Below are 72,089 nucleotides of genomic sequence, written 5' to 3'. Positions count from 1 at the left end.
TAGCAAGATACCGTTATTCACCTACACGAAGATATTGGAACGAAGTCAGACAAATACTTTGTTACCGTAAAGTTGTAAGTTACTTATCAGATCTTTATAATGGTAGATCACAAATAAGTCACTTGTTTACTTATGGAGGTACAACTATTTCATGAAGATTTATGAAACAACTCATAGCAACAAATTCATCAAATCATGCACTACATGAAATTACTTCCAAGAAGAACTTTTAAGCAACGACTACAAAGAATATCATCTCACATATAACTATATGCATGAGGGGTAGAAATACATATGTTTTGCAATCTTTTACCCTTCACCATGGTTTTGTCCCACTGGATTTTCCTAGTAAGGTTTTTAACGAGGCAATTCACATTTCAAGGATATTGTATTATTTTTTCTTCAGCAGAATTTTTCCACTAGGTTTTTTCTAGTAAGGTTTTAACGAGGCATATCCTTAATGAATATCCTAGGGGGAGTGTTATGAATAATATAGTAAATAGATGTGGATGCCCATTTATTCATCTTTCTATATTCTTTAACTCATATGAGTTAATTTCCTAACATTTATGTATTTCTTAAGTTAATGGTTGTTTATTGGTCATGTACTATAAATATGGTCCATGTTGTAATACTAAGTGGACTTGAAGATGATAATACAAAATTATTTTCTCTCTTCTCTTTCTCAATTCATCTCTCATTCATCTCTATATTGTTTTGGTTAATTTTATAACAATAATAACATTAAACATGGGAGAAGTAGCCGACATTATCTTGATTTGTGGGACATTTTTTAAGACTAACATGCATAATTATCATTTTTTTTGTTTTTTACTTAGGATATTGGATATTAGGAAATTAGTAATTGGTTCATATTGTTTTGATATTTTATTTCATGCATTTAAGAATTGAATATTTGCTTATTTTTAGATGATTTGGTTCATAATGTAAAATGTGTATATAACCACGCCTTTGTGCTTTAATAGAAGGATGTAATTGTGCCTCATACTATTTCTTCAAGTTTGAACGAGTGGAGAATTTAAAGAAACATTACCCCTTAGTGTGTTTTGCATGGCTGTAAATAATTCTGCATGATATTAGAGCATAAATTGAAGAGCTAAATAGTATTTCCATTTGCAAATGAAAATCAATCTAACAACATATTATTATTAACAACGTATTATTATGTTACATCCATTTAAAAGAACATAAAACTTCACACTTCATATAAAAAAGCATAGAAAGGCAAACAATTTTCAGATAACAATCGATAAAAATGAAAAAAAATCATTTTGAAATAAATATTCTATGAGTCGAAACTACTAAACACAACAAGTTGCAATTTTGATATTCTAAATAAAGGTTTTCTTTTTTTGGTTGATATTTTGAAGAATTTTCACTGATAAGTATTGATGAAAAGAGTAAATATTATAAAGTAGTATTATTAAAAAGTGAATATATTTTTTATTTAAAATTTGTAAACAATTTTATATAATTATTTTTCACATTTTACAAGTGACACGTTATTTAGAATGAATACACTATCAATTTTAGAAAAAAGATAAAAAGAAATCAAAAATATTTAAAATTAAAATAAAAAAATTAATTTTGTAAATGATGTAAAATTAAAAAAACCAAAACCATAATATAACCAAAATATAATGATTGGTTTTTGGTTTAAATTTAAAAGAATCACAAAAGTGTTTTGTTTGGATCTCCACCATTTAATAATATTTCTTTCGTACTCGTTATACTATATTAGTTGATAGTTGTACAGTAACATTAGATTAGAGAGGTGCTAATTCGAACTCGTTTAAAGGAAATTTTAACCACTAAACAATTTGACAGAGAAAATAATACTCCTCTCATTCTTTGTTAACAATTACTCCACATATTTTTAACTCTTCTTTTAAAAAAAAAATTGTCTACAAACCATGTGAATTTTTTTAAAACATATTTTTAATTAATTTTTTTAAAAAATTGTTAATTTATAAATATTAATAATTTATTATATTAATGCATAAATATTATCGTCAGATATTAAATCTTAAATCAACAACTTACATTCATTTAATTTAGTTAACCGTTATTAGTTGAACTACTCTCACACACCTCTTTAATTAGTATTAATAAAAGTATGTTTGATAAGACCAAAAAAAAAGCTTTTAGCTTTTAGTTTTTCAGCTCACATTAATGAAAAACTATGTTTGGTAATGCTATTTTAGCTTTTAACTTATAGTTTTTTTTTTAAAAGCTATTTGAAGTAGCTTTTGAGCTTAAGCTTTTAGCTTGTGATTTTTTTCCATTTATACCCTTATTATTTTAACAAAATATTATTACCCTTATTAATTAAAATGATCTTTTATGTCATTTTATATCTATCAGCTAATAAAACAGCTAATTTACAAAACACTCGTGTTAGCTTATCAGCTATCAGTCACCAGCTATAAGCTACCAACTATCAGCTACCAGCTACCAACTATAAACTACCAGCTATCAGCTACCAGCTAGTTTTATCAAACAGAACCTAATTCTATTCTAAAAAATAAAAATTAAAGTTACACCATTAATATTAAAATAATATTTTAAAAAGATTTACACACCTTTAATATTCAACTTTGTTGACCATATTTCCAAAGATTCATTTTTATTTATAAGCTATTCTTTTGATAAAAATTGTCCACATATTAGGTGTAGTATTTTTCTAAAAAAATATAACTTTATATTATTAATTTATTCTAAAAAATAAAAATTAAAGTTACTCACATCAGTATAAAAATAATATTTATAAGAAGATTTACACACATTTATTATTCTAAGATTCATTTTCTATTAAAAAAACCTTAAGTTGCAGGGTAATTATCACCTCAAACCAACAAAATACACCCTGTAACTAAACTATTGTGAGATAGAACAAATATCCCGCAAAAACGTTAGACGCAACTTTTTTCAGAGTTAAAATCACCCTGCAATATTGCTAGATAAATATCACTTTGTAACATCTTTTTTAGGCTTTACAGCAGCGTGCCAGTCTGTGTCAGTGTAATTTGATGGAAAGCTGACTTATGTTTACTAGGTGAAATTCATTGCGTGGTGTATGTTTGCATGGTAAAATTCACCTCAAAATGTGTATAAAATAAAATCTTTTTATATTATTTATTTCTATTTAAAAAATTAAATAAAAATATATATTATGTTTATTTATTTAAAAAAGTTAAATGAAAACATATATTCTATTTATTCTATTTTAAGAAAATGAAAAATAACATATTCTAACAAATTTATCCTACACTTAAAAAATATATTCTAACAAATGAACTTGCCTAGCCTTATAATTATTGAGGAGGTGTGATTTGTAGGAACCTGCCAACTCCTATCATGTTTAGCACATCATACTTGACACTGAGATAGCTCACTGATAGTTTCTTTTTTCTTGGTCATTGAGTCACTTGTCCTGCAATAATCTCTTTGCAAATGACATTGTCATTTACCTCTAGTTCACCTTGCTAATCTTCACATCTTCCTAGACACTTGTTAATTATTTTGAGAGAAAACTCCACACATTTGCCTCTGACAAACACCTTCATGTAGTCCTTGCTTTTTCTAATATCACAATCATCAGAAATGTTCACTATAAATTCCTTCACAAGAGTTTCATAACATTCACCAATTCCAAAAATTGTCTTCATTAATCTTGCTTCCTTAATGATATTGATGACTTCCTTGTATTCAAGAGCATCTTTTTTCCAATTCTCTTTCTAGGGCTAGCCTTCTATGGCTTACAAACTTCCATTTCATCACGTTTTCACCAGAGTGAAAAGAGACGTTGTCAGTTGCTACCTCTGGAATATTATCAGGAATCTTCTTTCCATAACTATCTTTCTGAATGATGGAACGGTGTCTTGAACATTTGGTTCGACATCCTCCTCATGTTCTGAGTCACTAGAAGATGCATTTTTTCTTTTCAGGGACTTCTTCCGAACAGTAGAAGTTTCTACCTTGCTCCAACTCTTTAGTCACATATGTTTTTCGTTTATAATTTAAAGACTTATAGTTAAAATCTATACTGAGGAATTTTCTATCTCTTTATCCATTTTGAAAAGTTTCATCTAGCGTGCCAGATTTACTAGTTATGCTTTCAAATTTGGAAGATAATAGATTTACCTTATCTTGAAGCTTAAGATATGTGGCTATGAGTTTTTCTCTTTCTTCCTGAAGTTGAGTCAAGATATTCTCATGTGTTTCACTTACTTTGCACACTTCTTCAGTTTTCTCACAGAGTTCTTTGCAGGAGACAACTAATTCTGTATTATCAGAGTCTCCTTCAGATTCATAACTTCCTGTCAGGGCTATGACCTTCTTTGCAGCTTCTTTTTATTTTAAAGGATTATTTGTTGTAACTACTCTTCTTTGATCAACACTGTTCCTACAAATCTCTGAGGCGATGTCCTGGACATTAGATCTTATAATTTATTTTGTTCAGTAACTGATTGAGTTCCTTTCCCAAAAATACAACATCTCTTGACAACCCTTCATCAGTGCTTATGTCAAATTAACCTTTTTCATTTTCAGTGTCATAGGTTCTGGAGCTGTTCTTTTTCTCCTTTTTAGATCTCTCACTTATTAACATTTCAAATGTCTGAAGTGACCCAATGAGTTCATCAACTCTCATGTTGTTAATGTCTAGAGCTTCTTCAATGGCAGTTACTTTCATGTCAAACCTTTTAGGTAAGGACCTAGGAATTTTTCTGACAAGTTTTGCGTCACACATCTTTTCTCCCAAGGCACTAGATGTATTTTAAATTTTAAGAATATTCATATGAAAGTCCTGAATACATTCGTCATCATTCATCTTTAGTTTTACAAATTTTAAAGTGAGAAGTTGAAGTCTAGACATCTTTACTTTGGATGTGCCTTCATAAGTTGTTATGAGGATTTCCCAAGCATCTTTGGCTATAGTTCAGGTGTTGATCAGAGCATTAAAAGCCTTGGAGTTTCTAAGAGCTTATTTATCAAATCAATCTTCTCCGCATTTTAAGGACACATTCCATACTTTGTCTTTATCAACAACCTTCTAAGTTTTGTTGTGCATTGATTTTAAAAATGCCACCATTCTGACTTTCCACCAGACATAATTAGAACCATCCAACAGAGGTGGTCTGTTGTTATATCCTCCTTCTTTATCCATAGTACCAGAAAATATTTTTTTTGGAGCTCACCCAATAAACAGAACAAGGTGCATGCTCAGATGGCAATTGAAATTGTGGCACTTACAAAACAGATTTCAAGACAGATGTCCTAACAACACACAATATCAAGAAAAATGTTATAACATTTACTGACTGACAGCATAAATATCCAAATAGAAATAAACTTCCCAATGTTAAATAACACAAGTAATTGTTAACCCTGTTCACTGCAACAACACCTAATCTGGGGGCTACCAAGCCAAGAAGGAAATTCACTATTAGTAGTACTAGTTTAAATCTTAGACAGTCTAAGTTTACAACTTCTCACCTAATCCCTACCCAATGCAACTTCTACCTAGAAATCAACATCTAGATATGAGAAATCTACATCTCACCTCCAATCACCATAGTGATAAAACACAGGCACATAACCCATGACCAGAGTAATCAAAGAGAAAAATACACTTTCAAATAAACAATACTTAGTCTTGCTTTACAGCTTCAACTAAGAATAATACTTGATCTTTCTTGAAAGCTTTGATCAATAACAATACTCAACTCTATTGCTTAAAAGATTAAAGAGTGAGAACACGTGTCCACCTCAATGTATCAGAAGATACATGAGTGACACAAAGAACTGGACACACGAAGAACTTGAATGACTCCCAAAACTACAACCCTTTTTGCACCCACGGTTTCCTTTGTGTGAATGCTTGCAAAACTAGGTTTCCCAAATTCTTATTTATAGACTCTTGTAGTATGAGCTTGGACTCTAAAATAAATCCAATCTTCCTCCTTTTTGAAACAGTTGCAAGATCTTCACATAAAATAGGAACAAATCAAATCAAATCTTAGTTATTTAAAAGAAATCTCAAAGAATCTTTTTCTAAAAACCGAGACCAATCTGTATTTGTTCTAAACTTTCCTTGATTGCATGTGCTTGTAATAAGTATCTAGATATTCCAGACTCTCATATTTTTTGATCAAATATTTCAAGGATAAAAAAACCAGTCTGAACTGTCAAGATGTTCTGGTGTAGGATGTCACAACATCTGACAGAACATCTGTCAAAATGCATAACAACTGAACCTGTTATGACAAGAGGACAAGATGTTTCAACATCTTGCTCAACATCAGTTAAGAACCATGTTTTAGCAAAATTATGCCAATTACAAAAACCATGAAACTTACAAATTTTATATGTGTACCTTAACAAATGGGTTTGACAAAATCCTTGAAGAGAAATTTGAATCCACTAATTGATTTGAAAATAAATCTTGACAAATTTTGGTGGTGAGAATGTAAATATTGATTTTTTTTGGAGATGAGGGATTTGAGCGAGTTTGGATTTGTAGAAGTTGAAGAGAAAGAAAGCTAGATTCGGTTTGGAGAAAGAAACAAATTTGGAAAACTGATATGGGTGTTTATGGAATATGACGGAAGCAGCTAGAGTGTTGGGAATATATAATAGGGTTGCAACATGAGTTGCACTAGGGATGATAATGGGCAAGATATATATACATATGGTACTATAGTACTCATCCCCATACTCGTAGATGGAAAAAAATCCCTGTACCCGAGCCCATACCCGCTTGGATAACAACTTTAACACCTGTACTCATACCCTTTGAGTATGTAAGTAACCATACCCGTACCCGTTACCCTCATTTCTAATAAAATATAAATATATCAACTATAAAATATCATATCATTTTAAGTTTTTAAGAACATTTAAATGTTTTCAAAAAACTTATTGTTGAATTATGAAATAAACGAACACTTATGTTACATATGTAATGGTTTAACATCGATGTATTTTTAGAAATTGATTGACATTTATTTTAATATATATATATATATATATAATAAATTATATATATATAATATATAAATTATATATATATATATATATATATATATATATATATATAGATGATTTTAAGTTTTAAAATTCATTGTGCGGGTATAGGACGGTGTGGGTACTAAGGTGTCCACCCCCCACACATACCCGCTTATTTAAGTGGGTAATTATTCGACTTTGTACCCGTATCCATCTATGCGAGTTTTTACTCTATCTGTTGTGGGTTTTTTTGGGGTACTCATTAACAATGAGCCAAATTGTCATCCCTAAGTTGCACCCACAACTCTTAGAGTCGTTGGGTTATGTCAAGTTAATTCCACCCCGCAACTCCTGAATCTAAAGCCTGCACTGCGAAGTGAGATACACCCCGCAACGTTTGCGAAATTCAGAATGTCCACCTGCAACAATGACGCCTCAATAATTGCACCATTTAAAAAAAAAAGCGTTGCGAGGTGTTATACACTTTGCAATTCACTTTTCAAGAATTTTAAATATCAAAATGTTCACATGTCTCTAACGCGTCAATAATTACATCATTTAAATTTTCACCAAATTTTATAAAAAACATTGCGGGGTGATTAACACTCCATAACCCACTCTTCAAAAAATTTTAATGTTTGGTGACTCATCTCCAAAAGAAGCATTTCATTTTTAAATTATAACTTTTCTTCTAAATTTTTTTCCACACATATCATGTGAATTTTTTAAAACATAACTTTAATTAATACTATTAATTTATTCTAAAAGATAAAAATCAAAGTTAGGTACATTACTATAAAACTAATATTTTTAAAAAGATTTACGCACATTTATTATTTTAAGTTTCAACTTTGGTGACTCATCTCCGCACCGTGTTCTTTAGAAACTTCCAACTAAAATATCACTATGTTATTCACTTCATATATTAATGCATCTACCAAAAGAACCATCTCATTTCAATAGTAAATTTTCTCTTATAAAAGAACCATGTTCTATTCTCACTTTCTCAAAAATTATTTCCTTCACAAAATCTAAGCTGGAAGAAAAAAATAGAAGAAGAGACACTTCATACACTTGTACTGAAAATCATGTTAGATAATAAAATTAAAATATAATTTCATTATTTTAATTATTCTCATTTCAATATTGATTGATATTCTTTTTCTATATATCTTTCTTCTGTATTTTAATTATAAAATCAAAGAGTAAAATTAGATTTAAAAAAGCAAAAAAGTGTACATCAAGCCATAAGTTTAATTAAGTGTTGAGAAAATGGGTGATGCACTGACAGTGTAAAAAAGTTTTACACTGTCAACCAATCACGACCATGAATCAGGACAAGTCAGACTGTAATTTAAAAAAAACTTAAATGATATGGCAAAACGATTTGTTTTTATTGGATGACAGTGTAAAACTTTTTTACACTGTCAGTGCACTACCTTTAACCTCTTAAGTGTTTTAATAGTTGTGAATTTAATAATGTTTTATTAAAAAATGTTATTTTTTAACAACGTATTTGTTTTTTTTCCTACATACTTAACGCTTTATAAGTGTTATTGTTTTGCAGAAAAATTTAAAGCATTAACTTTAAAAATATTTTAAAAGGTTCTAGAAGACAAATAAAAGTGCTTTTGGAATAGTATCATATATTTAAAATTATAAAATTAGAGCTTATTAAGGAAAGAAAGTCAATTTTATCTTAAGTGTTGGAGTATCCTTGTCTTCTTTTTAATTCTGTTTACTTATAAAAAATTATTAAAAACCCTAATTTGAGTATTTGCTGAAAATAATTTAGAACATATGGATGAACAATATAGAAAAATAATATTTTAAAAAGGTTTACGCACATTTATTATTTTAAGTTTAAACTTTGGTGACTCATCTCCAATAACGTGTTCTCTAGAAACTTCATACTAAAATATCATTCACAATATAGTAGTAACTATAGCACTGTGTTATATTTAAAAAAAAAAAAAAACTATAAGACTGTGTTATGGCCACTTCGATTAATGCATCAAACAAATAATTCAATTTTGTTTTCACATCTTTGTTACCGACTAGGCAAACATTTCATAATTTCCCACCATTTCAATAGTAAATTTTTTCTTATAAATTTCCCATTTTCTATTCTCACTTCACTCACAAATTATTTCCATCATAAAATTCTTAGCCGGAAGAATAAATACAAGAAGACACACTTATATTGAAAATCAGGTTAAATAATCAAATTCAAAATTTTAATTATTGTCATATATATATATATATATATATATATATATATATATATATATATATATATATATATATATATATATATATATATATATATATATATATATATATATATATATATATATATATATATATATATATATATATATATATATATATATATATATATATAGGGATGTATCAAGTAGGAAGAATTTTTAAATAAGAGATAAGAGGAATCAATGCTAATCATTGGATTAATCAAGAGAGAGAATTAAATTATTTATTAAAATATTAATATAATTATTATTTCTCTCTCTTGATTAATCCAATGGTTAGCATTTAATCCTCTTATCTCTTATTTAAAAACCCTCCTACTTGATACATTCCCTATATATATATATATATATATATATATATATATATATATATATATATATATATATATATATATATATATATATATATACCATTTCATATGAGAATGCTTTTTTATATGAGAATGTGAGAATGAATCTGAACCATTAAATTTTAAAATAAAGGGTGAAGATTATGTGAGAATCTTTTTTTTCTCTCTCCTCGATTATTAAAATTAATGATGTAGGAGAGAGAAAAAAAGATTCTCACATAATCTCCACAATTTATTTTAAAATCTAATGGTTCAGATTCATTATCATATTCTCATATAAAAAAGGCATTTCCATATGATATGCCATATATATATATATATATATATATATATATATATATATATATATATATATATATATATATATATATATATATATATATATATATATATATATATATATATATATATATATATATATATATATATATATATATATATATATATATATATACTTTGGCTATAATGAGAACTGAGAACTTTTAATAATAACCATTAGATTTGAATTAATAGCTCATATTTTTCTCATATTTTAAAATATTTAATTAATGTTTAAATGAACAGGGTACTTATGTAATATGTATTTAACATATTTGGATAGCTTTGATTTGGTGCATTTGGAATATGAGAAATAATATGATTTTTGATGAAGGTAATTTTAGCTTTGATGAGGTGATATCAAACATCATGTTTTTCTCATGGAGATGGACAAGCAACAAGAATCTTCCAAGTAGGATACTTTTTTATGATTGGTATAAATTGCCATTACTTTGTAATTAATCTTTCAAGTACATTTTCGATGTAAGGGTTGCACCCCTAGTGCACTTTCTTATATCCAATTGCTTATTAAAAAAAAAACATATGAAGTAAATATGAGTCATTAATTCAAATCTGATGGTTATAATTAAAAGTTCCCAATTCTCATTATAACCAAAGTTCTCATTTGATACGTCCCTATATATATATATATATATATATATATATATATATATATATATATATATATATATATATATATATAGGATGAATATATTTACTCTGACGAAGACTTACTCTAAATTTTAACTATTAATTATTATTAATTTAATGGTACTAATTATTAATTTATGCATAAAAATATTTTCAAAAAGAATTAGATTAAATGATCAATTAAAATCGTTAAATTAATAAAAATTAATGGTTAAGATTTAGGGTCTATACTTACTCTTGAAGTATATAAAAATATGTGTGTGTCAAATTTATTACATGACACCTTAGAAAAAATTTTCTTAAATATTCATATAACAAAATCAATTGTTAGATTGAAAATTATTTCATCAAAATCATGTTTATAAAATTACACATCAATCAATAATCATTTGATATTTCAATGAGATGCATAAAAACTAATGTGTTACAAAATTTCATCGAAATAATTAATTTTGATCCATCTCATTTATATGTCAAATAATTATTGATTGATGTGAAATTTTATACATAATCTTATTGATAACAGCTTTCAATCTAACGATTGATCTTGTTATATAATGTCTGAAAAGAATCATCAAATGTGTCGTAATAATAAATTTGGCACTTTATTTTATATATATATATATATATATATATATATATATATATATATATATATATATATATATATATATATATATATATATATATATATATATATATATATATATATATATATATATATATATATATATATATATATATATATATATATATATATATATTCTTGTTCTGAATTTTAATTATAAACTCAAAAAATAAAATTAGATTTAAAAAAGCTAAAAAGTGTAGAACAAGCCATGCATTTTTTAAGAAAGTGTTTTTGATATTTGTAAGTTTAGCAAGAATTTATAAAAATAAAATATATGTTGTCTTTAGCAACGTTTTTATATTTTTTTTTCTACACACTAGTATTATCGTTTTGCCAAAACTTCCAAAAATATTAACTTTAAAATGTTTTAGAAGACAAATAAAAGTGCTTTGGAAGACTAAATCTCACATTGGAACATATATTTTTAAAGTATTAAAAATTAAGACTTTAGGAAAGAAAGTCTATTGCAAGGGTTGGAGTACCTTCTTGTTTCCTTTTTAATTATATATTTGTTTATACAAAAATTTAAAAACACTAATTTGGGTATTTGTTGAAAATAATTTTGAAATTATTCATCACTTAATATAAAATATCAACATGTTGATCACTATCCCTATTATATGTGATATAGATAGCGGCTAGGATGAGAAGTGTAGTGGATAAATTGGTCTCTATCAATCAAACCGCTTTTGTTCCGGGAAGAAGTATGATGGACGGTGTGCTAATGGTTAATGAAATTCTCGATTGGGCAAAGAGAAAGAAGAAGGGGTGTTTACTCCTTAAAGTGGACTTCGAAAAAGCTTATGACTCAATTTCTTGGAATTATTTAAGGTGGATTTTGGTGAAAATGGGATTTGGTAAAAGATGGATGAAATGGATGGAAGCTACTATATTTACCAATTTCATGTCCGTGTTGGTAAATGGAAGTGCAACTAGAGAATTCAAGGTCCAAAGAGGTTTGCGACAAGGAGATCTCATGTCTCCCTTCTTGTTTGTTCTTGCTACGGAAGGATTGACCGCTTTAACTAAAAACTCCGTGGAGGTTGGTGACTTTAAACCTTTCATGTATGAGGTAAACGACTTCGTGGATATTCTTCAATTTGCGGATGATACCATCATTCTAGGAGAACCTACCTATGATAACCTTTGGAGTTTAAAAGTGTTGTTGAGAGGTTTTGAATTAGTTTCCGGTTTGAAAATCAACTTTCATAAAAGTAACTTGTATGGAACGCACATAGGTGATTGATTTTTCAACTCGGCGACCACTTTTCTTGCGTGTAGAAAAGGTTGCTTTCCTTTTAAATTCCTTGGTATTTGGGTGGGCGAAGGTGCGCATAAGAAGAAGGTGTGGCAAGAGGTGATAGACAACATAAAAACAAGACTTACTAAATGGAGAGGTAGAAACATATCAATCGGTGGGAGGGGGACTCTTATTGGCTCCGTGCTTAATGCTATACCTATCTTTACTCTTTCTTTCTACAAAGCTCCGAGCAAAATTATTCAAGTCATAAGAAGTCTCCTTAGCAACTTTTTGTGGAGCGGGAATACTAAATCTAGATGTATACATTGGGTGAAGTGGGAGAATGTGTGCAAGCCTAAAGAGAAAGGAGGATTAGGTATTAGAGATGTGGGAGAAATGAACAAATCCCTTCTTCTTAAATGGAAGTGGAGAATTTTAAAGGAAGATAAGGCTATTTGGAGTAGATTCTTACTCTTGAGATATCACAATCCTAAGACTAAAGTGTTGGCTTCAAGCAAGGATCTTTTAAATGGGGATGATTCCCGTTGGTGGAGAGACATCGTTCTTAATGACTTCAAAGAGGACGAATTGGGCCAAGGATTTAACGAATGGGTTAAATGTGAGTTTAATTAAGGAAACAATATTCTTTTTTGGTATAGTTGTTGGGTGGATGAACATCCGCTTAACGTCACTTTTCCGTTCTTGTTTGCTAGAACAACCAACAATCTTTGCTCGGTGAGTGATCTCTTCTCTTCTAACCAAGGTGAGATTACTTGGAAATTAGAAGACATTTTTGGCGCGGATGTGTTGAACTCTTCGGTTCCGATGGCTTCTCCCTCCATCACTTCCGCATCGGACTTGATTATCGGCGAGGAGCTTAGGGAGTTGAGAATGATCCTTCAAGGGATGGCGCCGGATTTTATGGCTTTTTATGGCTTCGGATGATTTCCATTGGAAGTTATCTCCAAACGGAACCTTCTCGGTGTCTAGTGTGTCGCACTTGGTCTCAAATGCAAAGGAGTTAGCTTGGCCAATTCCAATTACCAAGTTGTTGGAAGTCAATTGGAAGACCAACATTCCGGAAAAGATCAAGATTTTTGCGTGGAGATTCTTCATCAATAGATTACCTCTAAAAGACCAATTGTCAATAGAGGTGTGCCTACTCTTTCTTCCATAAATTGCCTTTTTTGTTCAAATCACCCGGAAACTTTGGAACATCTTTTTTTCCATTGCCAAGCTACAAAGGCGGTGTGGAATAGAATATACATGTGGTTGGGGCATGATTTGAAGCTTTCTTTAGAGGAGTTCAAGAGTTTTGGGAGTATCCAACAAATCGTGAAAAACACCAACCTTAAAGTTGTCCTAAATTCAATTTGGATAGCCTTAATTTGGTGTACTTGGAATATGAGGAATAATATGATTTTTGAAGACGGCACCTTTAGCTTCGACGAGGTGATATCAAACATTATGTTTTTTTCTTGGAGATGGGCGAGTAATAAGGAGCTTCCTAGCAGGATAAATTTCTATGATTGGTATAAATTTCCTTTACTTTGTATCAAAACCCCCTAGTGTATCTTCGTTGTAAGGGTTGCACCCCTAGTGCGATATCTTATAATCAATTGCTTATTAAAAAAAAAAGATGGGTTGTGGAAGTGGGGAGATCTTGGTATCTTGGTTGTTGGAAGGGATGCAGATTTTTTAATTTCTCTTTCGGTGTTGAAGGATCTTTTGGAGAATTTCGGTAGCTTGAATAATTTGAAGGATGAGGTGGAATGGTTGTTGGACTTGAATAGTGGTTATACGGTTTCATCTTGTTATTGTTTTTATGCTTCTAGGCGTATTCCTTACGGTCCTCCGGCTAAGTGTGATGAGGCTTTCAATTTGATTTGGAAAGCGGATATTCCTTTTAAGATTAAGGCGTTTGGTTGGAGACTGTTTATAGAGGTATTAATCTTGATCATGCCAATTTAATGTGTGTTTTTTGTAATTCTCATGTCGAAGAGGCGGATCATTTGTTTTCTAAATGTTTAGTGATTAAGTTGGTGTGGAAAGAAATTGCTTCGTGGGTGGGTTTTTTGGGTTGGTCGGAGGAAGAATGCATCCCGTTTTTTTTGGAATGGCATTCGTTGAGCCGTGTTAATAAGATTAAAAACGGCAAATTGGGGGTGTTTTGGTTAGCCACCACTTGGATCATATGGTTGACTAGGAATGCTTTTTGTTTTAGGAATGAAGTGTGGAACATAAATAATATGGTTTGGAGCATCAAGTTTTTGGTTTGGAGGTGGTCATCTTTTGGCAATATTACTTATTCCAATTGTTGTTTTTACGATTTTTATAAAGACCCTTGGTCTTATTTGTCGTAATTGTAATTGGTTGTAATATTGCTTTTTTGTCGGCGTTGGGTCAATTTTGTATTCGGATTGGAGAACCCCTAGTTCTCCCTTCAATGCTTAAAAAAAAAAAAAAAAAAGTGACATAGATAAATCGTATTGAACAATATTTTGTAACTCCTTATACTATTTTGAAAAATTAATAAAATTAATTGTATTGATGTAAATAAAAAATATAGCCGACTTTAATATTTATCTATTTTTTATTATAAAAGACCAAAGACAAAATTGCACGTTCAAACCTATATGTATACGTATAAAATGTTTCTGCAAATTTTGAAATATGAAATGACCATACGAGATAGTTTGAATTATTTATTCAATAATATGCATAGTATTATTATTATTTTTGGACTAAATATGTTTATTATATTAATATTAAGTTATTGAATTTATATGAGCTAAATTTAGGCAGATATCAATATATTCGAATATATTATATAAAAATGATTCTTAAAGTTCACGTGGACTTATCAAAACCAAATGAAAAAAAGTTCACATGAAGCCATCACTGGTTACATTTTTGGAAGTGTTCTAGTATAGCTAGAACTCCTACTATTTGAGTAATACAGGAATTATTCCTTAAAAAAAGTGATTATTCATTATTCATGAAGTGAAATGAAAAAGGAAGGAAACATAAAGCACAAGTAATTTATAAGAAAATTAGTGGCTATAAGAATATGACAATAATTCTTTTTCGTGGTCCATGCACTAACGAAGTAGAGAGAAAATGTGGAACAAGATAATAGAAATGTGGAAAATTAATCAATTTAATTCTTGAAATTGTTCCATAGATTTAATGTGATAATAAAAATCTGATAAAATTCAATAATTGGAAAATAAATTGATTAGACCTTTAATCTTTAGTTTAGATTAAAAAACACTAACTACGATAGGTTCACCAATTATATATCACCAACATAAAAAAGGCCCTCTCTTGGATATTTAACTATTTCAAATAAATTTAAAAAAGATTATTGTACTTAATTATCTATATTAGTTATTGATATATTTTTATTAAATGTATAATAAAAATTAATAATGATATTTATAGTATTATTTAGATGATATATTTGTAGAAAATTAATTATAAAATAAAAACTAAAAATATTTTTAGTGTATATTATTATAGAATAAAGAGATCAATAATAATTTTTCATTTTTTAAAAGTGGTTTATTTGATATAATTTTCTCAAAATGATAAAAATAACCATATTTTTCAAATTACCTTTCACATTAATTTATTCTATGATAACTTAAAAATAATAACATTAAATATAGAAGAAATTGTTGATATTTTGTTGGACTTGTCGACATTTGTTTTATTTTTTTAAGACTAATACACATATATTTTTTTTGGCTTATATTTAATAATTAGACTTGAAAAAGTATTTTGTCAAGTTCCCGCCACTATATTTCTCTCTCATTCTCTCTTTTTTTTAGTGGACAATATGTAGCCCCACTAACTATTCTTTATGTTCCCAATCTCATTTATAATTTTCAAATTTGATTACATCTCAAAAGTATTAAAATATCAAATTGAAATTAAATTCTCAATTATTATTTTATATAAAGATAATATAAATTGAATTTATTTAAACTTCTGCAAATTTTAATTCACTTACACTTTTTTTATAAATTCAGTTTATTTAAATTTTCAAAATTTCATTTTATTAATTTGCAAAAATTTTAAAAAACTTAAATTTATTTAAAATTTAAAAAACTTAACTTTATGCAAATTCAAGAGAATTTAATATTAATGTGTCCATAAAGTTTGTATTTTTTTAATAGGCAATTGATTGATAAAGCTCGCACTAGGGGTGCAACCGTTACCAACAGAGAACACTAGAGAATGATTGAATCGGATAAAGAAAGTTTAAACCAATCGTAGTAATTGGATCTAAACTTAGAATATCCACTAGATAACCATCTCCAAGAAAGGAAAATAATATTAGAACAAACAACATCAAAACAAAAAACTCTCCCATCGAAGATAATAGCATTCCGCATGATCCAAAGACACCAAATCGTAGATAACCACACCACATTGATCTTAGCCTTTCTATGAATATTCATCACCTTGTCTTGTAAAACCCCAAACTCAAGAAACTCCTCTTTGGTGATCACCTCCGGTATGTCAAGCCACGCGTAAATATGATTCCAAATCTCTTTCGCCCTATGACAAAGAAAAAAGAGATGAAAAGAAGTTTCAACTTGAACACCACAAAACTCACAATCCGGATTAGACATATTAGTAACTCCTCTTATCAATAAAAGATCTTTTGACGGAAGGCGGTCGATGAAAAATCTCCAAAAAAACAACTTTATCTTTGGCGGTAATTGAATGCTCCACATAAAGTTTGTATTGTGTCCATCAAATTTTAAAAAATATTTTATCATCTCATCTATATGTTTTTAGATACTTGTCGATTGATATTTGTGAAAAAAGATAAAATGAAAAATTATAATAAAATATAAAACAAATATTTTTTTGTATTATTATTAAATTTTAATTAAATTTGAGTGTAACATATTTTTATAATTTGGACTGAAAAAATCTTATAAGTTTTCTCAAAGATTGTCTTTAACTATAAAAATGCATGTGGTATTAGGTGTATTTCTAAAACATGTCTCTTAGTAATACTATTAGCTTATTTTAAAAGATGAAAATTAAAACTAGACACATATCTCATTTGTCTTTCTAAGTTTAACATGTAACTAAAACAATATATTAATTATGAATGGAGATGGAGATGGAGATAGTGTCACATTTGTCTTTCTAAGTTTCATGTTTGGTGACTCATCATCTCTATAATGTGACCTTTTGGAATCTTCCAAAACTAAAATATCCAAAACAACATAATGTATCTACACCACTAATTAATGTTATGGCCATGGCCACTTCTTACACTAATGCATGCACCAATCAAATAATAATTCTATTTTCTTTTCACTTCTTGGTTACCGACTAATAAGCACACATTTCATAATTTCCCACGTTATTCCAATCATAAGTTTTCTCTTATAAAAACACCATTTTCTATTCTCACTTTCACTCACAATTCACTTCCTTCATAAAACAAAAAAACACAAGAAGAAACACTTCCTCACACTGGAAATCAGGTTAGAAAATCAAATTTTAATACTATCTCATTTTTTAATTCTTCTCTTTCCAATATTAGAGTGTTCATCATTCTTAATTTGAAGCTTTAACAAATTTCTTACTATCATTATTATACTATTATCAAAAAGAAGCATCCAAAAAAGTTACTCCTATCATCTATCTAAATTTCCAAAATCCACATGGTTGCTATAATAGTAGTAATAAGTAACTCATGATTAAAGAGAAAAAAGTGTATACAATTATTATATGTGCCTTGCATTTAGAGCAAACTAGATTAGAAACTACTAGTGCTTGCAAAAGATGTGTGAAATGAGTGACTTCAAAGCATTATTATCTCTTTCTTCAATTCTTTGATTAGAATCATAATAATGAAAGTTCAATCATTCTTTACACACACTAACAAAATTGACATTTCAACTTCATCTTTTAATTTTTTTTGTCTCACCTAATCACTATTTGTTTTTTTCTTTGCATTGCACTATTTACTAATGTCACTATGTCTGATTTTTGTATTCTAATATCTTTTAATGTTTTTTAGGATTGTGACACTCCTTCAATAATGCTTCATTGATCATCCATCTTCAAATCAAATATCATCCACATTCACACGACGACCACAATCAGAGTCACGACATCAGGGTTTTTTTACCTCAACATTCAACCATTGAAGCTGCATTACCTCCATCTGACCACGATTCTCTATAATATCAAACATTGCGATACACCCGTGTTTAAAACCTTATTAACTTTGTCTCCATCATCAGTTGCATTTGACCGTGATTCTCTGCAAATTCAAAAAACGTGACACGCGTCCGCTTTTTGAATCTTGTTAACAACTTTGTCCATGAACTTCATATAATCCAGCCGCATTCGACCACAATTCTCTCTGCAAAATCAAACATCATCATGGCGCGACCATAGTTTTCAAACCTTGTCACCAACTTAGTCCTTCCAACTTTGTTTCAATGGCCAACACTTCCAACTTCATTCACCTTTTCAACTTCATAGCAATTTTATCACTCATTTTCCCTCCTTGCAAATCTCAAACAACCGAAACACAAGCACTTCTCCAATTCAAAGATCATTTAATCGATTCGTCGAACACATTAGCTTCATGGAATAATACAAACACTCCATGCAACTTCCATGGCATCACATGTGATCCACCATCTTCCAAAGTCACAGAAATTTCCTTAGACGATAACTTGCTCTCAGGCGAAATTTTTCCATCAATCTCCATACTTCATAGCCTGCAAGTCCTTTCACTACCATCCAACTCCATTTCGGGGAAACTTCCTCCGGAAGTAACCGAATTCACACACCTCAGAGTTTTGAATTTATCCGGAAACGAACTGGTTGGTCCGATTCCGGATTTTTCTGGACTAAGAAGCCTCCGTGTTCTTGATCTCTCGGCGAACTTTTTCACCGGGAGAATCCCTGGCTGGATAGGGAATCTAACCGGACTTAATTCGCTTGGTCTCGGAGAAAATCTTTTCGCTGGAAGTATGATTCCAAAGAGTGTTGGGAGTTTGAAGAACTTGACATGGCTTTACCTTGGTGGTGCACATTTGGTTGGAGAGATTCCAGAATCAGTGTATGAAATGGAAGCACTAGAGACTTTGGATTTGTCAAGAAACAAGCTATCTGGAAACATCTCTAGATCCATTTCGAAGCTGAAGAATGTTTACAAAATCGAGTTGTTTTCGAACAATTTGACCGGCCGAATACCGGAAGAGCTTGCGAATTTAACCAATTTGCAAGAAATTGATATTTCTGCAAACAACCTGTTTGGTGAATTGCCTAAGAGAATTGGTGATATGGTAAATTTGGCTGTTTTTCAGCTCTATGATAACAACTTTTCTGGTGAGATTCCTGTTGGATTTGGTGATATGGAAAATCTCAGAGGCTTTTCGGTTTACAGAAACCGGTTCACCGGTTCGATTCCAGAGAATTTCGGCCGATTTTCTCCGCTCGAAAGCATCGACTTATCTGAGAATCAGTTTTCAGGTTTTTTCCCAAAGTACTTGTGTGAGAAGCAAAAGTTGAAACTTCTGCTTGCATTGCAAAACAATTTCACTGGTAATGTTTCTGAATCTTATGCTTCATGCAAATCATTAGAGAGATTGAGGATCAGTAGGAATTTGTTGTCCGGAAAAATTCCGAACGGCGTTTGGTCGCTTCCGAATGCGAAGATAATTGATCTCGGGTTTAACAATTTCAGTGGTGAAGTTTCTTCACAGATTGGTAACTCAACAAATTTAACTGAGGTTGTTTTGATGAACAACAAGTTTTCTGGTAAGGTTCCGTCCGAAATCGGAAAATTGGCAAGTTTGGAGAAACTTTACTTGAGCAACAACAATTTCTCTGGTGAAATTCCACATGAAGTTGGATTATTGAAACAGTTATCCACTTTGCATTTGGAGGAAAATTCATTAACTGGTTTAATACCTAAGGAGTTAGGCCAATGTTCAAGGCTTGTGGATTTGAATCTTGCATTGAATTCTCTATCAGGAAATATTCCGAGCTCGGTTTCGCTTATGAGTTCGTTGAACTCGTTGAATTTGTCTCGAAACAAGTTAACAGGTTCGATTCCTGATAATTTGGACAAAATGAAACTAAGTTCAATTGATTTTTCTGATAATCTGCTTTCTGGAGGAATTCCGTTCGGGATACTTGTCATCGGCGGAGAGAAAGCTTTTGCTGGAAACAAAGGTTTATGTGTTGAGAAAATGCCGAGCAGTACGGTAAATTCTGTTTTGAAGGTTTGTGGTAATGATCGTGCTCGTAGAAGAGCTTTCTTTGGCTATAAATATATATTGCTCTTGGTCATTGCTGTTATCTTCCTCGCTGCGGTTTTGATCTGTCGAAGAATGAGGATTCGAAAAGCGAAAAAGATGCTAAAACGTCAGAAGGAAGCAAGTCAAAAGAAATGGAAGCAAGCATCTTTTCACAAAGTGGATATTGATGCTGATGAAATAGGTAACTTGGATGAAGATAATTTGATCGGCCACGGTGGTACGGGAAAGGTCTATCGAGTCGCGTTGAAGAAAAACGGAATGGTAGTGGCCGTGAAGCAGCTAGAGAATGGCGACGGTATGAGGATTTTGGTCGCGGAAATGGAGATTTTAGGGAAGATTAGGCATAGAAATATACTTAAACTTTATGCTTGTTTTCTCAAAGGAGGAACCAATCTTTTAGTTTTCGAGTATATGCCAAATGGTAATCTTTTCGAAGCTCTGCATAGAAATGTAAAAGATGAGAAGGTTGCATGGGATTGGAATCAGAGGTATAAAATCGCGTTGGGAGGTGCGAAAGGGATTTGCTATTTGCACCATGATTGTTGTCCATCTGTTATTCATAGGGATATAAAATCGAGCAACATCTTGCTTGATCAAGAATATGAAGCGAAAATTGCTGATTTTGGTGTTGCAAGGTTTGCCGAACAAACTCAGACGGGTCTTAGCTTTTTTGCTGGCACACATGGTTATATTGCTCCAGGTATGTTCTGATCATGCTTTCAACCAGAAGTTTCAATACATTGTTTGTAGTTTCAAAACTATCTCATGTTTTATACATTCATTATTTGTGACATTTTATTTATATATATTCTGTTGTGTTTTATGCAGAACTCGCTTATTCAACTGAAGTAACTGACAAAAGCGATGTGTACAGCTTCGGAGTAGTACTGTTAGAGTTAGTATCTGGAAGAAAAGCTGTTGAAGAAGAATACGGAGAAGCAAAAGACATTGTTTTTTGGGTTCTGAGTAATCTGCATGAGCGCGAAAGTGTACTCAACATTCTTGATGCGAGAGTTGCATCAGCACATTGTGTCGAAGATATGATAAAAGTGTTGAAAATTGCTATCAAGTGCACTAATAAGCTTCCGACATTGCGTCCTACAATGAGAGATGTTGTTAAGATGCTTGTTGCGTCTGAACCTTCCAAGAAGAAAAATAAAAGACACGGTTTTGAGAAAGATTTAATGTCGAAAGATACAATTTGAATTTTTGCAAGTTGTTTTTCGGTTGAAGTGGACTTTTGTTGAGATGTAATATATGATAATAATTATTATGTTTTTAAGAAGTGTTAGAAATGTATATCATGTATTATTATTAATTGGAAATTGATTTTACCTGAATTTTCAAGGTAACCTGTACTCGAGCTGTCAAATAATCCTATGTCATTAGATATTGTTAGGGGTGGAAATAGGCTAGGCTTTAGAAGACCTGAGTCTGACCTACGTAGGGGTGATCAAAACCAAACCAACCCAATAGAAAACCGCAAACCAAACCAAACCAAACCGAAACCGCAAAAAACCGCATTTGGTTCGGATTAGTTTGGGTCATCTTTTAACAAAACTGCATGGTTCGGTTTGGTTTGCGATTTGTATTTTATAAACCGAACCAAACCGAATCAAACCGCATTATGTTACAACCTAACTTTTACTTAACTCACATCCAACCCAAACTTAAATCTATAATACCTTAACCTTATGATTACGAACAATTTTCTCATCCTTACACATGATTTTAGTCCCGATTTTCTCAAATCTCTAATAGCATTATCGCTTCTTCTTTGCCACATACATCTTCCCTCTTTTTCTATAATCTTTACTCTCTTATATTCTTTCTTTTTCACCTTCTCATTTTTATGCAAATGTTCCCTATTTCAGTTTCGTTTTTATCGCACATCTTCTTCTCTAATCTCTCAACTCTTTTGTTTTTTCTTTTTCACATTCATTAATCTCTCGTATCTTCTATTTTTTTGTTTCATTCTAATAATTTTTATATTATTTTATACTATTATTTTATGTTTATTATTCCACTTTTATCTAATTTAATTTTTACATATTAAATAGAAAGTTATTGTCAAAATATGACGGGTTTTGTTGTTATTTGATAGTGTATGAATGTCTAAATACAAAGTTATGTTATCATCTATATGTATATGAATGGTTCAATAAAATATTTCTAAAAAACCGAACCAACCGCACCGAACCAAACCGCATTAGGTTGGTTTGGTTTGGTTCGGATTTTTTTTAAAAGCCAACCGAACCAAACCAAACCACACGATTTTTTCTCTTGCGGTTCGGATGATTTTTTCGCCAAAACCGCCCAAACCGCACCGCGATCACCCCTAGGCCTACGATAAACTTAAAAGGCCTAAGTCTGGCCTAAGGCCTATCATAGGCTCAGTTTTTAGGCCTGATTTTTAAAAGTCTGGCCTGGCCTGAAAGCCTATTTAAAAAGCCTTTATTTCATTAAAGTTTTTAATTTATCCATATTACTTAAGAAGCCTTATAGGTCGGCCTATATATGCATATATAAGTAGACCTATTTAGCCTTTGTTTTATATATATATATATATATATATATATATATATATATATATATATATATATATATATATATATATATATATATATATATATATATATATATGCTTATTAGTAAGAAAATAGAAAAACAAGAAAGGCAAGAATAGATCTCAACCATCCATTATCACCAACACCTCATGATTCCTATTAAAAAGGAAGTTAAATTTAAAACTTACCACTAAAATAGTGACACATACTCATTCTTGCATTTCTTCTTCAAATTGCTTCGTACTAAATAGCACTACTTATATATATATATATATATATATATATATATATATATATATATATATATATATATATATATATATATATATATATATATATATATATATATATATATATATATGGTAGTCTATTTAGTCTTTTTTTCTAATATATATGTCTACATGGACCAACTTATTTAGCATATTTCTAATATATATGAAAATATAGGCCGGCCTATAAGGCTTCATAGGCTTTATTAATAGCCTAAGCCTGACCTATTTAATAAAATAGGCTTTTAAAAAAGCCTAAGTCTTGCCTTTTTATTAAATAGGCCTGGCCTGGCCGAGGCCTATGTAGGCTTGGCCGTAGGCCCCTGTAGGCCGGCCTGGCCTATTCCCACCCCTAGATATTGTCAATGGTTTAGATTCAGCTGTTATTAGTTTATATGCACTTCTTTAATTCTCTATGACGTGTCTTTGCTGTGAATAGGAATTAGTTTAAATGTAATTATTTAGTGTAATTACCGATATAGCCCTGTAACTTTTATATATACGAGAAATAATAATGAGAAAAGTATCAAGCCAAGAATTCTTGACATGGTATCAGTAGGTTTTCGATCAAACCTGTGAGTTTTAGGTTAATATTGGCTTTATTCAGCGACACCCCATTGGGTCGCTCTTAAAATCGTCTCGGTAGATCTCATTTCTCGGTAATTGAAATCATCTCGGTTCTCGGTAATCTCTTTCAAGATTGCGATTCTAATCTCGGGTGCTTACAATCGTGTTTCTGGTAGTGCACATAAGTTACAATTTTGTTATTCCTCCTTGTTTGCAAATCGTGTTTTCTTTGATCGTGTTATCGTATCGGTGTCGGCAAGTATTCTGAATTAGGGTTTTGATTTGGTGTCGGCGAGTATCCTGAATTAAGGTGTTGATTTGGTGTCGGCAAGTATTTTCTTCAGTGTTCCGTTGGTGTTTCTTGTTTCACGTTAACAAAATTGTTACGTTAACAAAATTGTTCTTAAGTTATCTCTTATATTATGGCTTCCGAAGAAGAGATGGATCATATTTGTGTTCGTTTTACTGGAAAGAATTATCTTGTTTGGGAATTTCAGTTTCGGATGTATGTCAAAGGGAAATGATTATGGAGTCACTTGGACGATGTCTCTTTGGCACCGTTAGAGACAACAGACTTAGATGCATGGGAAATAGAAAATACTTAGATTATCACTTGGATTCTCGGTACTATTGATCCTCACATGATTAATAATTTACGATCTTTTTCCACTGCCCAAGAAATGTGGAACTACTTGAAGCGTATCTATAACCTAGACAATGAGGCCAAACGTTTTCAGTTGGAGCTAGACATTGCCAATTACAAACAAGGCAATCTGTGTGTTCAAGAATATTATTCTGGTTTTTTGAATTTATGGACAGAACACTCTGCGATTATACATGTTGAGGTTCCCAAGAGTTCTCTCGCGGATATCCAAGAGGTCTACAATACTAGTAGGCGAGATCAATTTCTCATGAAGCTTCGTGCAGAATTTGAGGTTGTCAGAGGTGCTTTGCTGAATAGGAATCCTGTTTCTTCTTTAGATACATGTGTTGATGAACTTCTTAGAGAGGAACAACGTCTTGCTACTCAAGGATCCATGTCTCATGAGGTTGTCATTTCTGAGTCTGCTATATTTGCATATGCTCCTCAGAGTAGAGGTAAAGGTCGTGATATTCGACATGTCCAATGTTTCTCTTGCAAACAATTTGGACATTTTGCTCAGAGTTGCAGTAAGAAGTTTTGTAATTATTGCAAGCAGCGGGGCCATATTATCTCTAATTGTCCCACCCGTCCTCCACGATTAGCACAACGTTCGGTGCAAGCATTTCCTGCTAATACAAGCTCTGCAGTTGGTCCTTCCATCATCAATCCATCTAATGGTGGTGCTCTCCAACCTGAAATAATCCAACAGATGGTACTTTCCGCTCTTTCAACCTTGGGAATTTAGGGTAAGTCTTCGAATGTTTCCTGCCCGTGGTTTCTTGATTCTGGTGCATCCAATCACATGAGAGCCTATTCTGAATACTTGCACAATTTACATTCTTACCATGGTAATCAGGAAATTTAAATTGCGGATGGTAATGCTCTCTCTATCACTAATGTTGGTGACCTTGTGGTGTCGTTTTTTTTACCTCCCCGTTTCACTTGGGAGGACGGCACGCTAAACCCTTCACGCGAAATTTGGAAGGAGAATGCGCCCGTGGTGGGATGAATTTTATTTCAGTTCTTCCTACGATATCACACGAACTTTCTTATTTGTCCTACGAGTAGGAAAGGGGAAAAAAGATCTCAACTAAACCCTAGGAGTTTGCTAAGTGTGGGGATTTCACCTAGACTAGAAATTCTGGAGTCCGGGGGGTCGGTTATACATAGGGAAGTGTTTAAACACCCTACATATCTGTAGTACTCTACAGGAACCTTCTCTGTGTCATTGTGATTGTGTTTGCTGCTAATGATTGAGAAAGTTTCTCCTTTGTGTTAGGAGAGAGAATTGAATTGATTTGAAAAGACAGACAGACAGACAGACAGACTGACTATTTTTGGTATTTTATTAGCTCGCTGAGATTCCTTGTGAACCTCATGCCTACATATCCCTAGAGGAAGTCAGAGCTTAATGTAGTTCGGGGAACTAACTATGGAAATTACTTATTTTTGGTGCCTTGCTTGAAGCTCAAGGTTGAAGCTTGGAATTAAATCTCTGTTTACAGTAAAGAGACATGAAATCATCTTTACAGAGAGGTATTTGTACTATTCTACCACAAACATTTAAAAGTGACAGAAAAGCTAAAAAAATGATGTTTCATTAAGAGGGGAGTCTACTTGGTTGATCAAGTATGACAGCCATCGTGCCTCTAAAATGAAAGAAAGATGCTCATCCAAATTAGGGAAAGTGTACAAGTCTGGGGATGTGCCAGAGCATGTCTTTCAGAGTCCTAAATGGGAGACTTTGAATGAAATTGAAATTGAAATGTTTGTTTGTTTGAATGTGGTAGAGTAGTAAAAATATCTCTCTATAGAGATAAGCTATGTCTATTTACTATATGAAAGATTTGACTTTAGCTGGCTTGAATGAGGCCCAAGCTTGAGGCTTTTTGATTGACTTATTAATTATTATTGACTCTGGGAGATGACTCCACTGGGGATTAATTACAGGGTATTTTAGTGTTCTGTACAAAGCCCAGAATTGAGGTTGACTCTACTTATGGAGACTCTATTTGTGTGCCTTGTACAAAGCCCAAGGTTGTGGCTGATTGCTGAGGATAATTGAATGAATGACTCTATTTTATGTGCCTTGTACAAAGCCCAAGGTTGTGGCTGACTCTAGCTAGGAAAAAAAACATTATTTTCTGCCTTGTACAAAGCCCAAGGTTGTGGCTGACTCTTAAATAAACTGAGTATGGATGACTCTATGGGGAAAAGATCCTAGGTGTTAGGAATCTTTGACACATGAAAATATGGTTTATCTGCCTTGTACAAAGCCCAAGGTTGTGGCTACTGAATGATGAAGAACTCACTGGGGAGACTCTATTATCTGCCTTGTACAATGCCCAAGGTTGAGGCTGACTATTGACAGGGGAGTTTTATTGTTTGGGTGCCTTGTATGAAGCCCAAGGTTGAGGCTAACTGTTTTTGTTGGTTTTGACTCTACTGAGGAGATTTTATTTATTAAAAGACTGTTTTTCTTTGGAAGCTAACCCTTTCCAGGGATTTTGACTCAGCTGGTGAATTTGTCTGTTAAAAGACTGACTTTATCATGTTTTTGGAGGCTGACCCTTTCCAGGGGTTTTGACTCTTTTTGGGGAAATTATCTCCTAAGAGAAATGAATCTTTATTTTTTGACATTTTTTATTAATTGACTTTGGAGGCTAACCCTTTCCAGGGATTTATATTAAAAATGAAAGAATGTGTGGAAGCTAACCCTTTCCAGGGATTTTATATTAAAAATGAAAGAATGTGTGGAAGCTAACCCTTTCCAGGGGTTTTATATTAAAAATGAAAGAATGTGTGGAAGCTAACCCTTTCCAGGGATTTTATATTAAAAATGAAAGAATGTGTGGAAGCTAACCCTTTCCAGGGGTTTTATGATTGAAATGGATGGCAGAAAGATTATCTAATGGAGACTTCTTGTTTAAAGCCCAAGATGAAGGCTGACACATGCTGAGGAGAAAACAAACATAGATCCTAGACTCTGCTAAGGAAGATTGATGAAGATAAGGGTGATAGAGACTATCCATGTCTCTCATTCCAAAAGGTGTACTCAATGCAAAATTGAGACAAACTTAGCTTGTTTAAAGTCTGGTTTAAATTGGAAGAAACTCACCAGGGTAGGCTAAAAGGTGACTAAAGACCTGTTCCTATGTTTATAAGAAACCTGATGGGTCCTTGTATACAAGCTCAAGAGGAAGCTGGAAATGCTTTTAAGAAGCCTGTGGGTCCTTGTACAAAGCCCAAGAGGAGGCTAATCAAGGGTCCTTGTTATAGCACAAGAGAAAGCTATGTAGTTTTGAACTTATTTTGGCTCTAAGCAAATGGGTAAGAGGTTTCACCGGGAATAATTCCTCTTTGGGTGGATGTGTCCTATATTTTTGGATTCTAAGGTTTTTACCAAGATGTTTCACCGGGAATAATTCATCTTGGGGGTTTGAACTACAGATCTCTAATTAGGAAAGAGCCTTCACCGGGAAGACATTCTCAATCCTAGGTCATATTCCTATAATATATATATAGTTTAACTGTCCTAAGATTTATACTCAAACGTAGTTCTAAACTAATATATGCATAGTTTATATTTGACAGTAATTTAAATAAAGACTGTAAATTGAAAGCTTGTAAAGCCTAACCTGGATGGAGTGGAGGCCATTGAAGAAGTATGTACAGAGCCTCAACAGTAATTTTTGTTGTTTTGTTGATAACAGTTGAATATATATATGATAAACAGTTAATGGTTTTTGAAAACAGAAGAAGTGAAGATGGACAAAGCTCACATAGGTATCTGAAGAGTTTCACCGGGAATAATGCCCTTCAAATACTAGAAGAATGTTTTGAAAACAGAAAGAAGATTTTGAAAATACAGTTTTGAAAACAAGCTAAGAAGAGAAGGTTTTTGGGACTTACACTCTATTAGAGGCCCAGTACTTTACAGTACTGGTGTAAAAGCAATTTGAAAAATGATTTGGAATGATGCAAGGTTTTGTTGTTTGAAAACCCTAATCATTTGATTTAATCAGAGATTGAAAAATAGTTTTGAGAATTGACAAAAGTCAACTTAATTAAAGTAAAAATAAAGATTTTTACTCAATTAAGACCTAAGCAAATAGGGTTTTATCATGGAATTATTTACAAAATGATTAGGTTAAAATAAAGTGAAATATGTATTTAAAGTATTTAAGAAAACACCTAAAACATACTATTTTAAACCTAATAAAAATATATGAAATAAATGACATTTTTATGATTTTTTTGATTATTCATAAAATAGATATGTTAAATGACAAGTGTGTAAAAAATGAAGTGAAAATAAATTAATTTGATAGGTTAAATAATTATGTGAAGTTTGTGAGAAAAATGAAAGAAATTGGTGTTAAAAAAAATAGTTTTGGCCCTTGGAAGGTTTGAACCCACGCCCTCTAGGTCACTCACTCAAAATAATACCACTGGGCCAAGGCGCGCTTGGTGTTAGTAACTTGCACTCATTTGATTATGTTTCAAAACAAGTAGTAAATCTTTGAAAAATAAAAGAATCAAAAAGTCTGGGGCGAGGGGGATTCGAACCCCAGACTTTGGGCATGAGGAGACTAAGAGCGCATGTGTGGCCACTGGGGCAAATTATTCAGTCGTTTATAAAACGCCTATCACTCAAAATAAAATAAACTCTGCCCTGAGATTTGAAATTTGCGCGCCACCACCATTGTCATCTTCTTCCTCAAGCTCCAACGATTTGAATTTCTGAACTCTCTCAATTCTCAACCATTTGCAACGATATAAAGACCAAACTTGCTCTAAATTCACTCACGATTCTAAATATGTAACTAACATGTATTGATATTAACTACATCTAACAAATTTACCAGAAATCGTGAAGAACCCTAAAATTTCAAAATCAAATTAAATGACTATACTGAAAGATAAATGAATGATGATAGAGGGTTTTCACTCCTCTGATGATGCTGAACAAGATAGAATTGAGCTATTTCACAAAGAGTACTTAAATTAGAGAGGTGGGGTTCAGAAACTTACCTCTGAAAATGGAGGTCGTGAGGATGATGGAGAGCACCTGGGCTTGAATGAATGATCTCAATAGCTTCCCTGAGACTCAATGATGCTAACTGAATGCTTATTGTAGCCTGAATCCTTCTGAATTGTTCTATGGACCTCCCTCGATTTCAGCTTCAAGTGAACATGGAGGGTGTTGATTCTTGAGTTACAGATGAGCTGCAGCCATCTGGTTAGCTTCACTATGACCTGAGGAGTGTGCCTGGATGATTGGCTTGGCTCGGAACCTCCTGAATTACTCCATGGACCTCCAACTGCAAATGCTCCAAAGTGAGAGCAACAATGGTGTTCCTCCACTTACAGAAGTGATCCAGGTGCTTGGATCACCTCAAATGACCTCCCTTGAGATGTTAGAATGTTCACTTCCCAAAGATGAGCTCTGGTTTGAAGAAATCAATTCTTCTTGCCAAAGAACTTTGAAAAACAATGAACATGAGAAGAGAAAGAGAAAGCAAGGAATATGGTTGCTTTGGTGTCTTTTTGAATGAGGAATGCCTCTGTATTTATAGGCAAATGGATGCAGATCAATTGGCTGTGGTGAGCTTCTTAGTGTAGTGAGTTTGGTTTCTTAGCCATGAAGAAATTCAAAGAATCTCCAAAATGCAATGATGTATTTTCGGGCTAGCTTCCCCTATCCATTGATTCTATCTGATCTTAGGGGAAATTTCAGATGCAAAGTGAGCTCTAATTGGTTGATGAGAAGATTCCTTGGGTGATTCATCAATTTGCCATAAATTCACAAATGTAATCATTACATAATCACATGTTCTTGTTTTTAGAATCTTCTTCAATTCTTATGGCATGGTGAAAATGAATGCATGGCATGGTTTCAGATGTGTTATGGGTCGTGTAGCATCCATAAGAGAGGTTATTTGCACAAAATTTGCAAAGTCCAAAAGTGTCCATGACCTATAATTTTACTTCATGAGGCCAACTTTGAACAAGCATAACTCTTAGCTCAAATTGAATTTGGAGAAGGTTGAACACAATTTGGAAAGCCCTAAACATCTACTCTAAATCATTAGTTTATGTCTTCTTCAGAATCATTTGGGAAATTTGTGAAAAATGAGCCCAAAGTTGGATGAAAACTAGGTTAAAACACTTAGAAAAATTTCTAAGTGTTTATGACCTAAACTTCAAAATTTCCAAAACTTCATAAATGATTGATCTTTTGAAAAAAGTTCCTTTGTAATATGTTGTTTTATTTTGCAAGATCTACAACTTTCATGTTGGAAGTTTTTTGAGTTGTGTAGGTGAAATTTTGAGTTCTCACCATGCCTTCAAAAACCCTAATTCCCGACTTTTTGCTCCTTGATGAATTTCTTTGGTCAAATGACTTTAATATCCATATATTGATGATATTGATCTTTGAAAGTCATTTTTTGACCAAAAACCTTAAAAGTCAAAGGTGATCCCATACAATTGACTTTTGCCTAACAAAGTGAATTTTTGGACTTTTGTGTAGAAACAAGATCTTATCCTCAAATGAATGATGTAATTGGATTATATTGAGGTAGTAGAGACTCTTGAATCATGTCTTGAGTTTTGGATTCATGCCCTGATTAAAAGTCAACTATCTTGGTGAATTAGGTCAAAACCCTAATTGTCGACCAGAGGACAATGATGAGTGTAGACTTTGAATTGAGGTGTAATGTCCAGTGGATCTTGTCATAAGAGTTATTTGAAGATGATTAATGTCTTTGAATGGTCTCTTGGGGCTTTTTAGGGTTTCCCAAAGGTGATCCCTGATTTTAGTCCTTGATAGGCTCCAAACCCTAGTCTGTTGATCTGAGTAATCCTGTGCTTAGATGACTGGGTGTCTTAATCAATCATAGGTGTAATAATGAGGCTTTTGAGTCTTATGATTGTATTAGAGACTAATCCCTCTATTGATTGATCCTTTGCCTGAGTTTTCTTGTCTTTGAACACCCTCGATTGAATGTCAGGCTGCTCTGGGTACTTGCTTTGACTTGATGAAAATCCTGAAGATATGTCATCTCAGGGGGTCAAAAATTAGGGTATGACAGACCTCAACTCTGATTTTCGGGATGTGTTTGTATCACATGGACTTGCTTCCAATTTATTATCTGTTGGTCTAATAATTGTAATGTAAATTTTTCTCGTGATGGTTGCCTTGTGCAGGAACAGGTGTCGGGGAAGGTGGTTGCGAAGGGGCCTAAAGTGGGAAGACTGTTTCCACTTCAGTTTATTTCAAGTCATTTATCTCTTGTTTGTAATAATGTCTTGAATTCTTACGAGGATTGACATAGAAAATTGGTCATCCTAACTCTGTTATTTTATCTCATTTATTTAAAAATGGTTTGTTGGGAAATAAAAATGTTGTTTCTAATGCCTCTCTTTCATGTTCTGTTTGCAAATTAGCTAAAAGTAAAACACTTCCTTTTCCGTCTGGTGCTTATCGGGCTTCCTCTTGTTTTGAAATGATTCTTAGTGATGTATGGGGTATGTCTCCTGTAGTTTCTCATGCTCGCTATAAATATTTTGTCACATTTATTGATGATTATAGTCGTTTTACTTGGATATATTTTCTTCGGTCTAAATCTGAAGTGTTTTCTATGTTTAAGAAATTTCTGACATATGTTGAGACTCAATTTCATGGAAGTGTTAAAATTTTTCGCTCTGATTCTGGTGGTGAGTACATGCCTCGTGAGTTTTAAGAATTTCTTCAACAAAAAGGCATTTTGTCTCAACGATCTTGTCCCAATACCCCCCAACAAAATGGGATGGCAGAACGCAAGAATCGTCATTTGCTTGATGTGACACGCACTTTACTTCTTCAAGCTTCTGTACCACCCCGATTTTGGGTGGAGGCTCTTTCCACAGTTGTCTTCTGATCAATCGTCTTCCTTCTACGATTATTGATCTCGATTCTCCTTTTTTTCGCCTTTTTAAAATTCAGCCTAATTATAATGATTTACATACTTTTGGATGTGTTTGTTTTGGTCACTTACCTCCATTTGAAAGGCATAAGCTTGGAGCGTAGTCTGTTCAATGTGCGTTTATGGGGTATAGTCACTCTCATAAGGGATTTGTGTGTTATGATGTCATTAACCATCGTTTTCACATTTCTAGGAATGTGACATTTTTTGATAATCAGTTTATGTTTCCATGTGTTTCTCCTGTCATGAATGATATTGTTACTCTTCCTAAGTTTTCTATTATGCCTCAATCTATAGAACGCTATAAACCAGGTCATGTATATGTCAGAAAACACAAACAGCAGGTTCCCACACCCCTTCCCGACGCTGAACCGCCACCTGATTCTGTAACGGTTGAACCACGACGTTCTGGTCGAATATCTCGAGCACCAGATAGATATTCACCATACAGGTATGATTCCTCACATACTTCTCTGACTGCCACACTCTCTAGCATATCTATTCCTACTTGCTATTCACAGGCTGTTAAAGATGTACGTTGGATAAAAGCAATGAATGAGGAACTTCAAGCTCTTCAAGAGAATTTCACATGGGATATTGTCTCTTGTCCTCCTGATGTTAAACCCATTGGCTGCAAATGGGTGTATTCTGTGAAATTGAATTCTGATGGGTCCCTTAACCGTTTCAAGGCTCGCTTGGTTTCCTTAGGAAACAAGCAGGAATATGGAATTGATTATGATGAGACATTTGCACCGGTTGCCAAAATGACATATGTTCGTACGATACTCTCTATAGCTGCTTCTAACGGGTGGGTTCTTCATCAATTAGATGTGAAAAATGCTTTTCTTCATGGTTACCTGGCAAAAGATATTTATATGACTCCTCCTCAAGGTTTATTTCCGGCATCTAAGGTTGTGTGCAAGTTCAAACGCTCCTTATACGGTTTGAAACAAGCGCTTAGAGCATGGTATGAAAAATTTCACTCCACTCTACTTGGGTTTTCCTTTACTCAGAGTCAGTACGATTCTTCTCTATTTATTCATAGAACATCTACTGGAATTGTCCTACTTCTTCTGTATGTTGATGATATGATTATTACTGGTTATCATCATGCTTCCATTCAAAGCCTTAAACAGCAGTTACAAGCAGCGTTTCATATGAAAGATCTTGGTAATTTGCATTATTTTCTTGGTCTTGAGGTTCATTCTACATCCAAGGGCATATTCCTCCATCAACACAAGTATGCCACAGATTTAATTTCTATGGCTGGTCTGCAATCGGCTAATCCAGTGGATACTCCTCTTGAGGTTAATGTTAAATATCATCGTGATGATGGTGATCTGTTGCATGATCCCTTATTGTATCGTCAACTCGTGGGTAGCCTTAATTACTTGACTATTACTCGCCCTAACATATCATTTGCTGTTCAACAAGTAAGTCAATTCATGCACTCTCCTCGCCACCTTCACTTGGCAGCAGTTCGTTGTATAATTCGTTACTTGAAGGGAAGCTCTCATCGTGGTTTATTCTTTCCTACTGGAGTTCCTCATAAATTGAGTGCTTATAGTGATGCCGATTGGGCAGGGTGCCCTGATACTCGACGATCTGTCACTGGTTGGTGCATGTTTCTTGGCTCTTCATCGATCTCATGGAAAAGTAAGAAACAAGCGAGAGTCTCTAAATCTTCTACTGAATCTGAGTATCGGGCCATGTCTGCTGCTTGTTCTGAAATAATTTGACTTCGTGGTCTTTTGGCTGAACTTGGATTTCTTCAAATAGAGCCAACTTCACTTTATGCTGACAATACAAGTGCCATTCAAATTGTTGTGAATCCTGTTTTTCATGAACGCACCAAACATATTGAAGTTGATTGTCACTCAATCCATGACGCTTATGATGACAGAATAATATCACTTCCTCATGTCAGTACTCAGTTGCAGATTGCAGATATTCTTACCAAGGATGTTCCGCGTTCACGTCATCAGTTTCTTGTTAGCAAATTGATGCTCATTGACAAGCAGCATCAATTTGATCGGGGGTGTGTGAATAGGAATTAGTTTAAATGTAATTATTTAGTGTAATTACCGATATAGCCCTGTAACCTTTATATATACGAGAAATAATAATGAGAAATGTATCAAGCCAAGAATTCTTGACATTGGCTTATAACTATGGCTGACCAAAAGAGGTATTCCTAAGTTGATTTGTTTTTGAGAAGTTTTCGAAATTATCCATACACTGAGTTTTCTATTTTAACTCTTGAAGTCTTCGAAGGTATGGTGGGATTTTTCACCACCTTTCAAAGTTAGGGGGGTATCCTTTCCTTGCAATAATTTCAAGTTTGTAGTCTTTTACTCTTCCTACGTCCAACATTTGTATATCAGGGAGACTGGGAGAGTATGAGATTGCTCGTATTAGATGTTATGTATTTCTTTAGCAGGTTTGTGAAAAATGTCGTTTGTAATATGTGTATTAGTTTTATGGTTTGTAATCATGAGTATGAGTTTTATGTCATGTAAGGTTATTTATATTGAAATAAAAATAAATGAAAGGAATGTGATTAAAGGAATGTGAGGTCATATATTATTTAAACGTTAATTCTTGGTTGTTATTTAATATGATTAAGTTGTTGCCCAAGTGACATCTAAGGAAGAAATTGAAAAAATAATATTTGAAATTCTACTTCTCCAAAAAATAATATTTGAAATTCTACTTCTCTAAGATAGAGGTTAGACCCAATGTATGGGACATAATATATAACGTTCTATTACAGATTATCAGATACTACAAAACAAATCATAAAGTAATAAACAACATAAAGAATTGTTTACTCAGTTCGGTGCAACATCACTTACATTTGAGGGGTTCTAACCCAAGAAAAGAAATGTACTCTCAATAGTTTCAGTACAATCAATTTTAAATGAACAAACCCTCTTCAACGCCTATCTACCTAATATTGCATGTGTCTTTCTATTTAGCACTCCCCTAAATATGTGAATCACTCTCACTTGCTCTTAATCACCAACCCTAGTGATCAATACATAAAACATGTCAAGGATTGTTAAATTACAACTCAACTAACATAACCAACCTCTACGTCTTAGATTTTGAACTTAGGCGTTATAGAGGTGCACAAAAAGAAACAATTACCTAGACTAAAATAACAAAACCTAACACTCTAGATCTTCAACTTTTGCTCGTGATACTTTCGTTGTTAAGATGACTCTATATATAACAACTCATCTATTGGGCTTTTCTCCAATGAACATTTGAATTGATACCAACTGATTTGATTTTGATGAAAATTTGATTTGCTTTTCAAATACATTCACCAAGAGATTTGATTTGTTTGTAAATTAAATCTAATTTAATTCAATTTTATCATGGAAAATATTTTTAGAAAATCTTACTAAATAACATATTGCTAAAAGATACAACAACAAATCTCCTTGAAATATACCAGAATCACACACGTATTTACTCACAAAAACTTACTAACAACATAAGGTCAGATGATGCACACACACTATAACATCTTGTCCTACATGATACCTCTTCACAATTTACATCTTGTTGCTCATGTTATTTTACTTAAAGTAGCCAATCAAAGGAATAACAATATCCCTCTTTGGCAAGTTTTGGCTAAAAACAACTTAAAAATCTCTAAGTGAAAATCTTCAAAAAAATCATAAAAACGAGGATGCACAACAAGCACACCACAACTGAACATACACAACAACAACGAGAATAATCAGAGAAGCATGTAAGGTGGCTGCTAATCAGATCAGAATCAAAACATATGTACTCATCATCATAATATCAGAGCATTAATCAATCACTCCACTACTCCCCATATTTGCCATAATTTGGCAAAGATATAGATAGGAAAAATAACCATAGTAAAAATAACATGCCAGGATCAGAACATAGAATCAAATTTGGAATAACTAGAATTATTGTCATAATGTAGAACCATGGTCATAGTTAGAGGGCCAATACAGAATCAACAATAAGAAAAATATAACATGCCAATATACAAGCCAAAAGGAACTTAATCAAAACAACAAACACAAAATGTTCACTCAACATCAACCAACCACATCTCCAGCCAAAGGTCTTTAGTCCTCAGAGCTAGCCTCCTCTTCCTCACTTGGAGTTTCTTCTTCTTCCTTACTACCAGGTTCTTCCTCTTCCTAAACTTCCTTCTCTTTGGTCATCATTTTGATCAATTCATCCATATTCTTCTTCCTAATGGTGCTTTCTCTAATGGTTTTATGAAGGAATTTTGAAACCTCAATGAGCTCAACCAACACATCCTTTCTGGTAGAATTGGATAAAGGAGAAGAGTTCCCATAAACAGATTGACCTTGGTACCTTCTCACCACAATGTTTGAAACATGTGCTCCGACAAACAGCATATAATCAAGTTTTAGTGGCCCTGCATTTTTGTATTGAGCTTTTTCTAGATGCACAATCTCAGGTTGTTGATTCAAGATAATTCTAGTTAGTAAACAAGGAAACGTTATGGGTAGCTTCACAGCAAAAGCATCAACATGTTTCATAATTTTCTCAAACACATAATCTCCAAAATTCAGCTCTGTCTTGGTTCCTATTTTGAAAATAAGTTTGGCCAAAGTAGTGGTTATACTTGAGCTGTGATTTGTGGGTGCCTAATTTGCTGCACCGTTCCTATTCCGAATAGTATACTTCACACTTAAGCCTCCGCTAGAGAATAAACCTTTCTTGGGCCATTACTTTACTTGCAAACCAGTTATTTCCTTGACTATCTTGTTAATGGAGGGAACCTTATCTGACCCAGCAAACTTGGTCCTACCCAAAAAGTAATTAATGATGGAAGGTGAAAACTTCACACACTTTCTTCTTACATATACCTTTCTATACTCCTTGCTTCCTTCAATATCACACTCAGAACAGATGTTCATAATAAACTCCTTGACTAGTTTTTCATAGCAAGGATCAATATTAGTAACTGTCTTCATTAATCCAGCAACTCTTAGTAAATTTATGATTTCTTTGCACTTAAGAGTTATTTTACTAGCTCTTTCTCAGCTGCAATCCTTCTTTAAAATACATATTTTCACTTCTGAACACTTGTTTCAGAATGAAATGACACATTTTCCATGGGTGCAACATGAACATTCACATGAATTCTCTTTCCGCCAACCTTTCTTCTTATGGTGGACACAATGTCCTAGACATCTTGTTCACCATCTGTCTTAGAGTCACTTGATTGTACAAGATTTCTTTGTAGAGACTTCTTTTCAACAACTTTACTTTCTACCATTCTTATCTTTGTCACAAACTTTCCTTTTGGAGTTTTTTGCTTCTTAGTTACATTATCCTTCATAGGGATTTGGGATGTACATCTTTCTCCACTAGACATACTCTTCATCACAGTAACAACATGTTCTTCATCAGTTTCAATCTCTTCATCAACATCCACCACTAATTTAGCCTTTTCTTGAGTATCTTTGTCTTGAGTCTTGGTTACATTCACAATGATTCTCTTCATTATGTTGGCAATAGGAATGACATCATCCTCATCAACTTCCACATTATTTTCACTGTGAACTTCAGACTCTACATTTTGAGGGTCCTCGTCCCTCAACTCTTCAGTAGAATCATCACTTTCATTCAAGATATCATTCATATTCGTATCAAATACATGTATATCAATAGTTGGTTCACCAGATAAATCAAGATGTGGTCAACGTGTGGATTAGTACTGGTTTCAGCAGAAGGTTCAACAAATATTTTGCTAAATGGTTTAACATGTGCTTCAACATGTGGTTTAGTAGTGGTTTCAGCATAATTAACAATATTTTTAGTAGGGTTGTATCACCATCATTAGCCACAAAATCAATAGGCTTATCACTAAGATCATGCACAAAGGTATCTTTATTAGAGGGACTTAGCTTTTAAAATGTTTTTGTCTTCTTTGAGTCAATATTCCTAGAATTTTTTGTTGAAACATCAACTAAAACAACTATCTGAAGAGGTACACATTGTGTACCACATCTTGTTCATTAAGCTTGTTATTTGACTCACGAACCCTAGTTTTCTTCGGTGTTGCTTTCTCCCCCATCTTTACTTCTAGCATTTTAACCTAATACGTATTGGTAACAGGTTTGGGTCCAAAAGTTTTAGCTTCATTAGCTTTTTGGAAACAGTTGATGAACATAGTAAGTAGTATGTTGTTGTGAGAAAGAAAGCGACTTCGATTCATGTTGCGGTTGTTATGGCTTAATAATAATAATTCTGGTTCTAATCTTAATCCAAAGAAGGGAAGGGAATTTGAAGACGCAAGGACTAAGGCAAGTATGAAGGAAATGGCAGCGAGAGCTCTTTGGCATTTGGCTAAGGGTAATCTGGTGATTGTCGCCAGTAGCAAATCGTTGGCAGTGGTGGCGATGTGGCATTTTACACTCCTTGTTCAGCAGTCCGACATTTGTAGGCCGGCTATTACAAAGTACTGCAACCATCAAAGGCGATTTGACTTCTCGGATCCAAAATTTATGTCGTCAGCTTTGAAATTGTTTTCCTTCAAGATCTAAATAATCTTGTGGCTGAATTCGTAGTCGTCGGCTTTACAGCGCTACTTCACTCTGATGAAAGCTTCTGTCGCAATAGTTTGATACCTTGTCGGGATCACTGGATCTTGGGTATATGCGGGAACCTCGACTAAGTAATGTATGGTATCCTCGCCTTTGTAGTAAACGCTTTAGCTGGATTAGGAGTTCTCCTGACTGGTGGCGAATATGATACCACAAGCTCCAACCTCCGCAATCTAAGAGCTGTGATTTTCTCATCTCCGAGTCAAATCTCCAACAATTTTCTGAGTCATTGGAAAATGACAGTGGAATTTGGGAGCTTCACTTTCAGTATTGACTTGCGTGTGAGAAAGCCATCTATTGACATCAATTAAGGGACGTTTCTATGGGATAGCCATGGCAAATGATATACTGGCCCTTCACTTCACGCTATTTATTAACATTATGATTGAATTTGAGATTGTCAGCCATTTTCGAAGGAAGACATACACGGTGAGAATAAAACATGTGTGGCCCGGGCGCCGAATGTTTTGGAGGAACATTATTGAAAACCTCTCTAATGCGGGATAGGAGAGGTCTCAGAGAAGTTTATCTATTTCTCGTTTTTCGATCCCTTCCATGTTTGGTTCAAATGAGGGCGGGGGAGGGGAGGGATTTTAATGGAGGGAAGGGAAGGGGAGGGGAGGGGAGGGATTTTTTATAATTATATATATGTTTGGTTCAAACGAGGGGAGGGGAGGGGAGGGAAGGAATTTCGTTTAAAAATATGTTTGGTTCACGAGGGGAGGGGAGAGATTTTAATAATAATTTACAATTTTATCCTTGTAATTTTATATAAGTGATATAATTGTAAAAATTTCATAAATATTTTCTTGGAAATAATATTTGTATAACTGAGTGATTAAAAAGTGATAACTTATCGCATAATATTAAAAAAGTTGAGTACACTTGATTCGTATTATAACTCTCGACACAAAATAAACTATGCGTTGATAACAACTTTTGAATACATAAAATAAATTATAATAAAAAAATTATAGTAGTTATAATTTTTATTAAATAAAAAAAAATTGAAGGTGAAGAATAATTATAATAAGTTGATGGAAGCAATAGAGAAAAAATCACAAAAAGAAAAGTAAGAACATAAAAGAAAATAATATTTTTAAAATAATAAAATAAAATTGAGGATATTTTAGTAAATATATTAATTTAATTAATATCAAGACTCAGATCCCCTCCCCTCCCCTCCAAATTCCCCCGATTCGGAGGAACGCAAAAAGTGTCATTTGGAGGGATTTTGCTCCCCTCCCCTCCCCTCCTCTCCCCTCCTAAAAATTGAACCAAACACATTTCATTTTAAATATTCCCTCCCCTCCCCTCCCCTCGCTCTACCTCGAACCAAACACACCCTAATTGGAGGGAATATTTTTAATTAAATGTGTTTGGTTCAAATTTTATGAGGGGAGGGAAGGGGAGGGGAGCAAAACCCCTCCAAAACACACTTTTTGCATCCCTCCAAATCGGAGGGATTCGGAGGGGAGGGAATCTCAATTTTAATATTTTAAAAATTATTATAATTACTATAATATCCTCAGTTTTATTTTAATATTTCAAAATTATTCATTTTCTTTTGTATTATTGCTCTCTTATGTGTGATTTTTCTCGATTGTTTCTATCAATTTATCATAATTATTCTCCATCTTCAAATTATTTTGAATTTTTTGTCCTCAATATAAATCATAATCATTTCACTTTTTTGATTTTTTTATAACTCTTTTATGTTAATTTATGTTTTTTTTTCTAATTTTGTTATGTATCATATCGTATTTTCTTTTTTTTTGGAAGAATAAGAAATTATATATATTTCCAAAAACAGTTATGTACAAAGTGACCCAGAGGGTCCAACTCCAACTACTCAACAACCAACAAAAAAACTCAAAGAAGAAACGGAGCTATTTTCTCCCTAAGACTCGGTTTCCTCCAAATCCTATGAACAATGGTATCTATGATCTCATTATGTATATTCCTATTCCGATCTCTATCATCGGCTCTATAAACAATGGCATTTCTATAACTCCAACAAGCATACACAGTCTCTACAAACGCAGTCTTCAAAAGTCTAGTTTTCCAACTTTTCTTCTTGCTCATGTGGCTGATCCACTGCAGCTCATGCTCCCAATTCTGAGGGGTATGCTCCATTTGCATCCAATTTAATGTCTCCCTCCAACTATCATGCATCTTGTTGCACTCAAAGAGCAGATGGTTTAGAGTTTCAGTCCCTGCACACAGCACACAATTATCATTATCCAGGATACCAAATCTCTTTAACCGATCCTTTGTGGCTAATCGGCCATGGCATACTAACCAAGTGATGAAAACAACTCTAGGTCTAGCTTCATTATCATAAAATATCTTCCTCCAAGGAACAGTTTCAGCATTCTTTAGTAGGCCATTATAAATCTTTTTCTTGCAGAATTTCCTAGCACACATCTGAGCATTCCAGGCCTGCATCCCTTCCAGATTCTCTCTTTGATTCAGAATTGCTCTGAGCATCCAAGAACAACTGGGTTTTACCTTCACAGTCATAACCTGATCCTGTTTTATATAGTAACTATGGATCCATCTTACCCACAGTGAGTCATTCTTTTTGCAAAGGTCCCATAATAGCTTGCTAAGGCAAGCCTTGTTCCATCTCTCCAAATCAAACACATTCAGCCCCCCTTGTCTTTTTGGCTCACAAATTTTGCTCCAAGCAATCGGGGCCCTTCTAAAGGTTCCTTCTTTTCCAGTCCAAAGAAAGTTCCTACACATGCTTTCCAATCTTTTAATGATCCCCTTAGGCATAGGTATACACTACAGCCAGTAATTAGCCATACTGAATATCACACTATTTATAAGCTGCACTCTTCCAGAATAGTTGAGAAGCTGTGCAGACCAGTGCCCAATTCTTCTACCTATTTTTTCAACAAGCTGAGTACAGTGATAGTTAGACATCTTTTTGCTCTCCAAAGGGATCCCAAGGTATTGTACAGGGAGAGTACCTATACCAAAACCAGTGATTTTTGCTATAGCCTCCTCTTGCTGCCTATCCATCCCTCCACAGAACAATTTACACTTGGCAGGATTCACTACCAAACCAGTTGCTCTAGAAAAATCATGGAATTTCATCATCAGCAGCTGCACAGATTTTACATCTCCTTTTAAGAATAAGAGCAAGTCATCAGCAAAACTCATGTCAATTAGCCCCACCTTCTCACACTTACTATGAAATTTGAAAGTTGGGCTCTTTGTGAGCTCATCTAACTTCCTGTGCAAGTATTCCATCACCACCACAAAGAGGAGTGGTGATATGGGATCACCCTGCCTCAACCCTTTAGCTGCCTTCATACTTTTGGAGATGCTCCCATTGATGTTGAATTGGTAGCTCACAGTTGTTACACTAAGCATAGTCCAATCAATGAATCTTCTAGGAAATCCCATTTCAGCCATAATTTTCTTTAGGGCCTGCCAGTCCACATAATCATATGCTTTCTGAATATCCATTTGCAGCATACACCTTGGCATACCACCCTTCCTACTGTACCCCTTAACCAGTTCATAAGCTAGTAAGATATGGTCATGTATGTCTTGCCCAGGCACAAAGGCAGCCTGATTCTTGCTAACTATGCTAGGCAGCACTGCATTCATTCTCCTAGCCATTACCTTAGCAATGATTTTGTACACAGTAGTACAACAAGCAATAGGTCTAAACTCTTTCACACTTTTAGCAGCAGCATGTTTAGGTATCAAGGAGACTAAAGTTTTATTCCATTTCCTATCAAGAATACCTTTGTCAAAGAATTCTCTAACCACATGAATGACATCATGTTTCACAATACTCCAAGAGGCTTTAAAAAACTTGGAATTGTAACCATCCACTCCAGGAGCCTTGAGATCTCCAATACTTTTTAAAGCTTGAACAATCTCTGCCTCAGTCACTTCTTTGATCAGGTCCACTCTTTGGCTATGAGATAATTGTTTTCCTTTCCTCAGCACCCTGATATCAACAGTCTCAAGTCTCTCCTGAGCAGTCCCCATGAGTTTACCATAGAAACTAAGGATCTCATCAGTAATATTTTCATGACCTGTAACCACAGTGCCATCCTCCTTAACCAGCTTGTGGATCTTCATATGATTTTGCTTAGTCTTGAGAGATGCATGGAAGTAGGTGTTATTCCCATCTCCAAGTCTAATCCAATTCACCTTAGCTCTTTGTCTCACTATTTTCTCCTCAATGGTTAACAGATCAAGCAGCTTCTCAGTCATAACCTTTTCCTTTCTATTCAAGGTCTCATTCATTTTATCATACACAATAGCCTGTTGAATCTCATCCAGATCTTTTCTAGCTTGCTCAATCTGCAAAGTGATCCCATTGAAGGGTCTGCTCAGCTTCTTTAGAGTAGGTTGCAGCCTTTTCAGCTTTTGCCACAAGGTATCCTGATTGTTTCCTCTGATCTCTCTCTTCCAGCTAGTTTCCACATGAGTGTTGTAATCAGCCACTTCAGTCACCACATTCATAAACTTGAACATGCCTTTCCTGTTTCTTTGTTGCTCTGCACTTTTCAGACACAATATAGCATGATCAGAAATGCCAGGTTCAAGAACATGAAGGTTACAATTCAGATTTTGCTGAAACCAGTCCATGTTTGCCAAAACCCTGTCAATGCAAGAATATATAGTCCCAGTAGCATGCTTGTTACACCAAGTGTATCTATCACCTATCTTATCCATATCAGAGAGCCCACATTGAATCATCATGTTACTCAAATCAATGTATTCACCTTCTTGAACAACCTTACCACCAATCCTGTCATTGACACTTAGTACATTGTTAAAATCACCCATAAGACACCAAGGCCCCTGTTGATTGGAACTAATTCTTTCTATGTCCTGCCATAATTGTCTTCTTTTGTCCAGATTATTTGAAGCATAGATACCAGTTAGCCATTGCTTAAAGGTACCATCCATGTCAGTAATCTCACAGTGAATCATTTGGTCAGTAGTGCTACTACTCTTAATGTCAAACTTATATTTATCCCAAAGAATCCACACTCTACCATTCTCATGCTTGTTGTAGTTATCCAGAAAATTCCATTTATTCCCCAAAACCTTTCTGACTTTTTCTATATTGCTGTGTTTCACCCGAGTTTCAACTAAAATAGCAATATCAGGATTCAGCCGAGAGAGACGGGAGCTAATCTCTCTATTTCTGGACCCCTTATTTAGCCCCCTAACATTCCAGGCAACCATCATGTCACACCTAGGTGTGTGCCCTTAGGGTCATTCAAAACTCCTAATGACTCAAAAATGTTAGAGCATACAGTATTTGTACCTTGACATTCATGGATACGCTTCTTGCCATCTTCTTTCCTCCTTCTAACCTCAGTCCACTTGCATTGGTCTTGTTCATTTGTCATCTCTGCTTCGTTGGTGCCTGGTTCAGTATCTTTCTTTGCTTCATTGGTGATTGGTTCCTTATCTTCCTTTGATTCTGTGGGTTCCATCTTACTATTCTCTGCCTGGCTATCATCTCCTTTTGTCTTTGGTTGCCATGCCTTTACAGGGGCTTTTTTTCCATTAGAACAGATATGACCAATCTTTTGACATCTCTCACAATATTGTGGACGCCATTCATATTCCACTTTCTGCTGTCTTATATTTCCTTCATGGTCTTTGATGGAGATCTCTTCACATAGCTTCTGAGTAACATCAACCTCCACCAATAAATGAGCATAGCTCACTCTGAGTTTTCCTGCGGTACATTCATCTGTAAACAACGGGTTCCCCACTGCACTCCCAATCTTCCCTAAGCTATTAACACCCCATAGGGGAAGAGGCAAGCTTGGCAATTTGATCCAAATCGGTATTGTTCGTAGCATATCTTTTGCCATAGAGAAATCAGGTCGCCATTCCATAATGATCATAGGCATGTTCTGGATAGTGTAAGGCCCTTTCATCAGCACTTCATCACGATCATCGCTATTACTGAACTTGAGGATGAAGAATCCTTCATCATTGTAGAACATTTCTGGCAACGATACAAAATTCCAAGTCCGGATCATGTAATTCTTCACCATATTCATGCTAAGATTGGCACCAATCACATACATTATCAGTGAATTCTCCCAAAACCTAATCTCAGATTCCACATCCTTCTCCTCAATTTCAACTTCAATTTTCCCCTCAACCAGATTTGGAGCAACAAATTGAAGTTGTAAACCATTATTTGAATGCCGATTCCCACTGATAACATCCACCCAGAGCTTGTTCGTTCCCTCGTTTATCTTCGTCTTCTTCACGTCTTTCTGTTCTTCTGATTTAGGGTTCGTAGAAATCCCTACACTTCCATGCGAATCAGCAGAGTTCATTCCCAATTTCTGCTCCACTTCCATAGTCGTTTCCCTGACATTCACCGGCGTTGTTTCCACCGTCGCGATAGCACCGTTCCCATGAGTTGTTGCCGGCGTTTGGGTCACCTTTTTCGACGGTCTACCCCTTCCGCGAGAGCTTCCCATGAGTTGTTCCGTATTTTCTTTTATATCAAATTTTAAAATTTTCATTTAAATTAATTAATTAATTTTATTAAAATATTTAAACCATTTATATTTAATAATAAATTATTTTATGTATTTTATGTGTTAAATAATTCATTACGATTTCAAAGTTGTTATCAACATGTAGTTTAATTTGTTTTTGAATATTTTATTCGAATTAAGTGAACTCAATTTTTTAACGTTATGTAGTAAATTATAACTTTTTAGTCACTCAATATTAGAAATTTTACTAACAAAAAAATATGTATAAATTTTCACATTTGAATATCGTATTGTATCACTTATATAAGATAATAAGGATAAAAATGTAAATTATTAGTAAAATCCCTCCCCTCCCCTCCTGAACCAAACATATTTTTAATTAAAATCCCTCCCTTCCCCTCCCCTCCCCTCGTTTGAACCAAACACCCATCTGATTAAAAAAATTCCCTCACCTCCCCTCCCCTTCTCTCCCCTCCATTAAAATCCCTCCCCTCCCCTCCCCCTCGTTTGAACCAAACACACCCTAAGTGTTCGTTTTATAGCATCTTTAGGGATAAATCAGCATTATGGAGACCATCAAATGTCGTGAAGACTCATTAGAGGCGTGTTCCTTTGTCACGTGGGGATCCATAAAGGGTATTAAATGTCATTGATGCGAGTCGTAATGGCCATTAAGGACGATGTCTGTTTGTTCGAGCCCCGACGGACTGACATATAACTAGATTGGGCGGCCTCAGCTATTTTAGGCGAATTGGTTGGGCGACTTTGCTTGGGTTCTTAAACCAATATGGATGGGGGCATTTTTATCTCAATCAAATGTGGGTTATATTTCCCAACTATAAATAGCTCCCAAGCGCGAGTCCTGAAGAGTCGAAGTGCTTAAGATTTTGGAGTCTTCGTTGATAATTCAGAATATTTTTTTCGGTTGTACATATTTAAAAGCTTGTTTCACATTAAAACTTTCAAATAGTCCATTTTACCTATGAAGCCTTCAGCCTATATATATATATATATATATATATATATATATATATATATATATATATATATATATATATATATATATATATATTCAGGCCGATCTATTTAGCCTAATTTCTAATATATATACATATATAGGTTGGTCTATTTAGCCTATTTTTCATATATATGAATATATAAGTCAGCCTATAAGGTTTTGTGGGCTTTTTTAATAGCATAAGTCTGACATATTTAATTAAATATTCTTTTAAAAAAAAATCGAAGTATGACCTATTTATTAAATAGGTCTAGTCTGCTCTGGTCTTAAAAATGTTAGATTATAGGCCCATGTAGACCGGTGTAGCAACCTGCCCTAAAATTAAAGGTTTAGAGTCGCCACCTATTCTGAAGGGCGAATAGGAAACCCTACGCAGTATAAAGATTCAGGGTAATTTATTATAATCAGGTTGAGGGAAGGTATTAGGCACCCTCAACCCTTTCCTAAAGGCTGCATTATAGAATAAAGGTTTATGGCAAAGTTTATAAGGCTAATAGCTAATGAAATGAAAAGGGTAAAAATTGAGATTTAAAATGAATTGAAATTATAGGGGGGAGACTCGCCTTGTTACCAAGTGCCTACGTATCTCCTTATGGAGAATTAAAGTCAACGTAGTTCGGGCACAGGGTCGTACGCCTTAGAATTAGAATTTGTGGTTTGAAATTATTTTAAAGGCTTTTTGAATGGCCTATCGTAGTTTTGAATTTGATTTAAGGTTTGAAAAAGTTTTGAGGTTTGGCATACGACCCTAATTTGATATGTCACCGTTAGATGCGATGATCAATAGATTTGATCAGTATAGCTAACGGATTAATGGGGCATTGCTGGTTACTCTGATCGATAGATTCGATCGTCGCGGGCAGCAAATTAAATGTATTTTAAATTATGTATATTTTTTATCTCTCGTCTAATGCGACTAATAGATTTAGTCGGGTCGAGGAGAGAATTAAGCTAGAATAAATTAAATTTATGTTAACAAATGAATTAAATTGATCAAAATTATTTCTCGCCTAATGCGACTAATAGGTATAGTCGGTTCGAGGAGAAAATTAAATTAAAATCAATTAAACAAATTTATTAACAAAAATAAATTAATTAGTTTTTTTTATTTTTTTGCAGGGGGTGTAAGTTATTAAGGGGTAGCAATTATGGGGTGTGTGGTTAGCAGTGGGTTAGGCCCAAATATTCTATGGCCCGTTTGAATCTAGTGCACGCGTGAGTGTGGTATTGGGATGCGTCAGCGAGGTTCTGATCGTTGGATCTAGAGCCAAGTCGATCCTACGGCCTGCATGTATTTGGCGTTGGGCGGCCGCCGCTGGGCTTGAAGGCTAGGGTTTAGCGTGGTTGAAGGAGGTGAACAGAAACGGGTTCAACCCGATCCGAACCCAACTCAGGGTCTGGCCCAAACCCAATACCCACGTGGCCCACTTCACTATTATTAACTTCACTGAATATTAATCAATCTATTAATTACCCTGAATAAGTATTAAAAAACGTTAATCGCAATATATTAATACCCTCCAAATAATAATTGAGATTGATAATAGCAATACCCCTATGATAATTAATAGTAATATTTACTTAATATTAACAATACTAATACTAATATTAATAATAAGGGTTAATAATATATTAACAAATCATAGTTAGTAATAATAAAATAAAAATAATTAAATGATAAGAAACACAATGGGCCCAAAGCAAATTGGATCCCAAATACTTCCTACTCACACCCCCATTTTATTTTAAACCAGTTTATAAGAAAATTTTATAAGAGATCGAGTTTAATAATAGATATACTAAACCCTATGGCTCTTAATTTTTAACGTCCTTAATAAATTAAAAGACGCGAACTATATCGATTAAATTTTGGGGTATGACAACCGGTCTGACATATTTTCATCCATACTTTTAACAGACCTATTTTTCCACGTCACATCAATATTAAATTGATGATACCATAACTTATTTATCATACTTCAACTATTTCTATTATTCATTATGTCAACATCACAGTGCTTTAATGAAAAAAGTATACATTAAGCAATATTTCATCATTATATAAAACTCTTTAAGATACTCTAATTGAAGATGCTTTTAAAGTCATTTATATTTGTTCTTGCAAAAAACACTAAACGATTAGCTTTTCTATAGGAATATGGAGAACTCCAAAGGGTAGATATATGTAGTATTTTAGAGGATTTGGGTCCTACAATGACTGTGTGTATAGACACAAGATATACGTCTTGCTTATCCCTCTGTCAGGAGCCCTTCTGTTTGTGTGTATGCTGTGTCCATCCCTGGATCCCCTTTCCATTCTCCAAGGACCCTTTATATAGGATAATCTTTGATTTAATGGTCTATTTAAGTCATCCTGTAATGTTTGTAACTCCCCATCAATGAATTGTAACGTTCATAACCGTCCATAAATGATTTGTTACATTTCCTGCAAATTGACTTTATTATGCCAAGCTTATACTCGACAGCTTATTCAGTGTCGGTCCTGGGTCATACCCCGACATGACCTGACTGTGTAGTCGGACCCAGTTTGTAGGTCCTGACCCATATTTCCTTCTTTATTCAAGTTCATTCCTTAGCCATGATAAAAATATTCGGGAAGTGTACAAGCCCCCCAGGTACGAAGTCCTCTGAAGGAATGAAGCGTTCGGACAAAAGAAGCCTGAGGTTTTTTATCCCAAGTCTAGGTGTGAACTCGGATAATCCAACATATATCTTAGCTAGTTCGTTCCATAAAATGTTCTTAGTCGACTAGGTCTTTAACCTTTGACATCTTGATGTTGGATTCGTTTGGGGGAACTTCGTGTTGGCTCATTTTTATATTTTTAAAGTTATTTCACTTACAGCCCCGTGCATATATCTGGCCGAGTTTAGTACCATGTAGGTATGTCTTATGCTTATGTCGGAGATATATCCCACCCTACTTTGGCATAATTCAATAGTCTGATTTAACCAAAAACATGCTTTATTTTGATCTTTGGTTCACTGAACTATGACAGAGTTTTGAATGACAACTTTCAGTTTAAGCTTTAATTTTGTTGAGATACAATCATAGTGTTTTACGTTTCTTGGCAACCCTTGTTGCTTTGCCAATCGCACTTGCCTCCTCAAGGATCTATATCATTAAAATTTTCGGTCGTGGGATAAAGCCCTTTTTTTTGGTTGATTACAGATTAGTTGATTATTTTGGATGGGTACCCCTAAGTAATTTGATGTTTGTTTATCCCGACTTTTGTGTTGATTTGCCTTTGGACTAACCTAAAAATTTACCATATTTAGGATTTTCAATTGTACGGGCTATATAGACTTCTAGAGCCCCTTGGGTTTTAACCAAGTTCACATTTCGACTTACATCAAATATTTTGGGGTGTATACTAAGCCCCCCGGGCACAAATTTCGTAGGAGTGAAGTGTTCGGATACAACTAGCCCGATAATATTCTTGGTTGTTTTATATGGAATTCCTAGTGAGTTTAATATCTTTCATTTGGGCTTCTTCGAACATTTTTGTTTAAAGCCCCATGCGGCTTTATAAACTTGATTCGTTTATTTTTATTCTCGGGATATGGCGGAGCCTCTCGTGTACACAATCCATCAAAGTGAAGTACTTGGTCTTGGTTGTGATATAGTCAGGAGATTTCGTCTGTTTTAAGCCCAATGCATATCTGGAGTGTGTATTTGTCCTTTAATTCTTGGCCTTTGCTTATTCGTTATCGTTATAAGCGTCGAATACTTGCGACGTTTTTGTAACAATAAACTCCCTACCTTTTGTGGCTTTTGCGATGATGTTGTTTGATTTAATATGTTTCTTTTTCTTGCTTTTAACTATAAAAATTTTGAAAATAATCCTGCGGATATACGCCAGCCCCTCGGTCATGAAGTCTGTAGGACTTTAAGTGTCCGATCACGGAATGTCGGGCATTATTTTATGTTGTTTAACGCCTCCGGTGATTTTAACGCTTTTTGCTCACTGGCTAGCTCTGTGCCTTAAAATTTTCAATATAGGTTATACTTCTCATATATTTTATTCACATTGTTCGAATAACAAGTATCTAGTTGATTCATTATATCCGAGTAAATCCAGATTTTTATCCAAAACCCCTCTCTCATGGACTCGAGGTCGACCATCATTTGGCAACCCTAAGTCATTGAGACAGGGTTTGGATAACAGAGCATTGCATAGAGCCCTAAGCCTTTATGACCGGGTTTGTACAACTCGAAGATTCAGCCGAGCCCCAAGCCTTTATGGTCGGGTTGTCATTGTGCTTGTAGCCGAGGAGTATCAACCCAAATACATTAAATGAATCAATTTTATAAGTGATGTCCCATATGGTACTACAACCTTTATACGAGGAGTGTCAAAATACTGTAAATCGTTTATGGGGAGTGTCAATTATGCTAGAGGGTTCAAGTGCGCTTGGACTTTGGTTAGGCTAGAGGTTTTATTTACATTACCCAGCCGCGACCGATAATGCCAGAGGCTTCAAGTGCGCTTAGACTTCAAGTTTTGGTTCAGAGCCCCTAGCAAGGTTGACCAAGTAGGTTCAGAGCCTTTGGCGAGGTTGAATGACGTTCAGAGCACCTAGCAAGGTTGACTGAGTAGGTTTAGAGCCTTTGGCGAGGTTGACGTAAATTTTGGCTCAGAGGTTTATATTTACACCTCTTGCCGAAGTTGATTACTGATCCTATTTACATATTATTCGATTCTCACCTAGTTTTGAGACTAACAGGAGTAGGATGTCTCCTGCCCACGCAAGGGAGAAGGGCGACACCGCTTGCTTTAAAGTAGTTCTAACAAGTTCTTTACATAATTAAAAAACGGTAAAAACCGTATCTCGCCTTTTCAATAAGTGAAATCATAATTAGACATATGTCATCGTTCTCGGCCAGGCTTTTAGAGAGTATGTTTTTGACCGAGATTTGTACTTGCTACCTAAATTAAATAAGCTTGAGATGTCCTCTAACTTCCACTCATATTTAGTTCAATCGACTTGTCTAATCACTTGACTTATCCTCTTAGATATCCGACTTGTTTTCTTCGTATGATATCTTGGCTTTTTTGGGTAGTATACCGCTTCTTCCATCAACCATTTTGCCTAATCTCTATAAGCTAGAAATATAGAGGCTCCCCATGTCCACACAGAGGAAATGAGTGACACCTACAACTTTAAAATGAAAAGAGTTCCTTAAAATAATTACAAGCGGCAAAAACTGATATTTGTCTTTTTTACAATAATACAAACAATAAATTAAAATAGAACATTTAGCCTTAGTTTTGTCGACAACCCTTTTTGTAGTTCATTTAGCCTTTTGACTTTAAATAGAATTCACTATATATGTGCCCTATGTCTCTTTGAGAAGATATTGAGTTTCGTCAGATTCTTAGTGGTGGCTTCCAGTAATCGAACAATCGCGTTGGTGTTGTCAATTTTCAACAAAAGATGAATACATAAATAAATAGTTAAACATGAACTCTCAAGGGTTGGTCTAGTGATGGAGGCTCGGGTCTTGAGAATGTGCTCCTGAGTCCTGTCAAAGTCTTGAGTTCGAATTCTGCTAGGTGCTTCCTTATTAGTGGATAGTGTGATTGGTCCCTCTTGAATTAGTCGGTCCCAAGACCGGATATAAGATTTCCAAAAAAAAGAAGAGAAATAGCATTAAAAACAATAATAATGTCCACATGAATATTAGACATTATGATATTGTATTTTTATTATGAGCTTATCAATTACGTTACACTATTTATTACTTTAATGAATTGTTCAACAAACGCAAACAAGTTAAATAGTTAATTTCCGAAATAGTCCACTCTCTAACCACATTATGGGAGGATTAGTGAGACACCGCATAGTGCACTTCTTTGCTACGGCTTCTGATTCCAACCTAAGGCATAATATCTCCAACATCCTCTTTAGTGCATTGAATGGTACTTATGAGAAGAACAAGTCAAACAACTAAGTGAATAATTCAATGACGCCTCTCACTTCACACGCTTATGACATTCAGAACGCCTATAGTATTATTCTAACTTATACTTTCACAATATTGGACTATACAATTAACAATAAACCTATAATTAGTACTTAGTTTTACATGACCAACCCTTGATAACAAGGATTTTTTTTTAGAAAGCAAGATGAAATGAATAGAACAGAAGTTCTAAAAACACGATTACAAAGGCAAAAAAGCCTAAAAGAAGAAAATTAATCACCGATTGAAACCTAATTTAAGTAAAATAATGGGTTATTACTAAACTCATAAAAGTTACAATTGGGTTGAGTAATTTTCTTGATATACGAACACTTCCAAATATGCGCTTTACAACCCCAAACGACATCCATCGCATTCCAAGTTGGATTGTTAAAAATAATATCATTCCTACACAACCAAAGACTCCAAACGATAGTCAACCAAACGATTCCCTCCTTTCCTTTTTTGACATGTTTAGAACGACAAAAGGAACTACAAAACCAAAAATTCTCTTTAAAATCTAATTTGATTTGAAAAATCAATCATATCCACTCGGCTATCTCCTTCCACATGATAACGACATTCCGACATGACAAAAAAGAATGGGACAAAGATTCACCAAACTCATCACAGAAAACACAAGCGAGGTTCGAAGAAGAATTAAGAGTACGTCTACTCAAAAGCGAGTCTCTAGTTGGAATTTTGTTGATAAAACACCTCCAACCAAAAGCTTTCACTTTAAGAGGAGCTTCCACTTTCCAAATAGCAAAGAAATCCGAGTCATAGTAGTTAGCCAGGCCAAACTGAACGAACTATTTACACAAGGAATTATAGCACGAAAACAGAATTCGGCTTAACAATAGAAAAAACAAGCGCAGACAGCAGTTCTAACAGGCTGTCAACAGCAGCGACACAACCAGAAGAAGACAGGTCAGAAATTCCAAAGTCGCTCCATTGCCATAGCCCATCTTTCCAACCTCCCATACCTCTAATTGAAGCATCATGCAAAAGAGATAAATAATACAAATCCCGATAAAGATCCTTAATAATTCCTTTATCCAACCAAAGAACATCCCAAAAGGAAATGCAGTGTCCAAGGCCAATATGAAACTTGCAATTCTTAGCAATAAAATCATCCGGAAGCTTTTTACCAAATGAAGGGATATCCGACCACCAAACCGAACACGACTTATTAATAACATACTTCTTAACTCCAAAAGCTGCCCTCAACTTCACATCCGCATATCTCGCCTTCAACATCCGAAACCACAAAGAATTAGAGGCTCCTAAAATTCTCCAATTACACTTTAAAAGAAGAGCATTGTTGAAATCTTCCAAGCTCCTAAAACCGAGACCACCCTCTCAACCGGGAGACACATATCTTTCCAACTAACCCAATGCAACTCCATCAACCTTTATTTTTTTGGTAGAGGGAGGCTTAGAAACATCAAATGAGGTTGCATCTTGATGATCAAAGGTCGAATTTCTCATCAATTGGTGTTGACAAACCAATAAATGTTTGGTTCCTCTTATTCTCTTCTCTTTGTATACTCTATTTTTTTGGGTATGTTTGTATATTTACATTGAGCATATGTATATGTATTGATCTTGGTGTTGTATAATATATGCTTTACAAATCAATTTTGTGCTTTCCTTGATCTTTTTGCATTTATGTTTGGATTTGTGTTGTTGTAAAGATAGACCTCACAAATCTTGATTAGGGAAGGAAATCTATTAGTTTCTAGATTCTAGAGATAGATTTAGAACTAATAATCACGTGGGTATCGAAGCTTAATGCTTTCGTGTTGTTTGAGTCGGTTGAGAGATCGTCAAAAAGAGTAATACGGTTGTTCTCTTAGCTCAGTGTTGTAGAGATGGGCACTGTTATGAGCGATATGTGATGATTTTGATGTGTATTGTATTTTGAGTGCATGTTTTTTTATATACTTGAGAATTTGTTATATTATTGTTTGTTTCCTTTCACGTTTGCTTATGTGTGGTTAGGAATAGCCGGACGGAAGTAACTTGAAGGAACGTTCTTAAATAACAGGTGTCGAGCTTACGACATAAAACAAGCATGTTTATTCTTTTTAGTTTTTGTTAAGTTTAAGTAGTGAGATGCAATTGTCTAAACAAATTTAGATTAGACCAGTTCTTAAATTTCAAATCTTCACTTTTAAATTTTTTTAGACAATTTCATCTGGTCTTTAAGTTTGTTAATATTAATAGTTTGTGTGTTTTCCATTGAGCTCATTTTGAGTAGCTCGAGGAATTTGAGGTGATTTTCCAAGTTTGATCATTTCGACTTGCGAGTGTATGGTAATAATTTTGTTAACGTTTTATACACGTTCAAGGTATGTGTTTATCACTTTCTTGACTTTAGCATATTCATAATACTCAGGCTTTTTACAATTTCTATTCCATTCATTCTTTCGTATACTTGTTCGTTTGTGAATCACTTTAGTTCCCACCTTTTTGCGAGGTAGCTTTCCATTGTTCAGATATGATGGAGACCACAATTCTTGTTCTAACTGGATTTTATTATGCTTAATCTTTTGCTTGTGTTGACTATATGAAGGCTTGAAAAGGATCAAGACATTTTTGTTTCATTTTGAGCACAACTACCTAGCCAAATAGTCATTTCACCTTGTGAGTGTAAGAACATTCGTAACCCTTTTGAGCCTTTTGTCATTATCCATGTTGTTTGATTTCGATGCTTGTCTATAAGTATTGATTTCACTTTTTGTATGGATTTTGATTGTTGATTTTTTCTTGAGCCCTCAACTTTGTGTTGTTGTATAAATTTTTACATTGCCTTAGAAAGTAAGGAGTATTCACATAATGACACGGTTGAATTCAAGTTGGGGAGAAAAATGATTGTATACTTGTTGGTTTGATTTCTATGAGGTTGAAAAAGAAAAGAAAAGAAATGAAAAGAAAAAAATGAAAAAATCTTTGAAATTGAAAAACAAAAAGAGCTCGAATAATTGTGCGAATAAGGATGTGCTTTTGTGTGAAATTTGGGATTCGGAAGAAGTTTAATTTGAATTTTGTGTTTGAATATTTGGTGAATTGATCACTCCCTTAGGTTTAGGCAAGTTTTTGTTTCGATTAGCCTTAGGAATTATCCTTTGTTTGTTCACCAAGCCATATTACAACCTTGAAAAGTCCTTGTGATTCGTGCCTTTGTGTTTTCAACATGATTTTTGGATGGTTGCATAATTTAATCTTTTGTTTGCAAGATTGTTGGATGAGTGAAAACACCTCACTTTTGGATTTTTCATCTGCCGATGATTGTGTGCTAGGTGTGATTCATTTTTGAACTAGTGTTGTTTTAGAGTGTTTGGTATATTGTTTGTATTTAGCATTTGTGTCATGTATATGTTATCGTCGTAGTTTAATGGTAAGTATGTTTCTTTGTGTGTACCATTTTTCATTTGAGCCATACATTTGTTCCGTTTTTTCAAAACTTGTTGATTTGTGATTTTTGGATTTTTGCGTTTGTTTTCTTGAGTTAGTTGATTCTTGTTTAAGGACAAACAAGTTTAAGTCGGGGAGAGTTTGATAAGTGCTAATTTGTAGTGCTTTTGTATATATAGTTTTGTGGCACTTATCGTGTTTTTGTGTAAATTTTGTTGAATAATCCACCATTTAGTGTGTAAATATGTTTAGTTTGTTTATACTCGTGTTTTGATTCATTTGTTTACCTTTTGATAGTTTTCTATTCATTTTGTAGGTATTGATGCGTATTTGGAGCATGAGCAATAAAGTGTCGAAGACACAACTTCAAACACGCGATTTTGAGCAACGGAACCAACTCATCAACAAATAAGAGTCAAAATCAAAGAATAAAAAATCATCAATTTGGTTGATATTTTATCATTTTTAGATAGGAAATTGAATAATCTTTCCAACGCTTTGAACCGGGCGCAAATCAGAGTTACGGTTCTCAAGTTATGGACAAAACAGTGATGTTGCTACTGGTGTCGTTTGCCCGGCGAATCTGGCAGGACAGGAGTGCGTTAAAAGGGGTAAAAACACACTTTTTAGGTTATGGTTTTGGGGTATTTGTTCCCAACTCCATCAACCTTCATTTTTTGGTAGATGGAGGCTTAGAAACATCAAATAGGGTTGCATATTGATGATAGGAGGTCGAATTTCTCATCGATTGGTGTTGACAAACCAACAAAATGTTTGGTTCCTCTTCTTCCCTTCTCTTTGTATACTCTATTTTTTAGGATATGTTTGTATATTTACTTTGAACATATGTATATGTATTGATCATGGTGTTGTATAATATATGCTTTACAAATCAATTTTGTGCTTTCCTTGATCTTTTTGCACTTATATTTGGATTTGTGTTGTTGTAGAGATAGACCTCACAAATCCTTTTTAGGGAAGGAAATCTTTTCGTTTCTAGATTCTAGAGATATATTTAGAACTAATAATCACGTGGGTATCGAAGCTTAATGCTTTCGTGTTGTTTGAGTCGGTTGAGAGATCGTCAACAAGAGTAATACGGTTGTTCTCTTAGCTCAGTGTTGCAGAGATGGGCACTGTTATGAGCGATATGTGATGATTTTGATGTGTATTATATGTTGAGTAGTTTAAATTCATGCTTGATAGTTTCTCCTCTATAAATAATGTATTCTTTCTTGTTCATATGTTTAATTCCCACATTTATTTTTTACCAAACTTATAACTGCGGACACCATTGAATGGCAGCTCAATATCACTAATCTCTGTGGATACGATAAATTCCCGGATAAATACTTCTAAAACTTTTGTTGCTTGCCGCTTTACCGCTTCAGCAAAATGGCGTCGTTGTCGGGGATTGGTGTTTTTATTGACTTGCATCGCAATAGTTTCTTTGGTTTTGAGTTTTGTATATATCGCACATATTGTATATTCTCACTTGGTTATATTGATACTTGTGTATGTTTACTACACTTGTACATGTTTTTTTTATATACTAATGAATTTGTTATATTATTGTTTGTTTCCTTTCACATTTGCTTGTGTGTGGTTAGGAATAGCCGGACGGAAGTAACTTGAAGGAACGTTCTTAAATAACAGGTGTCGAGCTTACGATGTAAAACAAGCATGTTTATTCTTTTTAGTTTTTGTTAAGTTTAGGTAGTGTGATGCAATTGTCTAAACAAATTTAGATTGGATCAGTTCTTATATTTCAAATTTTCACTTTTAAATTTGTTTAGACAATTTCATCTGGTCTTTTAGTTTGTTAATATTAATAGTTTGTGAGTTTGCCATTTAGCTCGTTTTGAGTAGCTCGAGGAATTTGAGGTGATTTTCCAAGTTTGATCGTTTTGACTTGCGAGTGTATGGTAATGATTTTGTTAAGGTTTTATTCACGTTCAAGGTATGTGTTTATCACTTTCTTGACTTTAGCATATTCATAATACTTAGGCTTTTTACAATTTCTATGTCATTCATTCTTTCGTTTACTTTTTCGTTTGTGAATCACTTTAGTTCCCACTTTTTTGTGAGGTAGCTTTCCATTGTTCACATATGCTGGAGACCCCAATTCTTGTTCTAACTGGATTTTATTATGCTTAATCGTTTGTTTGTGTTGACTATATGAAGGCATGAAAAGGATCAAGACATTTTTGTTTCATTTTGAGCACAACTACCTAGCCAAATAGTCATTTCACCTTGTGAGTGTGTGATCATTTGTAACCCCTTAGAGCCTTTTGTCATTATCCATGTTGTTTGAATTCGATGCTTATCTATGAGTATTGATTTCACTTTTTGTATGGATTTTGATTTTTCTTGAGCCACAATGACAAAAAGAAAAGGGGAAATATGATCACCTTGACGTAATCCCCTTTCCACTTCGAATTCCTTAGTAGCACTACCATTAACTAGGACTGACATTTTACTCGAAAAAACCAAAGTCTCCATCCACTTCATCCACACAATCCGGAAACCCATCCTCCTCAACATGTATCTAAGGAAATTCCAACTAACTTTATCATACGCTTTTTCAAAATCCACCTTAAAAAGAAGGCACTCCTTCCCTTCCCTACTAGCAAAGTCCACAAATTCATTAGCAACAAGAGCCCCATCGATCATTTGTCTCCCCGGAACGAAGGCACTTTGACAATTGGAGATTATTGAAGAAATAACCTTTTTAATCCTACTAGCCAATAATTTAGAAATGATCTTGTAAATACATCCCACTAAAAAAATAGGGAGATACTCATCAAGACCCATAGGATTAGAATTCTTCGGTATAAGAGTGAGAAACGATGATGTAATAGATTTAGACAAGACCGCCCCGGAAAAAAAGCGTTGAAACACGAGAAGACATCTTCTTTTAAAAAAGACCAACAATTCTTGATAAAGAGAAGAGACATACCATCCGGACCCGTGCTTTTTGAACCATCGCAACTCCACACCACTTCTTTTATCTCCTCCATCGAGAAAGGGACTTCAAGCGATAAACTATCCTCCGTACTCAAAGATTTAACAAAAATACCATCCAACAATGGTCTTTCAAAACAAACCTCCTTGAATTTGTCTTCAAAATGCACTTTCACCGCTTCCTTCACCTCCTTGACCGAATTCACAACCCTTCCACTAGTAGTTAAAGAGCTAATATGATTTCTTCTCCTCCTCTCCTTCATGACTATATGGAAGAATTCACTATTAGAGTCACCATCATTTAGCCACTTTAATCTTGATTTTTGAATAAGCATATTCTCTTTTATCTTAAGATTTAACCAAACTCTCTTACAAGCCTTAATCTTGTTAGCTTGAACCTCCTCCTCCCAAATCTCCCTATCATCCGAATCATTCAATTCCCTAACGCCTTCCTCCACTTCCAAATCATACTTACCGAAGAAAGTTTTGTTCCACCATTTCAACCTATCTTTAATTAATCGAAAGGACTTAATAACCACATCATACCGTTACTGTTATCAATAAACAGTGTGAAAGGACTCGTCTTGCAACACATTTCACACCATAATAATAATAATAATAATAATAATAATAATAATAATAATAATAATAATAATAATAATAATAATAATAATAATAATAATAACTAGATTGTGACCCGTGCGTTGCGCGGTTATTAATCATAAAATGTTTTTTATTTTAAACTTAAGTCTTTGTGAAATTAAAATTAAAGATTTTAATTCTTAAAAAATTTAATATATTATCATTCAAATAAAATAAAAATTAATAATTTAAGTACACATAATAAGTTATTTACTTTAAACAGTGTTGATTATAGAAATTTTTTCTTAAATTATGGAGAGAAAAATTAAATGATAAAATTTCTTGCTAAATCAAGAGATAATCATGTTTTTTCTTGCAATTATAATAACTTTTTGACCAAAGATTAAAAAAAGACATTTTAAGGTGACAAAAAAAAAGACATTTTATTTGTCAATTTACTTTATTCAATTTTTATGGGATTTCTTTGCCTGTGACGCTCTTAATTGGAGTTGTTACACAAGTATTTCATTTTAGATTGTTTCTATTACAACAATTATCTTCATTTCATTTTAAAAATCTACAAAACATGAATCTTTAACAAAAGTTTAAAGTTGTACGTGTACGTCAACATAGGATTGAATTAGCAAATTATAAATAATAAATCAATCCTAAAGAGAGAATTCTTTTTGCCAATTTACTCTCTTCAATGAATATGAAATTTTTTTTTGTGATACTCTTGGTTTTAGTTGTTTAAACTCATATTTCATTGCCAATTGTTCTTGCCATAACAACTATCTTCGTTTCATTTTACAAATATGCAAAACATACGAATTTTTAACAAAAATTTAAAATTGTATGTGTAAATCCACATAGGATTATCAATTGTATGTGTATATCCACATAAAATCTTCGTTTGATTGAATACTAATAATAATTGGTGATAATTGATTTTAATTGATTGTTGTACAAAAACTGACTTTAAAAATTTGAGGGGTTATCAAATTTAATCGAATTTTCAATAAATTTTTTGTTTGGTATACCTATGTTATATCTTGCGTTGAATTTTATTATTTTTATTTCAATGATTTTGTATAATTTAAATCCTAATATTATTATTTTTTATTTTTTATAGCGTTGGCTCAATATTATATTATTATTATTATTTAATTTCATTATGATTATTAATAATATTAATAATATTATTATTAATTATTGTAATAATAATTATTATTTGGAAATTTTTAATATAAAAATATTTAGATCATTAATAGATTTTTCCCATATATAAATATTATTTATGTTTAGGTATCGTTTACAAAAATATTTGAGTCAATTGTAAATTTTCGTATATAAAAATATTTAGGTCAATATTAGTTTTTTTTTCCTTATACCTTTTTTGAATAATTTTTTTTTGGATCATAAATATCATTTTTCATATATAAAAATATTTAGATCATTAATAGATTTTTCCCACATACAAATATTATCTATATTTAGGTATCGTTTACATAAAAATATTTAGATTAATAATAGTTTTTTTGTTGTATACCTTTTTTGAATAAATTTATTTTTGATCATAAATACAATTTTTCGTATATAAAAATATTTAGATCAATAGTAGATTTTTTCCGTATATAAATATTATTTTTGTTTAGGTATCATTTATAAAAACTAGTAAAGGACCCGTGCGCCCGCACGGGTCACGTAAAGTCGGTATAAATATTAAATAAATATAATATGGTTATGGTTAAAGAATTATATTAAAATATATATTAATTAAGCGAAATAATTTCTTCAATGATGATTATCATATCAATATTAATTTAATTTATCAATTTGTAGTTGTTTTCAATGATGATATTTATGTTGGATAAAAATAAAAATAATATTAGAGATAATTAATTATTATTGTTGATTACAATTTTAACTCTGAAAAAATATAGTTCTTGATAAAAAGTAAAAAAATAAATAAAAATTGAGATAATGTAGTTATTATGTACTATCATTATCAACAATTTTTATGGGCTCCCACCCCTAATATGTCTACCCGCCTTTTTTTCCGCATACGCACATTATCAACAATTTTTATGGGCTCCCACCCCTAGTATGTCTACCCGCCTTTTTATGAGCATGATTCAAATTGCAAATTCAAATTATCAAAATAAAAAATTGCAAAAAAAAATTATAACATCTATATAAGTCAAGAAACAAAAAATAATGAAATGACATATTATAATTCAATGCAACACATTTAAATCTCATTATTTAACTTTAAATAAATATTTAATTTGATTTACCAAAGAAAAATTTGTACAAAAGATGTATATTATTAATATTAATGTTACTTATCACATATATGTCGTTAAATTCTCATATTTGTGTTAGCTACTCATACCGAATCAAAAATACTAATGTAATGAAATAAAAACAGCAAAAATATTTAATTCAAATTGCATATCCAATAACAAAAATAGAACATTTATTAAATAAAAAATAACGTATAATTTTATTTATAATTTTGACAGAAAAAGATTTATATACCAACTCTTTCTTTATATTTGATATATTTAATGAAATGAATATAAATTAGAATTAATGTCAAATATTTTTTTTATAGATATTAAAGAAATGAATATAAATTAGAAGTAATGTCAACTATTTTCAATAGGAAAGATACAATAATGCGTATTGAAAGGTGTTATATGCATTTAATTTTTAATATTTAATTCTATACAAAATCTTTTTTGTATTTTATTTACAATTATTTTATATTGATTCCTCTATTTGAATTTGAATTATGTCAAGGTACTATATATTTGTTGATATTGTATGGAAGGTAGAGAGTTATATAAATTTCACTTTTTTATGATTAATTAACCGTAATGATTACTTTTAGATATTGGAATTGATTGGAAAACTTGTAGCATGCAAAAGAAATAATGATTGTTTTTAGATATTGTCAAATATTAAAGACATAAGGCATGCTAATATGAGTTGATGATGAAAAAAGACAATTGAAGGCATGAAAACCGGATTAAAATATTTGTTTAAACTTGGACATGAAATTAATTTTGGTAGACATCGATTTTCTTATTATGATGGTAGTTATTATAATAGTAGATCAATTATTTCTTAAAAAATATTAATAATTGCAAATGTTAGAAAAGAAGACTAATTATTATCACCTAAAACTACATATTCCCAATGACATTTTCTTCAAACTTCTAATTAAAAAAGACTATTAATTATTACCACCTACAACTAAAACCTACTACAACTAAAATCTACATCTATTGGGTCCTTTATTATTGCGATAAAATAAAATAAAACTATTTAATATTTTATTAAATAAATTAGGATTGCAAAACAAAAAAAAAAGTTAATCGTGTGAATTTTTTTAGCCAAAAATAACTTTTAGAGATATTATTATTATTATATATTAATTTTAAAAATATTATTATTTCTATGATTAATAATTTGGGGCTGTTAACTCAACATAATATTTTTATTAGGTTGATTAATGTATAATTGTTATTAATAAACTCTTAATGTTGATTATTATGAAAATTTAATGAAAAATGAGACTGTTCTCCCATCGAACCATCTCCACTTTTTTTTTGTTAATGTCCTTGATGTAGTCAAATTTTCTACTCTTTGTCACTGAAAAAAATACATTAATAAATAAAAGGCAAGTAAACCAAACGCAGAGGTTAGTGTGAATCATAAATCTACTATAAATCGAAACAAAAATTTGATGAATGAATAGAGTGGGAATTCAAAAGGTTAATTTTCTGTTTCCAATATGTTAATTTCTTTAACCGAGAAAAACGGTTGGAAGTATAATAGGGTTTGGGAAAAGACTTTAGGTCAAATATATATATATATATATATATATATATATATATATATATATATATATATATATATATATATATATATATATATATGATTAATATTTAAAGTAATAATGCATTTAAGACTTGTTAGCTACCATTAACATTGAGAATCAAAATAATTAAATTGGAAAAAAGAAACAAAGCATGATTGAATTATTTGAAACATAAATATTTGGCACGTAAAGAGTCACATAATAAAAATGGTAATAATTTAATTGGAACGTAAATATTTGGCACGTAATAATTTAATGCATTTTATAATTATTTGTGTGTAGTTAATTTTTAATTTAGATTGAAATAAATAAATTGAAAAATCATATTTAATTTATGAATTAAATCAAATCCTAATCTTTTTTAACTCTCCATTGAACTTCAGTGAATCATATATTTAATTTATCGGAATTTAAGATGGTCCTCCGAACCATGAAGACACTTTATTTTTGGTGAAATTTTTATATGAGAGAATGGTAGTGAAACTCTCCCGTGAAATCTTATCCTTCCTTTTGAAATTTTATGTGAGAAAATTGTAATCCCAATTTTAAACTCTCCCGTGAAATTCATATATCCATTTTTTTTCAATTAAATATATTAAAAGTTTTTTTTAAAGAATTAAATATGAGGATGTCCACTACTTATATATAATATTTTTATAAATAGTAAATAAATATATAATAGTTGATATCTTGGCCTTTTGTTTTAAATATAAAAAAGAAATAAATTTGTGTCTTTCATAAAAAAAATTTGTTTATTCATCAATCATAATTTTCTCATGTTTTTTAATAAAAACAAATATATGTATCAACTTTTAGAATAAATGTTAACATCTTATCATAAATAAATGCTAACATTTTTTCATGTCAATTTTATTTTTATTTGTATCATGTAATAATATATATATATATATATATATATATATATATATATATATATATATATATATATATATATATATATATATATATATATATATATATATATATATATCATTTTTTATCAAGTATATGATATTTTTGCTTAAAAAATTTATAAAAGAAATCATACTTAATTGATTGAAACAATTTTTATAGAAGCAAATTATTGTTGCCTATAAAATTGACACTCTAAATCAAAAACAAATTTGAAAATCAAAATAAAATTGAATTAATTAATTTAACGTTTTATTAATAAGTATTTATATGAATTACATATATAAGAAAATTAAAAAATATATATATGGATTATACCATATTATATTTTGGTAATGTAAGAATATTCCAATTATTTTAAGATAACTTAGATCAAATATTAAATAAATATTTTTTATCTATTAGTTTGAAATCAAAATTAATCATCAGAAATTCTTATTAGAAGGAGTTAAGTATTTTTTTTTCTTGTATTAAGTCATAATATTAAATATAATTATTTTCTTTTAATTTATGATATTTTTTTAAGATAAATTTATAAAAAATCATACTTAATTTATTAAATCCATTTTTATAGGACCAAAATGATCTTGTGATTTTTGTGTATTCACCTATTGTTATTGTCCATGTAAAATATTCATTTATAAAAAATTATTGCCTTCCGATTTCTTATTATCATTGAATAAATATTTTTCTTATTATCATTCAATTAATATTTTCATATTCTCATTCAATTATTGTCTTTTTTTCATATTCTCATTCATTTTTCATATTCTCATTCAATACCAAAAGACAATTGCAATTTTTGGAAAAAAACAAATAATTAAGAATGTTAATTATTTTTATATTGAATTTTTCAAATCAAGTAAGAAATGACATTTCACCATTTAATTAAAAATTAAAGAAAAATATATAAAAGAAGTAACCATGAGGAAGGAAAGAGAATGCAGTGATGCAAATTTTGTGTGCAGCAACGTAAAAATAACTTTTTATCTCCAAAAACACTATAAAAACTACTTATTTCAATCCAAAATCATTTTTTCTTATCTCATTAAATCAACTCCACGTTTCTTTGTGGTCGTTAATATCCTTAATGCAGTCAAATTTTCCGCTCTTTGTCACTCCAAAAAAATACATTAATGAATTAAAGGTAAGGAAACTGAATGCAGATGATGGTGCAAATCACAAATCTATTATAAAGCAAAACTTTTGTCTTCACGTATCTGAATTTAAAATCCTGAAACAAACAAAAATTATATTAGAGAATCAGAAATTAAAATTGAAAATCAAATTCGTAGATATGCAGAATAGTAAGATCTGAAGTTAAGCAAAGCAACTGAATGATGGCAGAGCAGTGAATGAGGAGCAAAGGAAGAGAATAAAAAATTGAGAATGCAAAGAATGAAGAAGGTGGAAATAAATAACAGAGAATGAAAGAAGAAAAGGTGATGCAAAGAGATAGATGGAGGGACTCATAGTCTCATACAATGGTTCAACAATTCCCAATACACTAAACCGTAAAAGCAATAAAAATACTGTTGTGTATGGAATAAAGCAAATGGGTTTAGGGTTGAACTTGTGGATGAGAGATGCATTATGTAGTTATTATAGGATTCAAGAGGCAAACGAAATTGAATGAGAGGAATGGAAAAGGTATGCAAATTTGAAATTATGCAGACTTCACTTGGCTCTATGTCTGCATGACCTAATGAAAATGCACCGATGCAATAAAAAAGCGTGTTCCAATAAAGAAGTTTTGCATTAAATTGGATGTTGGAATGTAATCATGATTAGATGTAAAATGACGCTCAGGGGTATGTAAAACCATGTTTAATTGATTGTGATTAGGGTAATTAAGGGAATTTGGTGGTAATTGATTTTTATATATTAAAATAGATATCTGAATCAATAGAATTTGTGACTAACGACTACAAATAATAGTAGTGTGTTACAATTGAATAAGTATTTGTGACATATATTAATACAATAATATTATGAATAATATAAATTAAAGTTAATGATAAGTGACACACATTTTTGTATTTTATCCAATAGCACACCTTTTCAAATATATTTTTAAATTCATTTTCATTGAAATATTTTTTTTAACTAAAATTATTATTATTTTCTAAAAAAATATTGTATCTTAAAATAAAAATTATTTCAAATTATATTTCTTCGTTATTAATATTCAATCACTAAAGTAAAATTTTAAAAATTAAATACTATTTTAAACGTAAATTAACAATTATTTAAAATTATCATAATAATCTTTTTATTAAAAAATAATTTATTGGAATATTTTGATTAATATTATTGTTATTTTTATAATAATAATAATAATATTGTAATGCCCGGTATCATACTTAATTCAATAATTGTTATTAGTTATCTTGTACAAATATTGGATAAGAATAATACATATTACTATAATTGGCTTGCTTTTGGGTTAAAGAGTCAATTAGTAATAGAGAAGGGGCATTATGGTCTTATCACCACTTAATTAGACTTAGGACTTGTTTGGTCCCTCACTCTTTTACTTGGCCAATTCAGAATTGTGGAATAGAAGTGAAAGAGAGAGAAGCGTGGAATAGAAGGAGAAGAGGGGGAAGCCATCATCATCTTCAAGCTTTGCATGAACCAAGACCCAACCTCAACCTCTGATTTTCGTCCTCATTCCTGCTCCAGCTTCATCATCTTCATCTAAGGTGAGTCCCTAGATAGAAAATGGGGTTTTGATTCAATTGGGAACTTTTGGGGTTTAAGGGTTTTGAGAGATTATGCCCAAATTCTTGCTAATAACATGTTTTAATGTTGTTTATCACTTGTTTATACTATGTGATGGCTGGATATATCTTTAATTCGTGCATGCAGGTGGATTTAAGGGGTTAGGGTACCCTAGGACAGAACTAATGAGTTATGCGTTTTTCTGCATCTGCTATGGTCCGCTGAGCGGACTAAGGCCGCTGAGCGGATGCTGAGCATTTTTCCAGAAATTCGCAATCCCGCTGAGCGGACCCACCCAGGCCGCTAAGCGGAGAATGCTGTTTGCAGAAAATAATTATCGCGAGGCCGCTAAGCGACGCGAGGCCGCTAAGCGGAGGAACAGTTGGGGTTCGCCACTGGAAAGCCCGCTTACAGCCCGCTAAGCGGCCAGTGCTGAGCAGAATTTTATTTTCTTTCCCTAAGAGCAGTTTTGGTTCCTAATTTGTAACCAAACTCCTTCTTAATTATTAGTATGCATATGTACGTTTGATGAGTAGTATTTTATAGCACATGTTAACCTTGTTTCCGTTTGGCTACTCATGATTGAATATTATACGTAACGTAGATATGCTATCCAACAATTTTTGTCTATTCATTTAAGATTAAATATGAATAATATGATAATAAGATGACACAATATGTGTGGTGTCCGATGTTTCGGTTAAACATTCGGATTGAATTGCCTTGTGTGACTTTACGCTTGTTATGCGTGTGTATGCATGAATCGAAGCGGGCCAGGGGCTAGGTTGATTTATGACTCGGACTCTATGATCAATGAGTCGTCCCGGGCTTTGTGATCAATGGGACAGCCCTGATCGTGGATCGATGGGCTCACACCTGAGCTACCGTTGTAGTGTGCTTGTGAGGGTCTGGAGGCTTTCCCACTTGGAGTTAACACACTTGCGTGCTCGGTATGGTGGGGTTATGTAACCACGTAGGTTAACACATAATCCGTAACTCACCTCTAGTGAAGTCAAGTAGACTACACACTAGGCTTTCGCCCGATGGGCTCATGTGTTAAGATGGCGTGTTGTACTTGATGTCAACACACGTGCGTAAAGGTGGCTATTGGGACAATGACGCCCTTTCGGCTAAGGTCATCTCGCGGCCAATTAGGCTTGTGCGAACCCATTTAACCATTCTTGCAGTGTGCTTGTACAAGTCTCTTGACATTAGACATGGGTGTAACTCATCGATGGTGTGTTCTATAACCTAGTCGAGGCATTAACGCGCTTCTTGATTCCCCGTATGTGGATACGGGTTTTGCATACTTGTTTGTGATGTACATGTGATAGGAGGAGTCCTATGGTGGACGACTCCTTGTTTTCTCCGTGTTTGTACCGGTTGTGAGATTAAACCCCGAACCAATGGTGGATTCGGTCTTGATGCATGTACCCTGTAGATCCGAGTGGACTAATAGGATAGGCGGACTCACTGAGATTTAGTAATCTCATCCCATTCCAATTTTATCTTTTTCAGGTGGTTCAAGGCAAGATCGTGGCAAAGGCAAGGAGGATTAGTCCTTTGGCGTTGTTGCTAGACATTATCTTTTATTCGCATTTTGTGCTTTTGTAGTACCTTGTTGGATATTGTACTATTTTGGATGTATTATCATTTTGGCCATGATACATTCGGCTTTTGTACTTCGTGCTTGTGATGTTTTTATTATCTTTCCGCTGCGACATTATGTAATCGTTGTCTTTATGGAACCATCTTTAATACTTTATGCATATTATTCTAGACAAATATGTGTGGGGTGTTACAATTGGTATCAGAGCAGGTGGATTCTCGGATTTGCTAAAGACACATCATAATGCAGTACAATTCTGCCTCATATGTGTATAGCCGGCATGATTCCGTATGTCTTACCTATGGCATTGATCCTGATCTACTTAATTTCGTGTGTAGGACAGACAGGGAGATGGCTGAGCAACGCAGAGGTCCCGGAAGGCCTAGAACTAGGAATGTGGAACCCGAGCAAGCAGCTGGGAATGCAGGCGTACCTTGGCAACAGATAATGCAACAGATGCAGCAGCAGAATCAGATGATGATGCAGATGATGCAGGGTATGCAGGGACAACAACCTCCTGCTCCAGTTCCTGTTCCACAAGCTCCAGCAGGGCCAGATTTTTGTGCTTTCTTCAGAATGGATCCTCCAGAGTTTGCAGGTGGCTTAGACCCGGTGGTAGCTCTTGATTGGTTGGCTAGTATGGAGAGGATATTCCAGGCAATCCAGTGTAATGAAGAAGAGAAAGTAATCTTTGCTACGCAGAAGATGAAGGGACCGACTCTTAGGTGGTGGAATACCGCATCTACCTATTTCACTACTCAGGAGATCCCTAAGGATTGGCATCATTTTAAGGCGGCATTTCTGGAGAAGTATTTTCCTAACAGTGTTCGGACCCAGAGAGAAAGAGAATTCCAAAACTTTAAGCAAGGCAACTTGTCTGTTTCTGAGTATGCTGAGAAGTTTGAAGACATGGCTGATTACTCGCGGCAGGCTGTCTATGCCCCTGATGAGTTATGGAAGATTGATCAATTCTTGATGGGTTTGAGGGCTGATATTGCTCATAGTGTATCCCAGAGGGAGTTCATTACTTATGCTGAATGTTTGAGACAATGCTATGTTGCGGAGAATAGTTTGAAGAGGGTTCAAGAGGAGAGGAACCAGGACAGAACTAATTTCAGAGAGCAAGGAAGATCGGGCCAGCACCTAAAGCCCCGTAACTCTCCATCAAAGAAGAAACAATGCTATGGTGACCAATCCAATCGACACCCTTATTGTGACAAATGTAAAAGAAGACACCCTGGGGATTGCAAGCCCACTTCAGTGACTTGTTATGAGTGTGGCGAGCAAGGTCACATATCTATGTATTGTCCCAAGAAGAAAACTCAGGAGAAGACCACAGGTCGCGTCTATACCTTGGATGCAAGAAAGGCCAAAGGAAACAACAACCTCATTGCGGGTACGTGTTATGTAAACAACCAACCTTTATGTGTTTTAGTTGATTGCGGAGCTACGCATTCTTTTATCTCTACCGAGTGTGTTTACCGACTTGGTTTGGAAGTTACTCCCTTACCCGACCCTATGGTCATTTCTTCAGCCACGGACGATACAGTGGAAGCTCGACTGATTTGTAAAGATTGTGCAGTGTCTTTTAATGGTCGTGACTTCCCGATCGATCTAATTTGTTTACCCCTCAAGAGACTTGATGTCATTCTCGGAATGGATTGGTTGTCTCCTAACTCGGTGTATATTGGTTTCAAGGAGAAGGCAATATTCATTCCTGCAAAAGAAATCAATTCCGATGATGCAATTGCCAAGTTGATAGAAGGTACGATCAGCGCGGTTAACCATCTCTTTTCCCAAGAAAGATCTTTTCTTTTAGTTCTTTCCAAGGAACCATCTGTAAGAATGGCATTGTCAGAGATTCCAGTGGTGTGCGAATTTCCTGATGTGTTTCCTGAGGATATCACTTCTCTTCCTCCGGAAAGGGAAGCGGAATTCTCCATTGATCTTGTTCCTGGTACTTCCCCAGTTTCCATCACTCCATATAGGATGTCTCCTATTGAACTCAGAGAACTGAAGAACCAGTTAGAAGAACTTTTAGCTAAGCATTTTATTCAGCCCAGTGTTTCTCCATGGGGAGCTCCTGTTCTTTTGGTAAAGAAGAAAGACGAAAGTATGCGCTTGTGCATCGATTATCGTCAGCTGAATAAAGTTACCATAAAGAACAAATACCCCTTACCACGAATTGATGACCTCCTAGATCAGTTGAAAGGAGCCAGTGTGTTCTCGAAGATTGATCTCAGGTTAGGGTATCATCATATTCGGGTAAAGAGCTCAGATGTGCCTAAGACTGCATTCAGGACTCGGTATGGACATTACGAGTTTTTAGTTATGCCTTTCGGTGTGACTAATGCTCTGGCGGTTTTCATGGATTACATGAATCGAATCTTTCAACCATACCTGGATCAGTTTGTGGTGATCTTCATCGATGATATCTTGGTATATTCTCGTTCTCCCGAAGAACATGAGGAGCATTTGCGGATTGTGTTGTCTACTCTTCGAGAGAAACGATTGTACGCAAAGTTCAGTAAGTGTGAATTTTGGATATCCGAAGTAAGTTTCCTTGGTCACGTCATCTCTGGGGGAGGCGTGGCAGTGGACCCTTCTAAAGTAGAAGCGGTGGTGAATTGGGATCGACCGAAGAGTGTGACAGAAGTCAGAAGCTTCCTAGGGTTGGCAGGCTATTATCGGAGATTTATTATGGGATTTGCTAAGTTAGCACTACCATTGACAAAGCTCACTCGAAAGGAAGTTGCCTTTGAATGGGATTCCGAATGCGAACAGAGTTTTCAGAAGCTTAAGCGGAAGTTGACTACTGTACCCGTGTTAGTAATTCCAGACCCAAACCAATCATATGAAGTATTCTGTGATGCTTCTAAGAAGGGCTTGGGTGGGGTATTGATGCAAGACGGTCAAGTTGTGGCTTATGCATCTCGACAATTGAGACCTCATGAAGAGAACTATCCTACCCATGATCTGGAACTTGCTGCAATAGTCTTTGCACTCAAGGTATGGCGACAC

The 72,089-nt window shown here is 33.3% G+C and overlaps 4 protein-coding genes across 4 annotated transcripts; 2 read left to right on the top strand and 2 right to left on the bottom strand.

Moving 5' to 3' along the window:
* Window positions 1–17,828: 17,828 nt before the first annotated feature.
* LOC131616816 (receptor protein-tyrosine kinase CEPR2-like) lies at window positions 17,829–22,141 on the top strand. The gene is made up of 3 exons (XM_058888261.1): window positions 17,829–18,002; window positions 18,542–21,501; window positions 21,630–22,141. The coding sequence occupies exons 2-3, from the start codon at window positions 18,969–18,971 to the stop codon at window positions 22,004–22,006; spliced, it is 2,910 nt and encodes a 969-aa protein (XP_058744244.1). The 5' UTR covers window positions 17,829–18,002; window positions 18,542–18,968; the 3' UTR covers window positions 22,007–22,141.
* Window positions 22,142–37,010: 14,869 nt separating this feature from the next.
* On the bottom strand, window positions 37,011–38,488 carry LOC131620197 (uncharacterized). Its single transcript, XM_058891203.1, has 3 exons — window positions 38,047–38,488; window positions 37,586–37,729; window positions 37,011–37,426 (listed from the first exon to the last, which is right to left on the bottom strand). Exons 1-3 carry the CDS (start codon window positions 38,486–38,488, stop codon window positions 37,011–37,013), a joined length of 1,002 nt encoding a protein of 333 aa, XP_058747186.1.
* A 2,836-nt stretch (window positions 38,489–41,324) lies between these two features.
* Window positions 41,325–42,233, bottom strand: LOC131620196 (uncharacterized). The gene has a single exon (XM_058891201.1). The coding sequence runs from the start codon at window positions 42,231–42,233 to the stop codon at window positions 41,325–41,327; it is 909 nt and encodes a 302-aa protein (XP_058747184.1).
* A 27,282-nt stretch (window positions 42,234–69,515) lies between these two features.
* On the top strand, window positions 69,516–70,911 carry LOC131620195 (uncharacterized). The gene is made up of 2 exons (XM_058891200.1): window positions 69,516–70,772; window positions 70,888–70,911. The coding sequence occupies exons 1-2, from the start codon at window positions 69,516–69,518 to the stop codon at window positions 70,909–70,911; spliced, it is 1,281 nt and encodes a 426-aa protein (XP_058747183.1).
* The last annotated feature ends 1,178 nt before the right edge of the window (window positions 70,912–72,089 follow it).

This window comes from Vicia villosa, linkage group LG7 (genome assembly GCF_029867415.1).
Source record: "Vicia villosa cultivar HV-30 ecotype Madison, WI linkage group LG7, Vvil1.0, whole genome shotgun sequence".
Classification (NCBI taxonomy): Eukaryota; Viridiplantae; Streptophyta; class Magnoliopsida; order Fabales; family Fabaceae; genus Vicia; species Vicia villosa.
Note: the sequence above shows the minus strand (reverse complement) of the source record. Positions and strands in the feature narration are given on the sequence as shown.

Coding starts and splice junctions, on each gene's coding strand:
- LOC131616816 (XM_058888261.1), top strand. CDS start 18,969: ATGGCCAACACTTCCAACTTCATTCACCTTTTCAACTTCATAGCAATT. Junction 21,502..21,629: donor ACATGGTTATATTGCTCCAG/GTATGTTCTGAT, acceptor TGTTTTATGCAG/AACTCGCTTATTCAACTGAA.
- LOC131620197 (XM_058891203.1), bottom strand. CDS start 38,488: ATGAATGATATCTTGAATGAAAGTGATGATTCTACTGAAGAGTTGAGG. Junction 37,730..38,046: donor AAGTGACTCTAAGACAGATG/GTGAACAAGATG, acceptor GTGATATTGAAG/GAAGCAAGGAGTATAGAAAG. Junction 37,427..37,585: donor GATAGTCAAGGAAATAACTG/GTTTGCAAGTAA, acceptor TTTTCAAAATAG/GAACCAAGACAGAGCTGAAT.
- LOC131620196 (XM_058891201.1), bottom strand. CDS start 42,233: ATGCCTAAGGGGATCATTAAAAGATTGGAAAGCATGTGTAGGAACTTT.
- LOC131620195 (XM_058891200.1), top strand. CDS start 69,516: ATGCAACAGATGCAGCAGCAGAATCAGATGATGATGCAGATGATGCAG. Junction 70,773..70,887: donor ATATTGGTTTCAAGGAGAAG/GCAATATTCATT, acceptor CTTTTCTTTTAG/TTCTTTCCAAGGAACCATCT.